The sequence below is a fragment of the Caretta caretta genome, chromosome 23, assembly GCF_965140235.1.
Source record: "Caretta caretta isolate rCarCar2 chromosome 23, rCarCar1.hap1, whole genome shotgun sequence".
In the NCBI taxonomy this organism is placed as follows: domain Eukaryota; kingdom Metazoa; phylum Chordata; order Testudines; family Cheloniidae; genus Caretta; species Caretta caretta.
The window spans coordinates 7129480-7199088 of NC_134228.1; the positions used below are offsets into that span (position 1 = coordinate 7129480).

Sequence of the window (69609 nt, forward strand, 5' to 3'; positions counted from 1 at the left end):
CAGGCCTCCTGACTCCCTGATTAGCCTGCCTGCCCTGTCATTCAGGCTGACCTGGAGCATTGGCCTCTCCCCATTGTTCCTGTGGACTGTCAGTCTCAGGGTCCTGATTCCCCATCGACCCTTCCCCTTTTAGTACTGGGAGCTAGCCAACCAAAACACCCCCTTACAAGGGCAACAGTCCCCTTACACCAAGCCACCCTGCTTTCCTGCAGCTGCTCTCCCCTGAGGGCCTTTTGTGTAGCCCTGTCTTACTCTGATCATGCACTAGATGTCACTCGTGCCCTGCCATGTGGGGCTGGCTCTGCCTGCGGCGGGACCGGAGCATAGGGGGCTTGTTCCCAGCCTGGATAGTGCCACGCACCAGCCATGGGCGCAGCCTGGCCCAGCCTTGCAGCCCGAAGCTGGGGCTTTATCTGCCAGGCTAAAACCACCAGCTCCGGCCAGGCTGCACCCAGCCCCCAGCCTGACGCCGCCACGCTCCCTGGCTCAGCGGGGGTCACTCGGCGCAGCAACGTTGAAGTGAGCAGAGCTGTTGTACCCCTTGGGGCGATGCTGATTGACACCAGCTGGGATCTGGCCCCATGGACTCCAGTGGTGCTATGGCCAGTTGACACCAGCTGCAGATTTGGCCCCATGTTTTCACATTCTCTGCTGTGTTTGACCTTTAACTGGCACAGCCAGTCTGATCCCTCCCCCCCCATCCCCCTTGGCTCCGTCGCCCTGAACCCTCCAAGGAAAAGAAACAAAACAGGAAGCAGCAGCTGCAGCCTTTCAGGTCCCATCCAGGGTGTGAGTTTGGATGTCAGGAAGTCCTGGGCCTCTGGCCGCTGCCCGGGGGGTGAGGCAAGGCCAGCAAGGCCAGCGCAGGGCTTGGGCATGTTACAGTCAGGCCCAGAGCCCTCGCTCAGCACTGATGTCAGTGGCTGCGCAAGGAGGTGAGCAGCAGGGGACAGGCCCCCCCCCTGCAGTCACGTCATACCCTAGAACAGCAGGATCTGCCCCGGTGCCACGTGCCCTGCCTTACACAGCACCCTACCCAGGGGGAAACTCCGCCTACAGCAGCGGGCCACATCCGCAGGGGAGGGAATCGGCAGAGCTACATCACCTGCAGTAGCCTGGAAAATATCCCCCCCACCCCCCAACACACACACACACACACACTGAGATGTTCCCATGTGAGGCTCGCGCTGGCCCATACAAGGGAACTAGTCACTGAACTGAACTCTCCTGGTTGTTTAGCACACGTGATCACAATCCAGTTTCATTGGCCATGTGCAAACAGAATAACATCCCAACCAGGGATGCAGAAACTTGATGCTGCCCAAGGGCCAACTTTGCAAAAGTTGAGATCTAAGCTGCGTGGGAGTAAAAATGTAAACTTTAAGATCTGAATAATCATTGGGAGATTGTTTTAGATGCCCCAACAGTACACAGTTCCACAATTATGAAAGAAGACTTCTTTGGTTAAAAAATCAAGAGGAGGGGTGGAAGGAACAACAACAAAAATACAAACACAATGTATCACAAGGGGAAAGTGGGGAAGCTGAAAGCACTGAGTTCAAATGAGCAGTAAGGATATGCAGACAACTGATGAGGGAAGCTAAAGGTAGCAATGGATATGCCCAGTGGTGCTAGCAATGGGATAGGTCCAGAACTAGCAAGGGTGGAAAAACTGTCAATCATGATGCAGAAAAGGCAGAAGTGTTCAATAAACATTTCAGTTCTGTATTTGTAAGGAAGCTGAATGATGTATCCCTATCTTACAGTGACAAGGAGACAGGAGGATGTTACCCAGCAACTATTAAATTTTAACGTGCAACATGTTTAAATCAGCAGGACCAGATAACTTGCATCCAAGAGTATTAAAAGAAAAGGCCAACGTGCTCTATGAACTGTTAGTATTGATTTCTAACAAAGTTTGGAATTTTGGGGAAGTTCCAGAGATCCAGAAAAAAGCCATGGTTGTGCCAGTATTTAAAAAGTGTAAATGGGATGTTCAGGGTAACTATAGGCTGGTTAATATGACATTGATCCTGGCTAAAATCATGGCAACACTGGTACAGGAGTGCGTTTTAATACAGACCATGACAGTAGCAGTATTATAGGTAAGATTGAAACTAGTTTACTGTTTAACAGCTGTTTGTCTAAGGGTATGTCTACACTACGGAATAAGGTCGAATTTATAGAAGTCGTTTTTTTAGAAATCGGTTTTATATATTCGAGTGTGTGTGTCCCCACAGAAAATGCTCTAAGTGCATTAAGTGCATTAACTCGGCGGAGCGCTTCCACAGTACCGAGGCTAGAGTCGACTTCCGGAGCATTGCACTGTGGGTAGCTATCCCACAGTTCCCGCAGTCTCCGCTGCCCATTGGAATTCTGGGTTGAGATCCCAATGCCTGATGGGGCTAAAACATTGTCACGGGTGGTTCTGGGTACATATCGTCAGGCCCCCGTTCCCTCCCTCCCTCCGTGAAAGCAAGGGCAGACAATCATTTTGCGCCTTTTTTCCTGAGTTACCTGTGCAGACGCCATACCACTGCAAGCATGGAGCCCGCTCAGGTAACCGTCACCCTATGTCTCCTGGGTGCTGGCAGACGCGGTACGGCATTGCTACACAGTAGCAGCAACCCCTTGCCTTGTGGCAGCAGATGGTACAGTACGACTGGTAGCCGTCATCGTCATGTCCGAGGTGCTCCTGGCCACGTCGGCTGGGAGCGCCTGGGCAGACATGGGCGCAGGGACTAAATTTGGAGTGACTTGACCAGGTCATTCTCTTTAGTCCTGCAGTCAGTCCTATTGAACCGTCTTATGGTGAGCGGGCAGGCGATACGGACTGCTAGCAGTCGTACTGTACCATCTTCTGCCGAGCAGCCATGAGATGTGGATGGCATGCAGTCCTTCTGCACCGTCTGCTGCCAGCCAAAGATGTAAAAGATAGATGGAGTGGATCAAAACAAGAAATAGACCAGATTTGTTTTGTACTCATTTGCTTCCCCCCCTCCCCTGTCTAGGGGACTCATTCTTCTAGATCACACTGCAGTCACTCACAGAGAAGATGCAGCGAGGTAAATCTAGCCATGTATCAATCAGAGGCCAGGCTAACCTTCTTGTTCCAATAAGGACAATAACTTAGGTGCACCATTTCTTATTGGAACCCTCCGTGAAGTCCTGCCTGAAATACTCCTTGATGTAAAGCCACCCCCTTTGTTGATTTTAGCTCCCTGAAGCCAACCCTGTAAGCCGTGTCCTCAGTCGCCCCTCCCGGCGTCAGAGCAACGGCAAACAATCGGGCAGCTGAGAGTGCTGTCCAGAGCAGTCACAATGGAGCACTCTGATGGGGCTAAAACATTGTCGCGGGTGGTTCTGGGTACGTATCATCCGGCCCCCGTTCCCTCCCTCCCTCCGTGAAAGCAAGGGCAGACAATCATTTTGCGCCTTTTTTCCTGAGTTACCTGTGCAGACGCCATACCACAGCAAGCATGGAGCCCGCTCAGGTAACCGTCACCCTATGTCTCCTGGGTGCTGGCAGATGCGGTATGGCTTTGCTGCACAGTAGCAGCAACCCATTGCCTTCTGGCAGCAGACGGTGCAATACGACTGGTAGTCGTCCTCGTCATGTCCGAGGTGCTCCTGGCCACGTCGGCTGGGAGCGCCTGGGCAGACATGGGCGCAGGGACTAAATTTGGAGTGACTTGATCAGGTCATTCTCTTTAGTCCTGCAGTCAGTCCTATTGAACCGTCTTATGGTGAGCGGGCAGGCGATACGGACTGCTAGCAGTCGTACTGTACCATCTTCTGCCAGGCAGGCAAGAGATGAGGATGGCTAGCAGTCGTACTGTACCATCTTCTGCCGAGCAGCCATGAGATGTGGATGGCATGCAGTCCTTCTGCACCGTCTGCTGCCAGCCAAAGACGTAAAAGATAGATGGAGTGGGTCAAAACAAGAAATAGACCAGATTTGTTTTGTACTCATTTGCCTCCTCCCCTGTCTAGGGGACTCATTCCTCTAGGTCACACTGCAGTCACTCACAGAGAAGGTGCAGCGAGGTAAATCTAGCCATGTATCAATCAGAGGCCAGGCTAACCTCCTTGTTCCAATAAGAACGATAACTTAGGTGCACCATTTCTTATTGGAACCCTCCGTGAAGTCCTGCCTGAAATACTCCTTGATGTACAGGCACCCCCTTTGTTGATTTTAGCTCCCTGAAGCCAACCCTGTAAGCCGTGTCGTCAGTCGCCCCTCCCTCCGTCAGAGCAACGGCAGACAATCGTTCCGCACCTTTTTTCTGTGCGGACGCCATACCAAGGCAAGCATGGAGGCCGCTCAGCTCACTTTGGCAATTAGGAGCACATTAAACACCACACGCATTATCCAGCAGTATATGCAGCACCAGAACCTGGCAAAGCGATACCGGGCGAGGAGGCGACGTCAGCGCGGTCACGTGAGTGATCAGGACATGGACACAGATTTCTCTGAAAGCATGGGCCCTGCCAATGCATGCATCATGGTGCTAATGGGGCAGGTTCATGCTGTGGAACGCCGATTCTGGGCTCGGGAAACAAGCACAGACTGGTGGGACCGCATAGTGTTGCAGGTCTGGGACGATTCCCAGTGGCTGCGAAACTTTCGCATGCGTAAGGGCACTTTCATGGAACTTTGTGACTTGCTTTCCCCTGCCCTGAGGCGCATGAATACCAAGATGAGAGCAGCCCTCACAGTTGAGAAGCGAGTGGCGATAGCCCGGTGGAAGCTTGCAACGCCAGACAGCTACCGGTCAGTTGGGAATCAATTTGGAGCGGGCAAATCTACTGTGGGGGCTGCTGTGATGCAAGTAGCCCACGCAATCAAAGATCTGCTGATATCAAGGGTAGTGACCCTGGGAAATGTGCAGGTCATAGTGGATGGCTTTGCTGCAATGGGATTCCCTAACTGTGGTGGGGCCGTAGACGGAACCCATATCCCTATCTTGGCACCGGAGCACCAAGCCGCCGAGTACATAAACCGCAAGGGGTACTTTTCGATAGTGCTGCAAGCTCTGGTGGATCACAAGGGACGTTTCACCAACATCAACGTGGGATGGCCGGGAAAGGTGCATGATGCTCGCATCTTCAGGAACTCTGGTCTGTTTCAAAAGCTGCAGGAAGGGACTTTATTCCCAGACCAGAAAATAACTGTTGGGGATGTTGAAATGCCCATATGTATCCTTGGGGACCCAGCCTACCCCTTAATGCCATGGCTCATGAAGCCGTACACAGGCAGCCTGGACAGTAGTCAGGAGCTGTTCAACTACAGGCTGAGCAAGTGCAGAATGGTGGTAGAATGTGCATTTGGACGTTTAAAGGCGCGCTGGCGCAGTTTACTGACTCGCTTAGACCTCAGCGAAACCAATATTCCCACTGTTATTACTGCTTGCTGTGTGCTCCACAATATCTGTGAGAGTAAGGGGGAGACGTTTACGGCGGGGTGGGAGGTTGAGGCAAATCGCCTGGCTGCTGGTTACGCGCAGCCAGACACCAGGGCGGTTAGAAGAGCACAGGAGGGCGCGGTACGCATCAGAGAAGCTTTGAAAACCAGTTTCATGACTGGCCAGGCTACGGTGTGAAAGTTCTGTTTGTTTCTCCTTGATGAAACCCCCCGCCCCTTGGTTCACTCTACTTCCCTGTAAGCTAACCACCCGCCCCTCCTCCCTTCAATCACCGCTTGCAGAGGCAATAAAGTCATTGTTGCTTCACATTCATGCATTCTTTATTCATTCATCACACAAATAGGGGGATGACTACCAAGGTAGCCCAGGAGGGGTGGTGGAGGAGGGAAGGAAAATGCCACACAGCACTTTAAGCACAGCACTTTAAAAGTTTACAACTTTAAAATTTATTGAATGACAGCCTTCTTTTTTTTGGGCAATCCTCTGTGGTGGAGTGGCTGGTTGGCTGGAGGCCCCCCCACCGCGTTCTTGGGCGTCTGGGTGTGGAGGCTATGGAACTTGGGGAGGAGGGCGGTTGGTTACAGAGGGACTGCAGTGGCAGTCTGTGCTCCAGCTGCCTTTGCTGCAGCTCAACCATACACTGGAGCATACTGGTTTGGTCCTGCAGCAGCCTCAGCATTGAATCCTGCCTCCTCTCATCACGCTGCCACCACATTTGAGCTTCAGCCCTGTCTTCAGCCCGCCACTTACTCTCTTCAGCCCGCCACTTACTCTCTTCAGCCCGCCACCTCTCCTCCTGGTCATTTTGTGCTTTCCTGCACTCTGACATTATTTGCCTCCACGCATTCATCTGTGCTCTGTCAGTGTGGGAGGACAGCATGAGCTCGGAGAACATTTCATCGCGAGTGCGTTTTTTTTTCTTTCTAAGCTTCACTAGCCTCTGGGAAGGAGAAGATCCTGTGATCATTGAAACACATGCAGCTGGTGGAGAAAAAAAAAGGGACAGCGGTATTTAAAAAGACACATTTTATAAAACAGTGGCTACACTCTTTCAGGGTAAACCTTGCTGTTAACATTACATACATAGCACATATGCTTTCGTTACAAGGTCGCATTTTGCCTCCTCCCACCTTGTGACTACCCCCTCAACCTTCCCCCCTCCCTGTGGCTAACAGCGGGGAACATTTCTGTTTAGCCACAGGCAAACAGCCCAGCAGGAATGGGCTCCTCTGAGTGTCCCCTGAAGAAAAGCACTCTATTTCAACCAGGTGACCATGAATTATATCTCACTCTCCTGAGGATAACACAGAGAGATAAAGAACGGATGTTGTTTGAATGCCAGCAAACATACACTGCAATGCTTTGTTCTACAATGATTCCCGAGTACGTGTTACTGGCCTGGAGTGGTAAAGTGTCCTACCATGAAGGACGCAATAAGGCTGCCCTCCCCAGAAACCTTTTGCAAAGGCTTTAGGACTACATCTAGGAGAACCGCAAATGCCAGGGCAAAGTAATCCTTTCACATGCTTGCTTTTAAACCATGTATAGTATTTTAAAAGGTACACTCACCAGAGGTCCCTTCTTCGCCTGCTGGGTCCAGGAGGCAGCCTTGGGTGGGTTCGGGGGGTACTGGCTCCAGGTCTAGGGTGAGAAACAGTTCCTGGCTGTCGGGAAAACCGGTTTCTCCGCTTGCTTGCTGTGAGCTATCTACAACCTCCTCCTCCTCATCATCTTCTTCGTCCCCAAAACCTGCTTCCGTATTGCCTCCATCTCCATTGAAGGAGTCAAACAACACGGCTGGGGTAGTGGTGGCTGAACCCCCTAAAATGGCATGCAGCTCATCATAGAAGCGGCAAGTTTGGGGCTCTGACCCAGAGCGGCTGTTTGCCTCTCTGGTTTTCTGGTAGGCTTGCCTCAGATCCTCCAGTTTCACGCGGCACTGCTTCGGGTCCCTGTTATGGCCTCTGTCCTTCATGCCCTGGGAGATTTTGACAAAGGTTTTGGCATTTCGAAAACTGGAACGGAGTTCTGATAGCACGGATTCCTCTCCCCAAACAGCGATCAGATCCCGTACATCCCGTTCGGTCCATGCTGGAGCTCTTTTGCGATTCTGGGACTCCATCATGGTCACCTGTGCTGATGAGCTCTGCATGGTCACCTGCAGCTTGCCACGCTGGCCAAACAGGAAATGAGATTCAAAAGTTCGCGGTTCTTTTCCTGTCTACCTGGCCAGTGCATCTGAGTTGAGAGTGCTGTCCAGAGCGGTCATAATGGAGCACTCTGGGATAGCTCCCGGAGGCCAATACCATCGAATTGTGTCCACAGTACCCCAAATTCGAGCCGGCAACGTCAATTTAAGCGCTAATCCACTTGTCAGGGGTGGAGTAAGGAAATCGATTTTAAGAGCCCTTTAAGTCGAAATAAAGGGCTTCATTGTGTGGACAGGTGCAGGTTTACATTGATTTAACGCTGCTAAATTCGACCTAAAGTCCTAGTGTAGACCAGGGCTAAGTGCACTAAAAGTTGGCAACCGTACTGGGGCTCTAAGCCAGAGGGTTCGTGGGCAGCCTGACATCAGAGTCAGTGAGTGACTGAAGGTGGCATGCTATGGCCAGTGAACCTGCCCAGCACACAGGCACTGTGTGAGTCCTGCCCTTCACAGCTCTCTGAGGATCTGTGGTGTGCACACTAGTTGCTCTCTGCCGCTCTTCTGCAGGGGCTCATTCTAGAAGTTTTGGTCTGAGAGCAAAGCGTCTGGATTAAGAGACGACATTTCAAAATGCTCTCCAGCACCCCCCAGATTTTGCATTACACGTTTGGCCAAGGCAAACAGCATTAATTAGAGGGGGTATGAAAGATTCTAGGAAGCAGAAGCCTTCAGGGGCTGTAATTATGCCGTGTGCTCCTTCCTCATTTCCTGAACAACGGGACTGAATATGATCAAAGAAAACCAAGTAGCTGCGATTCATCAAAGTTGGCATGATCACAGGGGTTGCCGAGCAACAGGAAATGCACCCAGAATAGAGAGCCCTATTGTAACGACTGACGCAAGGTCAACATTGACTAATGTGGCACCCGGTACTGTCCTCAGCCCAAATATAGAAACCATCCAAAATCCACTCAGCACACAAAGGGCCAGCTTCCTCCAAGACAAAACCGACTTCCTCCAGAAATGCTGTGACATTAGCTATCTCCCACAGAACACCAGCCTCACCACCAGGGGTGTCACCTCCCGACACACCAACATCCCTCACAGTGACGGCATTGCTGACTGCTCAAATATCTACAAGACACTGGACAACCCTTAGCTGCCCACCCCAAACACATCACCAACCTCATCCCTTTCATCCTCACCCAGAACAGTTATCATTCAACAACCAACCCTTTGTCCAAAGCATGGGAACAGCCATGGGCACTAGGATAGTTCCCCAATATGCCAACCTCTTCATGGGGCACCATGGAGAAGAATTTCTGGACAAATGCACCACAAAAGCCAGTTATATACCTACGATACATCCATGATAGTTTCATCCTCTGGACAGACAATCTAAACTCCCTCATAGGTTTCCACCACAACTTCAGCAGCCACCACCCCATCCCTGTCCATTAAACTCTCTCTACAATGTTCCCACACCAGCATCAACTTCCTGAACACCACAATCCGCTTCAGCAATGGAGCCCTACAGCCAACTATACACAGGAAACCCACGGATCCCCACACGTACCTTCACAGATCCTGTAACAACCCCAAACACCAAGAAATCTGTTAGCTACAGCCAGGCTCTCAGATACCACAGAATATGCTGTGAAGAGAGTTCAGGATACACACCTTAACACACCCAAAACCACCTTCATCAAACAAGGACACTCCACCGGGGAAGTAATCACACCATGGAGCAGGCAGAAATAAATCCCGCTCTGACCGTACACCCCTAGTTTTCACCCACACTGGCACCCATATGGGGTATCATTAAATAATTACAACCTGTACTCGATGGGGACCCCACCCTGAAAGAAATCTTCCCCATACCCTCCCTTCTGGCCTTCAAACAACCCCCCCCCCCAGCCTCTCCAAGCTCATCATCAGAAGCAAGCTCCCCACAGAGCTTGACCCACCAACTCAAAACAGCGCCAGACCCTGCCAGAAACAACAGATGCAAAACCTGCAGCCATATTTCCACCGCTACAATGATCCCCACAACACACGTTTCCAGATCCATGGATACTACGCATATCTATCACAACAAGTGCACTAAACACCCGAACAGTTACTATGCGGGTGTGACGAAGTGGGACTGTTCTTAATGTTTCCTCCGAATATTGTGGGGGTGCCTCAGTTTCCCCTATGCAGTTCTTAAGTATCTAGGTGGTGGGGTAAGGGTGTATGATCATTGCAGAGCCCTAGAGGGCAGGTGTGTGCAGGGGTCTGGACACAGAGAATGGCCAACACCCTGTTTCCTGGCAACTGATGGCCTGGGCCCTTCCCCCCCCCCACCCCACAAGGTGAAAGCTGAAGGGTTGGAGAACAAAGGAATCTGGTGACCACCTGGCCCGGGAAAGGAACAAAGCCCAGAGGAGGAGGGGCTGGAGGGAGTTTTCAGTTTGGGGCTGGCTGGGACATGGAGTGAAGTGCAGACGTGGTTGTCTGGCTCACTGCCCCCCAAAATGGACCCAGCCGAGGGGTCCCGTTCTCTGCACCTGCAAGCTCTGTTTTAGACCACGTTCCTGTTGTCTAATAAACCTTCTGTTTTACTAGCTGGCTGAGAGTCACGTCTGTCTGCGAAGTTGGGGTGCAGGACCCTCTGGCTTCCCCAGGAGCCCCGCCTGAGCGGACTCGCTGTGGGAAGCGCACGGAGGGGCAGAGGATGCTGAATGCTCCGAGGTCAGATCCAGGAAGGTGGAAGCTGTGTGAGCTGTGTGTCCTGCAGACAGGCTGCTCACAGAAAGGTGACTGCCCCAGAGTCCTGACTGGCTTCATGGGGAGCAGTTCCAGAGCATCGCCCAGGGACTCCGTGACAGCGGGTGAAACCAGAAGGTCACTGTGCTCTCGAATGAACTCACACAGGAAAATGATAAAAGACAAAAACACCCTCGGCTGTGAGTGAACACTTTTCACCAAATGATCGCTCCATAGCTGACCTCTCAGTCCTCATCCTCCAAGGAAACCTGCACAACACCGTCCAAAGATGAGCCTGGGACCTCAAATTCATAACTTTGCTACACACTAAAAATCGTGGTCTCAATAAGGACCGGGATTTATGGCTTATTAAAACAATCTGTCACCCACTAACCCCCTTTTTGTCCTCTGACTGCAGAGGTGCGAACATAACAGGCCACTCCCCTTGAAATGGGCTAGCCACTTACGCTGAAGGCTAAGATTTTGTCAGGGGTATTTTTAGTACAAGTCAGGGGCAGGTGACGGCAATAATGAAAAATGAAAAATTCACAGGCGCCCGTGACCTGTCCCTGACTTGTACTAAAAATACCCACATCAAAATGGGAGAGCCTGAGCAGCTGTGGGCAGCTGAGCAGCTGTGGTGGCTCCGAGCTGCGGGGGTTCCCCCTGCCATGGCAGGGAATGGCGGGAGTCCCCTGTGCTGCCCGCGGTGGCGGGGAGCGGCAGGGATCTTCCTTGCCACTGGGGTGGCCCGGAGCGGTGGCAGTCCGTCTTGCCGCCCATGGCAACCAGGAGCTCTGGGGGGTCCCTGCTGCCGCTGGCAGCAGCTGGGAGCTCCAGGGAACCCGCAGCGGCCAGGAGCTGTGGGGGGTCCGCCTGCTGCCCACGGCGGCCGGGAGCTGAGGGGGGCTTCCGCTGCCTCGGACCCTGCAGCTCGTGGCTGGCGCTGGCTGAAGTCATGGAGGTCTTTGGAAGTCACGGGTTCCATGACTTCAGTGACTACATCACGGCCTTGCTTATGATAAACAATCTTTTCCACTGTGTATGTCTCTCTGTGCGGCTCCAGAGCTTGTCTCTCCTGCTGACAGATGTTGGTCCCATAAAAGATATTCCCTCCCGCGCCTCGGCTCCAAGCCTGAACAGCAACGTACATTTGTCACGACAAATAAACACAGAGTAATGTGCAGCTTTCACCACTAATTCATGCAATCGCCGCAAACCGAGGGCTCACGCTCCAGGCCTCCCTCCAAGTGCTGGGAAAGAGGGGGTGTCATGGGTTCACAGGTCGTGCCCACTCTTGGCCCCATAAGGTCCCTGGGGGGAACCCCCTTCAGTGTGACAGCCCTTCTCATGCGTCCACTCTCTCTCTGGGGTTAAGCCCCTACACCTCCTGGAACCGCACCTCTCTGAGCCTTAGCATGCCTGTCTCTCGCCATGGGCCCCCTCAGGGAGTCCAATCACTCTGGACCCCCGGGACCCCCACGCCCAGAGGGAATAATGCCACCCTGATCTCTAGACTGGAGAGACTCTCAGCCAGCATAACACAGGAGGGTTTATTGAGCATCAGAACCCAGCACAGGAAAGTCTCCGGGCCCTCAGGCCTGGCCTCCCTCAGCACAGCACATCCAAGTCTCCCCTGCATCCAGGGGTCTGCCTGCTCTCTCTCTCCAATCCCTAGCCCCCCGGCTTCCCAGCTGTGCATCTGATATCACCTGCCCCCAAGCCCTGCCTTTGTCCATTGTTTTCTCTCCATGTAAACAGAGTCACCTGAGCCTGCTCTCCTCTCAGTCTCTGCTCTCAGATGTTCTTAGAATCATAGAATATCAGGGTTGGAAGGGACCTCAGGAGGTATCTAGTCCAACCCCCTGCTCAAAGCAGGACCAATCCCAACTAAATCATCCCAGCCAGGGCTTTGTCAAGCCTGACCTTAAAAAGCTCTAAGGAAGGCGATTCTACCACCTCCCTAGGTAACCCATTCCAGTGTTTCCATCCTCCATCCTCCAGGGTTTCCATCCTCCCAGTGAAAAAGTTTTGATGATGAAGTGAGCTGTAGCTCACGAAAGCTCATGCTCAAATAAATTGGTTAGTCTCTAAGGTGCCACAAGTACTCCTTTTCTTTTTGCGAATACAGACTAACACGGCTGTTCCTCTGAAAGTTTTTCCTAATATCCAACCTAAACCTCCCCCACTGCAACTTGACACCATTACTCTTTGTTCTGTCATCTGCCACCACTGAAAACATTCTAGATCCATCCTCTTTGGAACCCCCTTTCAGGTAGTTGAAAGCAGCTATCAAACCCCCCCCCACACACACACACACTCTTCTCTTCTGCAGACTAAACAATCCCAGTTCCTTCAGCCTCTCCTCATAAGTCATGTGCTCCAGCCCACTCTGGCTGGAACCAGCTGGTCAGGTCACCAGGGTCCTCTCTTCGCAGCCCATTGTCCTCCCACTGGCCAGAACTGGCTATGGCGTCCAAGCTGGGCTTCCCGGTCACCAGGTCACCGGTCGCTGGGGTCTCCATTCTCCAGGCCATTGGCCGGGGTCCCAAGTTCCATCGCTGGTCCTCTGGAACAACAAATTCCCTTTCCCATCACCTTGTGAAACCAGCAACACCCAGGGAAATTGCATCCCACCCACCTCAGCATGCAAACCATTGAAAAAACCAAAAAAACACTTCATCCCAAGGGGTCCAGAGGAAACGTTAGACTTTTTAAAACAGACAGACCAATCCTGGTGCCTGGCGACTAGCGGAGCTGGTGGTGGAATGGCACTGGGAGGTTCCCAGGAAGCCCCAATCATGCCCCGCTCTCGACCGCTGCCTCCTCTGAAAACCAGGGAAATGCAGGGCCTAAAAGCTTTATTAATGCTGCGTTCGGGTCGCCCAGCAGTGCCCCAGGCCCTGCCAGGGCACTGAACACAGTTAGACAGAGCCCAGCAAAAACTGGGGAAGAAAGAGCTAAGATTTGCAGTCACACTGCTCTGGTGCCTGAGCTCTGCCCCCTCCCTCAGACAGAGGTCACAGCCCTCTGCCCTTCCCATGGGGCCCAGCTCGGGTAAAGGCCTTGTTTCAGGTGAGTTCAGGGAGCAACAGTCCGCTCCACCCAGCCTGGGCTCAACCACGTCAGCTGCTCTGCGTGGCACTGCTAGATATTCCCCACCCCTGTGGAACATGACCTGGAAGATGGCTTGGATTGCACCCTCAGCAAGTTTGCAGCTGACACTAAATTGGGAGGAGTGGTAGATACGCTGGAGGGTAGGGACAGGATACAGTGGGACCTAGACAAATTAGAGGATTGGGCCAAAAGAAATCCGATGAGGTTCAACAAGGACAAGTGCAGAGTCCTGCACTTAGGATGGAAGAAACCCATGCACCGCTACAGACTAGGGACCGAGCGGCGAGGCAGCAGTTCTGCTGAAAATGACCTAGGGGTTACGGTGGACGAGAAGCTGGATATGAGTCAACAGTGTGCCCTTGTTGCCAAGAAGGTTAACGGCATATTGGGCTGCATTAGTAGGAGCATTGCCAGCAGATCAAGGGACGTGATCATTCCCCTCTATTCGGCATTGGTGAGGCCTCATCTGGAGTGCTGTGTCCAGTTTTGGGCCCCACACTTCAAGAAGTAAGTGGAAAAATTGGAAAGAGTCCAGCGGAGGGCAACAAAAATTATTAGGGGGCTGGAGCACGTGACTTATGAGAAGAGGCTGAGGGAACTGGGCTTATTTAGTCTGCAGAAGAGAAGAATGAGGGGGGATTTGATAGCTGCTTTCAACTACCTGAAAGGGGGTTCCAAAGAGGATGGAGCTCGGCTGTTCTCAGTGGTGGCAGATGACAGAACAAGGAGCAATGGTCTCAAGTTGCAGGGGGGGAGGTCTAGGTTGGATATTAGGAAACACTATTTCACTAGGAGGGTGGTGAAACACTGGAATGGGTTCCCTAGGGCAGTGGTGGAATCGCCATCCTTAGAGGTTTTTAAGGCCCGGCTTGATAAAGCCCTGGCTGGGGTGATCTAGTTGGGGATTGGTCCTGCTTTCAGCAGGGGGTTGGACTAGATACCTCCTGAGGTCTCTTCCAACCCTGATATTCTATGATTCTATGAACATCACCTGCCTGGCCCTGGCAAGGCTCCCAGCCGGGCTGGCAGGGGCTCCGTGCCTAGAACAGCTCATTGTGCTTCTCTCCCTACATACCCCGTGGAGCTCAGCCCAGAGAGGCCGGGAGCACAGGGCGGGCTGGAGCCACCGACAGGAGGCAATCCTAGGACAGAGAGGCATTAATGCCACTGTGCCAGGCATGGGCAAGGCCTTTGCTGGGAGCCTGTGCACAAGTCTGGTCAACCATGCTCAGGAAAGACCAATCCAGCCCAGCCCAGGTGCTGAGGCGAGCTAGCAGGCTGCTCAGGGGAAGGCAGGGCCTGCCTTCCGAGAAGAGGCCGCAAGGTTGTTAGCCCGGCAAAGGGAAGGCTGAGAGGGAATGTGATTGCTCCTTGTAAATACAGCAGCTGGGGGGCTAAGCACTGGGGAGGGAGGAGAGCTACCGGTGCTGGGGGTCCGAGTGGGGGAGGGGATGAACCCGGGGTCCAGGCTGGGGGTCCGGGTGGGGGAAGGGGATGAACCCGGGTTCCGGGCACGGGAGCCAGGGTCCGGGAATGGGGGCCAGGCGCAGGAGGGGGTTTGAAGCCCGTGGGAGACATCCAGGAGGGGACACCTGGTCCCAGCTGCGCTCCTGCTTAGACCAGAACCAGCCTCAGCTTCCCAGATCAGCCCCACGCGAGCCCCTCACTCCTTCCTCCTAGGGCACAAGCCCTTGTCTGCCCCAGACAGAGCTCAGCCTCTCCAGCAATGCCAGGGTGTGGTGGTGGGGGGCTTTCCCAGCCTGGCCCCAGTCGCCAAACCCTGGAGCCGGGGACCCAATCCAGGCAGGGGCCGTGGGGCAAGCCCAGCGCGGAGCATCTAGTGGGGTGGGCGCCCTGCCCCTGTCCCCAGAGCTCAGTGCTGAGGGTCTCACTCTCCAGCTGTCTGCCCCGCTCCCTCCCTCCAGCCATTTGTCCTCGTTCCACCATGCATCCGTCCGTCTGTCCGGCTCCATCCATCTGCCTGCCCATCTCCCTTGCTCTCTGGCCATGGGTGTTTTGAGGTTCTCTGTGACAGGCCCCTGGCCAGGTGGCTGGTCCCCCAGTTGCCACAGCGACCGTGTCTCTGCTGTTGCTAGGACACCGAAGGCTCATCCCCGCCTTTGCTGCTCAGGGCCCCCCTGTGTGCCTGCAGCAATGCAGCTGGTGTTGCCCAGTTGGGAGCCTGGCCCTGGGGCAGGGGCAGTGCCCGGCGAGACGGCCGCACACCGGCTGGGCAGCCCATGGCCCATTCCCGCTCTGGGGCCCACTCCCTTTCTGCCCCTCCCTGATACTGGCCATGGCTCCCAAAGGCAACACTAAACCCGCAGGTTTAGAACAGAGGTAGGGGACAAAGATTCCAGCATCTCAAGGACCAGGGACTCCCTGGCTGAGACCCCAGGGTGTCAGCCTGAGACCGGGTTGCATGACTCCCGCTTGGGGGTCTGAGCACCTAGTGTCACGGAGTCCCCGGGTGATGCTCTGGAACTGCTCCCCACGAAGCCAGTCAGGACTCTGGGGAAGTCTCCTTTCTGTGAGCAGCCTGTCTGCAGGACACACAGCTCCCACAGCTTCCACCTTCCTGGGTCTGACCTCGGAGCATTCAGCCTCCTCTGCCCCTCCGTGCGCTTCCCACAGCGAGTCCGCTAAGGCGGGGTCCTGGGGAAGCCAGAGGGTCCTGCCCCCCAATTCCACAGTCAGACATGACTCTCAGCCAGCCAGTAAAACAGAAGGTTTATTAGACGACAGGAACATGGTCTAACACAGAGCTTGTAGGTACAGAGAACAGGACCCCTCAGCTGGGTCCATTTTGGGGGGCAGTGAGCCAGACAACCACGTCTGCACTTCACTCCATGTCCCCAGACAGCCCCAAACTGAAACCCACTCCAGCTCCTCCTCTTCTGGGCTTTGTCCCTTTCCCGGGAGGTCACCGGATTCCTTTGTTCTCCAACCCTTTAGCTCTCACCTTGCAGGGGGGAAGGGCCCAGGCCATCAGTTGTCAGGAAACAGGGTGTCGGCCATTCTCTGTGTCCAGACCCCTGCACACACCTGCCCTCTAGGGCTCTGCAATGATCATACACCCTTATCCCACCACCTAGAGACTTAAGAACTGCCTAGGGGAAACTGAGGCACCCCTACACTATTCAGAACAGTACCGCTTCGTCACACCTAGGTCAGGAGTGAGAGGCACCAGCACAGCTGGGGGGAAACCCAGGGCTGGGTTAGCAGAGAGTTGCATGTCGGGAGTGAGGGGCATGCGGCAGAGGTTGGGGGGTCCCATGACTGGGTTTAGCTCAGGGCTGTGGGTCAGGCGTGAGGGGCACCTACAGAGCTGGGTGGGGGGTCCTTGTACCCCTCTTGCTACCACACCCTGTACCCTGACACGGCCGGTGCCCACTCTGCCACGTCAGACTCACATCCGGTGACGGGCTTCCTGTCTGTCTCTCTCGTTTCCCTGCCTGCCGCTTGCCCTGTCTCCTCGTCCCGCCCGACGTCGCTAGGAGACAGGCCTGTGTCTGATTCACCCGAGCACGGCAGGCCCCTGGGGATGCGCATGGGGCGCTGCCCTGGCAGGTTAAAAATAACACCTGGCAGGGGAAGGGCGACCTCATGGCTCAGCGGCAGGCTGGGGGGGTGGAATCCTGGCTCTGCTGCCTGGGCCCTGGGTGACCTTGGGCAGATCCCAGCATCTTTCAGGGCCTCACATCCCAGGACGACGGGGCCATGACTTCAGTGTGACAAAGTGGGGGATGTTTGTGTTTTTTTCAATAGTTTGCAAGCCGAGCAGCTGGGACTCAGTTTCCCTGGGTGTTACTGGTTTAGCGAGGTGATGGGAGAGGGAGTTTGTTGGTACAGAGGGCCAGCGAGGGAACTTGGGACTCAAGCCAATGGCTGGGAGAATGGAGACCCCACTGACCAGGTGGCCCGGCACAGACACCACAGCCAGTTCTGGCTAGTGGGAGGACAATGGGCTGCGGAGAGAGGACCCCCGGTGTCCTGCCCAGCCAGGTTCAGCCAGTGGGGAACAAAGGACAGCTGAGAGGAGAGGAGGCTCAGGTGACCCTGTTTACCTGGACAGAGACAAAAGACAGAGGCAAGGCTTGGGGCTGGAGGGAGAGAGCAGGCAGAGCCCACTTGGATGCAGGGGAGACTTGGATGTGCTGTGCTGAGGGAGGCCAGGCCTGAGGCCCTGGGAGTTTCCTGTGCTGGATTCAGACGCTCAATAAACCCTCCTGTTTTACGCTGGCTGAGAGTCACTCCGGTCTAGAGAACAGAGTGGCATTATTCCCTCTGGGCGTGAGGGTCCCGGGGGTCCAGAGCGAGTGGACTCCCTGAGGGGGCGCACGGCGAGAGACAGGTGTGCTAAGGCTCAGAGAGGTGCAATTCCAGGAGGCAAAGGGGCTTTACCCCCGAGAGAGAGTGGACCCGCGAGAAGGGCTGTCACACTGAAGGGGGTTCCCTCCAAGGACTGCACGGGGCCAAGAGTGGGCACGACCTGTGAGTCCGTGACAACATGGTAGCAGAGAATGGTTGGTGGATGCACCCTGTAGATAGTTGGCTGTGAGCGCAGGGAGTGGCTGCCAGCGATAAAACGAGGGAATTGAGGGAACCAGCATGGAAATGGCCTAGAACCAGCTCCGTAAGAAGGACCTGGTATGTCTGTGCAAGGAGAGAGGGCTGAGTGTGGGGAGGCTCACCCAGGAGCAGCTGGATTGCCCGGCTGGTAGAGAAGGACCGGTCTGAGGAACAGGCTCCAGATCCTAGGGGGGCTCCCGGGATGCCCAGAGAGCTGACCCGACTCCCTGGAGGAGCTGCAGAGACTGGAGCTGAAAGTGAAGGACCTGGAGCTGGAGCTGGAGCTGGAGGAGCGGAGGCTGGCAGATGGTGCAGAACATCGAAAACACAAGTTGGAGTTGGAGGAGCAGCGGGCCAAGAGGGCAGACACCAGTTCTGAGGGGAATCTAGACACCAAACTGCTGCCCCAGTTTAAGGACGGGGCGGGGGGGTATTGATGACTATCTCACAGCCTTTGAGAGGGCTTGTGAGCTGAACCAGATTGACCCAGCAGACAGGCTCCGCTGTCTGACCCCCCTGCTGGGTCCCAGGGCCATTGAGGTGGTCAGCCAAACGGATGGTATTGAAATGGGGGACTATGACCTTTTCAAACAGGCTTTGCTGCTGAAGTTTGAACTGACCCCTGAGGCGAACAGGAAACGATTCTGGGGTGTACGCAAGACCTCAGGTATCACTTACAAGGAGGTCACCAACCTGCTGGGGGAATATCTCCACAAGTGGGGGAAGGGCACAGGGACCACTACCTCGAGGACATGTATAAGCTGGTGGGGTTGGAGCAGCTGTTTGACATCTGCCCTCCAGACCTTAACATGTGGTTAATGGACTGGAAGCTGAAAGGTCTGCACCAGTGCACCAGATGAGTTTGTGGACAACAGATGGGAGGGCTAAGGAGGGACCCAAAGAGGTCGGGGGGCATGATCACCTGCCTACTGAGGTGCTAATGGGTAATGACTTGGAGGACTGCCCAGATGGCACTCAGAGCGCCCTGGTCCTTACCCGGAGCCAGAGCCAGTGGGGGACGCGGGACCTCCTGAAGGGAGGAACCGAAGCACCGAGGGTAGGGCTTGACCTGGCTGCACCAGAGCCTCCGTCCCAAGGTGGGGAAACTGAGGCACTGCCAACCAGGGCTGTATCCTCAAATCCAGCAGCTGAATTCCTGACAAAGCTGCAGGAGGATCCTTCCTTGGAGAAGCTGAGAGCCCTTGCTGGCCACAGCGGTGCAGGATCCCAGAGGGAGGACCACCAGGAGAGATTCCTGTGGGAGAAGGAATTCCTGTACCGAGAATGGGCTGCTTTGGGGCAAACTGAACCTTGGAAGGCCAGGAGGCAGTTGGTCCCCCTGAGGTACCGCCACAGACTGTTGTATTTGGCCCATGATATCCCCCTTTCCGGGCATCCGGGCACCCGGCACCAGGCAGAGGCTGCTGCAGATCTTTTCCTGGCCCGGGGTCTTTGATGCCGTCCAGCAGCATTGCAGGTCCTGTGACTCCTGCCAGATGGGGGGGAAGGCCCGGGATAAGTGTAAAGCAGCTCTGAGGCCTATGTCCATCATAGAGGAGCCTTTCCAGAAGGTGGCTATGGACATAGTGGGGCCCCTCAGCAGGGCAACCCTGTCGGGGAAGAAATACATCCTGGTGGTAATTTCACTACGCGCTACCCCGAGGTGGTGGCCTTGTCCTCTATCGAGGCAGACACCCTGGCAGACGTGGCGCTGACCATTTTCAGCAGAGTGGGGTCCCCAAGGAGGTCCTTACAGACCAGGGGTCCACCTTCATGTTGGTCCTGCTCCAGTGCTTGTGGAAGACGTGTGGGGTCTGGCACACCTGGGCCTCGGTGTATCACCCTCAGTCCAACGGGCTGGTGGAGAGGTTCAATGGGACCCTAAAGATGATGCTGAAAACATTTATGGACCAGCACCCCAGGACTGGGACAAGTATTTACCCACCTGCTGTTCGCATACAGGGAAGTGCCCCAGGAATCCACAGGGTATTCCCCATTCGAGTTGCTGTGTGGGAGAGAGCGAGTGGACCCCTGGACTTGATGAGGGACGAATGGGAGGGGAAGACCTCTCCCGATGGAGAATCAGTGGTGGAGTATGTCCTGACCTTCCGGGAAAAGCTCGCAGAGCTCATGGGCTTGGCCAGGGGAAACCTGGTCAGGGCACAGAGGAAGCAGAAGGTCTGGTACAACCGCTCAGCACGTGCCGGCTCCTATGCTACCGGGGACCAGGTGATGCTTTTCATCCCCGTGAGGAAGACCAAGAACAAGCGATCGGCCCAGCAGAGCCGGGTGCTTTTGTCACTGTCTCTTTGCCCAGACGCTGCCTGCCATGGGGAGCATCCCCTGCGCAGAACGGGGATGAGTGCTGCCCGAATGAGCCCCTCAGCACTGCGGCCCTGGGGGCACTGCTGGGACATGGCCTTCACGACGAGGACTGTGCTGTCCCCATGGGGTCGCCTCTCACCTCACGGTGGGCTGTGCAGATGCCACAGGACCGCACCGGGTTAGCTGCAGGTACTGACGGGGGACTAGGCGGGGGGGGTGCCAAGACTGTGGGAGAAGCTTGTTCCCTGGATGTTGCTGCTAAATGGTCAGTAAGGAAATAGTTAATGATGCTGATGCTGGGGTTGTTGTTAGGTTCCAGAGTCAACACCCACCTGTGATGACTGGGGCAGCTACCCCCTCCCGCACAGAGCAATTGGCTCAGGCTCTCTGCAGGCTCAGGAAGCATGGCTTGGTGAGGGGGGTCTCTCTCTCAAACTGCATTCCCTGTGGCCGGAGTCCCCGGGGAGCGGAGGAGGGAGCCTGGGGAAGGGGTGTTCAGAGTGGGAAGGGGAGCTGGAGGGAGAGGTCACAACAGCCCTCAGTCCCCACAAAGGAGCCCGGCTCGCTGAGCACTGTCATACTGTGCAGCTCCAGTGGGGGCTCATTGCAGCCTCACCCCCTCAACACCCAGCGCGTCAGTTCAGTGCCCTGCACCCCACAGCGCCCCCAGCCAGCGCCCACTGCCCTGTGCCCCACAGCGCCCCCCCACCCCAGCCAGTACCCCCTACCCCATGCCCCAGAGCATCCACTGCCCCTGCCCCATGTCCCCTGCCCCACAGCGCCCCCAGCCAGTACCCCCTGCCCCATGCCCCCTCGCCTGAGCCCCCAGCCAGCGCCCACTGCCCTGTGCCCCACAGCGCCCCCCATCCCCAGCCAGTACCCCCCACCCCATGCCCCACAGCATCCACTGCCCCTGCCCCAAACCCCCTGGCCCCAGCCCACCTGCCCTGTGTCCCACAGCAACCCCCGCCCCCCAGCCAGTACCCCCTGCCCCGTGCCGCACAGCGCCCCCCGCCCACAGCCAGTACCCCCTACCCCATGCCCCACAGCATCCACTGCCCCTGCCCCATGCCCCTTGCCCTGTTCCCCACAGTGTCCCCTGCCCCCAGCCAGTACCCCCTACCCCACAGTGCCCCCTGCCCTGTGCCCCACAGCACCCCCTGCTGGCAGAGGCCAGGGCTGGCGGAGCTGGGCCGGGCTGGGCCCCTCCCACGCCGCTGAGTTGTTTGGGAGGAAACGCGGCCGGAGAAGCAGCTTTTCCTGCGCTGCCCCGAGGACAAACATTCCCTGACCTGGGGGGGGAGGGCAGGCGCGGGAAGGCTCCGCATTTCCGCTCCGCGAAAGGGGACCCCCGTGACCCCGAGCTCCAGCCCCAGGCCCCAGGGGAGCTGCCCCAACCGGGCCGCGCAGGGGGCAGGTATTTATAGCGCCCGCCACCCGCTCCTTCCGCCCGGGGCGTCCCACGGCTGATCGCCTCGCCACCCGCCCGCCCCTTCGGACCGAGACGCCCAGCCCCTCCCCAGCCCTGGCCCTGCACAGCGGGGCAGCCTGTGCAGCGAGCCCAGGCACAATGCTTCATTGCAGGGGGACGGTCTGGCCCGGTGCAGGGGGGGTTCTGGAGGGATGGTCTGGGCCATTGCGGGGGGGGGTGGGGTTCTGGAGGGACAGCCTCGCCCAGTGTGTGTGGGGGGTTTCTGAAGGGATGTTCGGGGGGGGGGGCTTCTGGAGGGACGGTCTGGCCCAGTGTGAGGGGGGGGTTCTGATCCCACACAGGGAGGAGGGGTTCAGGGAGGCCTCTGGGGCTGGGGTGGACCCAGCACTGTGTGTGGGGGAGCCGGGGGGCCCAGCCGAGGTGCAGGTCACCAGCTACAGCCCCCTCTCCCTGGAACCCACGTCCGCGCCTGGGCTTGAAGGATGCTGGGGCAGCCTGGGCATCTGGGGCCAGGAAGGGTTGGGGGCTCAGTGATGTCTCCCTGCACCTTCCTGGGCTGGGGGGGCTCTGGGTCGGCCACTGCCAGCCCTGCCCACAAGTGATGGTTTGGGGACCCTCTCCAGATCATTTATTAGGTGTCAGAGTCAAATGGGGGAGATGAACCCCAGAGAACTGAACAGGCCAGCCACACCTGTGGATGGTCCCACCAGGAAAGGGGCGCCCCACGGCCCCATTAGCACCTCAGGCCCCACTCGCCACAGAATCTTCCAGCCAGGGGCTGCTTGGGCCATTCATTTCCCCCACCCCGCCCCGCCTGAGCCTCTGATCCTCCACCCCCACCCAGCCAGCCCTCCTGTGTCGCTGCCAGGCAGGTGCCGTCTCCTGCAAAGGTCCCCGCGCCGCAGGGGAGCTCCGACAGACCCAGCTCACCGGGCTGGTAGCTCTGGGCTCCCGGGCTGCGGGATTAGACTTGTGAGTCAGTGCGCTCAAGGCTCACAGCTGCACCCACGTTTCCGCCAGGAGATCCCAGAGTAGCCGCTGTGCCCATGGGAGGAGCAAAGCCTTCACAGCTTGCGCCCCACTCCCGTGAAGAGGAGGGGGCCGCTGGATTCCTCCCACCAGCGGAGGTTGCAACTCAAAGCAAAAGGGAGAAGGAGGAAAGTGCCTGAACAAGGAGGTGCCTGGCCTGGGCCAGCCCCAAAGGCCAGCCAGAGCTTGCTAGTTATAGCAGCATCTGCCTTTGCAGCCGTAGGGTGGGGCCGGTCCCTGCTTTAACCTGTCCCTCGCGCTCGGTTCCTTTCCCGAGTTAACACACGTCAGCTAGGCTGGGCCAGCGGGGGCTTTGGGGTGAGCGCTCAGGGGCCCGGGACTGGCCCTGTGGAACAGGGAGGCCCCTGATTGCCACTGCGATTCTCGGTGTACGGGGCCAGCCAAGGGGCCTGGCTCTGATGCTGTCCGTTGGCTGATATAGGGCCTGCCTGGGGAGTTCACACTTCATAAACCATTGGCGCGAACAAAGCATGGCGCTTACAGCCAGCGTGAGGCTAATGCCCAGCTGGCCTGAGGTTGGGACCTGTGCTTCTGAGCTGCTGCTGGCCAGCCTGATGCCGCGCAGCCCCCTGGGCACACCGCTGGGCACGTGTCGGGGCTCGGGCTCTGTGGGGCTCAGCCCCGGGCTAGGTTCTAGGAAATACAGTACAGGGTCAGGGCCCCCGACCTGCCACTGGCAGCTGGTGGGAGGGGACCTGGCCAGGAGGAGGTGGGGAAGGGGAACCTGGCTGGGAGCAGTGGGGGTGGGGGGGCGCTGGCCCGGAGCAGAGTGTGTGTGTGTGGGGGGGGGAACCTGCCTGGGAGCAGGGGGACGGGGGGCGCTGGCCAGGAACAGTGTGGGTGTGCATTGGGGGACCTTGCCAGGAGCAGAGTGTGGGGGGGGGGGGAGGAACCTGGCCAGGATCAGTGTGTGTGTGGCGGGGAGACTTGGCCAGGAGCAGAGTGGGGGCGGGGGTGCTGGCCGGGAGCAGTGTGTGTGTGCATTGGGGGACCTGGCCGGGAGCAGAGTGTGTGTGTGGGGGAACAGGAACCTGGCTGGGAGCAGTGTATGTTGGTTGCGGGGATGACCTGGCCAGGAGCAGTGTGTGTGTGTGTGTGTGGGGGGGGGAAGAACAGGAACCTGGCTGGGAGCAGAGTGTTGGGGGGGGGGGACCTGGCCAGGAGCAGAGTGTGGGGGGGTGGGGGAGGAACCTGGCCAGGAGCAATGTGTGTGTGGCGGGGGGGGGGGGGGGGGGGGGGGGACGACGACGGACGGACGGACGGACCTGGCCGGGAGCAGAGTGTGTGTGTGTGGCGGGGGGGAGGAACCTGGCCAGGAGCAGTGTGTGTGTGTGTTGGGGGACCTGGCCGGGAGCGGCCGGGGGGAGAGACCTGGCCAGGAGCAGTGTGTGTGTGTAGGTGGGGGGGGGAACCTGGCTTGCTCCCTTGCTATTCTTCTGCCATCAGCACAGTTTACATCTGGCAAGATAAATGGCCTCCTGCCCTCGCCCTGTTTCCATGGGGTTGGGGCGGCCAGGGGCTGGCGGCTGGGATGGATGTTTGTGTTTCTGGCTGGATCTCAGCAGCTGCATACGTCAGGCCAGCGCCGCCCCCATGGTGAACTGTTGCCAGGGCACAAGGGCAGAGGGCAGCCAGCGGCCTGGACAGGGACACACCTGGTTTGGGATTCCTGGGAGGCCAGGGGGCTGCCTTATGGGATTGAGGGGCACTGTGTGGGGGAGCCTAGGGCTGGACTAGCAGCAGACTGCAGGTCTGGAATAAGGGGCACCAGCAGAGCTGGGGGAGGGGAGGCTGGGAGCAGCGGGGGGCTGTGGGTCAGGATTGAGGGGCACCAGCAGAGCTGGGGGCGCTGGGGGAAGCAGGGGGCTGTGGGTCAGGATTGAGGGGCACCGGCAGAACTGGGGGGCTGGGAGCAGCAGGGCCTGGGGAGCTCAGAAAAGGCCACGGGGTTGGTCTGAGGTCCTGGCAGTGGGGCGATGGGAGGGACCTGGGGGGTGACTGAGAATAACAAGCCCTGGCCTGCCACCCCTCCCCCACACCTGGACCTCAGGGGCCCCCTCTCCTGGGTCCTGCCCCCTGCGGCCCCCACTCCTGCCTCGGGCTCCCCATGCCTGGGCCTGCCCTAGGGCCCCACTGCTGCCCCCTCCTACTGGGGCTCCCCAGAGCCCTGCCCCCCCTGGACACTGGCAAAGGCCAGGTGGTAAGAGTACTGTTGTCCCCTTCCCCACCTCCACCCCAGATTGGCCCCAGCCCCCCAGGTCCCGCCGCCGGCCCCCCCAGGCAGGGCTGGCAGCAGCGTCCTGATGACTTTCCCAGCTTCACTCCCCTCACACGCAGGAATTTCCTTCCTCCAAGCCCCCTGCCGGCTTCCCTGGAGTGAGCCAGGGGTGAGGGGGCTGGGGCAGGGGGGCCCTGCAGGGTGGAGGAGGAGGAGGCGCCTTGGTGGGGGGGGGGATCCATGTTGCCCCCGGGCAGTGGGAAGAGCCGAGCCCCTTTCCCTGCTGCCACGGTGTACATCGGTGTGGCCAGGGACGGGTTGTTCCTGGAAAACACAGCCAGCTTGGCCAGGATGCGCCGCATGGTGGAGGGGTTCCGGTGGGGCAGGGCTGGGACAAAGGGTCACACAGTGCGTGTGAGCCGGAGCTGGGCAGGGACAGTGGGGGGGAGACAAACCCATCGGTGCCAGGCGCTGCCCCAGGCACCGCCAGGAAACCCGCTGCCCTGGCACCAGCCCCGGCTCCGTGTCCCTCGGGGCCAACTTTTGTGCCTGTCTCTGGCCTGGAGAATGAGCTGCCTCGAAGCGACAACAGCCCGAGAGATGAGGCAAAGGGGTCAGTGCTTGGGAAGTGGGGAGGGAAAGAGCCCTCCCACCCCACTCAGCCCAGCCTTCCCCCCTGCAGCCCCTAGGGAGCCTGGCTGGGCAAGGCCCCAATCGGTGCAGATGGACCCACACACCTGAGAGCGGCCTTTAAATTAATGTTTATTCCTTATCATACAATTACAGACTGAACTCGAACCCCAGGCGAGCCAGACCGCATGACTGGGCAGCCCGGGGGGGGGGGGGGGGAAGCTGTGTGGAGGGCCCCCCAGGTGAAATGAGCACCCTTCCTGCCTTGGGACTCTGCTGGGGGGCATAGGGGTGGGCACCACAACTGGCTCCAGCGCCCAGGGCTCTGGCATAGACCCAGTTGCAACTGCTGCCCAGCGCTCAGGGGGTCAGAGGTGGCTGGCTGGCTCCTTTGGGGGGATGGCAAGTCACAGCCAGGAGGAGCCTGGGGGGTATGGCGTTACCCTGCTGGTGGGCACTGGGAGGTAGGCAGCCGAAGGGGAGCAGGGCAGCTTGAGGGGCAGCGGGCTGCCAGCCCCAGGGGAAGGTGGTCAAGGGGCACAAAGGGTCAAACACCCCCCCAGCATGTCCCACCCACAGGTCTGGCCTTGCCCCACCAGCTGCAGCGCCATGCGCGGGGCCAGGGTGCATATCTGGGGAGGGCTGCCATAAATGAACATCCCAAACTCCTTGCTCAGGGCAGCGCTGGGCACCAAGCTGGGCACCAGGGTGAGTTCAGGACCGAAGCATTGGGGCCTGAGGGGGGCTCACAGGCAGCAGGGCTGGATGCCTGTGTCCTGGCCTCACCCACCAGGCTGCTGGGACTGAGGCCCGGTGTCTTTGGGTGCAGGCTGGGTGGCATGGCCTTGGGCCAGCAGGATGCAGGGACCTGCCCGCTGGCTCAAGGCACCTGGCCTGGTGCGGCTCGGGGGCTGGGTTCTGCTGGAGGGGCTCAGCTCACACCTAGGTCTCCGCCTTGTGCTCACTGGTCTGTGGCTGGCACGCGTCAGGCTCAGGGCCCAGGCACCCCCAGGGCAGCCGGCCCAGGCAGGGCAGGTGTGCGGGCGACAGGCGTGGCAGGGCCCTGGCGAAGCAGCGCACCTCACGGGTGGCAGGGATGTCCGAGAAGAAGGCCCGCTCCCGGCACAGCGGAGCCTCGCCCTCGCTCAGCTCCAGGTCCTTCACCACAGCCAAGATCTCCTGGCGCTGCGCCTGGCCCCGCAGGCCCCGCACGTCCAGCAGGGCCGCCACATGCTTCCTCCTGCAGAGACAAGGAGAGGGTGAGGGGTGCTGCTCAGAACAGCCCCCCATGGTACTGGGCACATGCCCACAGAGCAGAGCCATGCCATTGCTGGGGCCATTGCCATGCCCACCCATGCCACTGGGCACATGCCCACAGGGGCAAAGCTGTGCCCAGAGCCAGCAGCCAGGGCACCGCCCAGAGAGCCGGAGACGGGAGAGGCCAGGCCAGCTCCTTGCAGAAACCCAGGAACAAGCTCTTGACGCAGCCCAGAGAGGGGGCAACTCCTCAGACTGGCCTCGAGGGGGCGCAATCTCTCCCTAGCCCAGCCAAGGTCACGGGGAAGGACCCAATGTGAGTGGGGCTGGGGATGCAGCTGCCTCCTGCCATGGGGCAATGAAGGGAGCACCCCTCCCTTGGCAGCTGTGCCCCACCTGGGCAGAGGCACTTACTGAGGGGAGCCGCAGAGCAAGTGGGGGGGGCATTCACCATAGATAAGTGGACTCACCCCCCTGGCAGTGTCAGCCTGTGCCCACTGGGAGCTGCCCCGTCAGCAGCCCCTGGCGATCAGCCTGGTGCCTAGCTGGACCCCCCCCTCAGCACACCCCAGCGGTGTCAGCCTAGTGCCCGCCGGGTCCCTTCCATCAGCACCCCCTGACGGTCAGCATGGTGCCTGGCAGGCCCTCGCCATCAACTCCCCCTAACAGTTCCAGCCCAGTGCCCGCCGGGACACACACACACGCTGTGTGAGGGCGGCTGGCTGCACTGCAGGGCAGGAGTTTATTTAAAGCTCCTGCCGGCACTTTCAGGATGTTGGCTAAGCGCCCATGTAATCAGCACAGCCCCGGCCCCCCCTCCAGGCACACGCTGCTCCCGGGCAGCTCCTGCAGCGGAGAGGGAGGTGGGGGGCAGCCTGGTGCTTCTGCTGGTGTCCGACCCGGAGTTGGTTCTGGGGAACAGCACCGCTGGTGTCAGCTCTGGGCCCCACAACTGCTCCGGGGCCCTGCCGTGAGCTGGCAGCTGTCCCAGAGCACGGCCCAGCTCCAGGCGGGAAGATGCGCCCGGCACAATTGCAACACTTCCTTCCTTGGAGGCTCCTGCCACGGCGCTGAGCCTGGGGGCCGGGACCTGTGAATCCCACTGCCGGGAAAATGCAGCCAGCTGACGGGGGGCTGGCTTAGGGGGATCTTTCCAGAGGCAGGTGTCCCAGATCCATTCCCAGGGCAGCGCCAGGCCAGTCCCGACAGGGGCAGAGCAGTCCAGCCCCTGGCAATGCCAGGCCAGCAGGTGGGTGTGTTGTGTGGTGCTGGGAGGGGATGTGGTGGAGGGTGGCGGGGTTATATATGTCTGACACCCCGTTGCCCCCCACCGAAGGTCTCTTGCGGAGCAGCCTTCCACCCCTAGCCCCTTTTCCACAGGTCTCCACTTCCCTGGTGGCCACAACCACAAATTGCTCCATGGTGGCAGCCAGGGGAAGTCACTCCCGGGCCCCTTCCTGTCTGAGCCGCTTGTTTTTCTCCTCCAGCCCTGTCTTCAGCCACTCCTGCTGGCTGCCCCGCCCTGGCCGGCTGCAGGAAACAGCTCGCAGCCACACTTCACAGGCGATCCGTCGCCTCCCAGCCCTGAGCCCGGATGCCATCAGCGGAAGATGGAAAGAAGAGCCGCGCCAGGAGCGTGATAACCCCCCTTCACCCCAAGAGTGATGCAGGCGGCCGTGGCAAAGTCCAGCGCCAGGCAGAGCCACGGACGTGGGCATTTCTATCTCCCCCCATCCCCATCCTGGGAAGCGGGTTGTGACTCCGGGTTCAGGAAAGTGCTGCTGGGAGCATGGAGGAAGGGGAGGTGTCTTGTGACGTTATCAACATATGCTGGGACCGTATAGATCATTGTTGCAATCAAAGTCCTGTAGTGGCACCAAATCTTGTATAAAGGGGGTCAAATGAGGTGTCTAAGACAAGGTTATGGTTTGCTGATTATGATTATGCTGTCTATATGTGTGTATCATTTTTGTAGTTAAAGTTATGAATATTGGCTCTATACTGTCTGTATTTCAAACTTGTGCTATGCTTCTGGGGAGCACTCCAGACAAGCTGGTGTCAGCTCTGCCTAGCCTGCTTGATGGCCCATTAAGGACCATCAGCTACACAATCAATGATGGAGTGAGCTGTAGCTCACAAAAGCTTATGCTCAAATAAATTGGTTGGTCTCTAAGGTGCCACAAGTACTCCTTTTCTTTTTGCGAATACAGACTAACACAGCTGTTACTCTGAAAACAATCAACCCATTGAGAGAAGGCAGACGCCTTAGGACTCAGCAAGGTGTGCAGGGACCTGCCTATGGACAGAACTCGGAGGTTTTTCCAGGCTACAGCTTGTCTTTGGGACAAAGAAAGAAAGACCACATGGCAAGAGAATATTAAAAGCTGCTGCAGCTCCTCCATCTTGTCTTCAGTCCTGCTTCATCCCCCTGGAGGGACTTTGCTACACTGAAGCTTTGAACCAAGGACTGAATGACCCATCCCAGCTGTGGATGTTCTCCAGAGACTTGATTTGAACCTGCAGTATATTCGATCGCTGCCGCAAGCCTGAACCAAGAACTTGGCCATGACAGTATGTCATTGATTCCATTTCACCAATTCTAGCTCTCATCTATAGCTTTTTCCTTTTATGAACAAACCTTTAGATTTTGGATTCTAAAGGATTGGCAACAGCATGATTTGTGGGTAAGATCTGATTTGCATATTGACCTGGGTCTGGGGCTTGGTGCTGTGGGATCAAGAGAACCTTTTTTCTTTTACTGGGGTCTTGGTTTTCATAACCATTTGTCCCCATAACAAGTGGCACTGGTGGTGATACCGGGAAACTGGAGTGTCTAAGGGAATTGCTTGTGTGACTTGTGGTGAGCCAGTGGGGTGAGACCAAAGTCCTCTCTGGCTGGCTGGTTTGGTTTGCCTCAGTGTGCATAGAAACCCCAGGCTGGGGCTGTAACTGCCCTGCTTGAAGCAATGTGTCCTGTATTGGCACTCTCCGTGGGGTCCTGCCAGAACCAGCATCATTACAGGGTCCCACGCCCAATGGCCTGCTTAGCTCGATCAACCTTCTAATTCCGGCCGCAGTGCTGGGGGCCAAGCTGGGGGTGGGGGGGGCGTTCTGACCGCTGCTGGGATCAGCCTGTGAGCTGGCAAGGACGCGCTGCGGGTGCCGTTGCCCCGGATCAGGGCCTGGCTCCCGGCTGGCGAGCGCTCTGCGGCTGGGACTGTCCCTGGTTATGCACCCATGCGGCGCCTGTCAGGCTGGGGCCCGTGCAGGTCCATGCTGCCCCTATGTGCCAGACAGGGTCTCGCCCCCACCCCAGCAGAGCACACCAAGGCCAATTCACTGGTATCCTGCTCCTTGGCACCAGCGTGTGCCACGTGGGGGCAGCCCCTAGCCTTCCCTACGTGGTGGGAGCAACGACCGAGGGCAGCAGGCAGAGTCCCTGGAGCACGGCAGGGATGGGGGGGGGAAGCAGAGGGAGGCCAGCTGGGGCCCCTGGAAAGCACATTGCCAAAGGCCTGGCCTGCCTGCGCCTGGTGCCAGGGGGAGGGCTGGCTGAGCAGGGCATGGGCACGGGCACGTCAGCACCACCTGCACCCACTGGGCAGCCAGTGCGTGTCACTGGTGCCCCCTGCTGGAGAGGGCAGGTGTGTCAGGGTCAAATGCAACAGCCACCGCAGAATCGGGACTGGAATCCGACCCCTGTGGGGCCAAGCAGCTGGGGGATCCCTGCGGGGGGCTGCCAGCATTCAGCTCTGCTGGCGCACGGGAAGCAGCTGGGGGGTGTCGCCCCAGAGGGCATCTCCCGGGGCTGCATGTGGAGCATCCGCCCCTGTCCCAAGCAGTGGTGCTGGCAAAGCCATTTGCCCTTTTCCCACCTGGTCAGAGCAGCAAGTTCACGCTTGCGTCTGCCCTGGAGCCATCTGACCCTGGTCAATCTTCTGTCTCAGCCAGGGTGACCTGTGGTACTCTCTGCCACAGGAGGCGTGCGGGCACATGCTAGGCCCGGCCTTCCCAAGAGCTGGCTGATTTCAGGGCCAGGAGCCAACCCCCAGCGGGGGAGGGGGAAGGACTGTGGACCTGCATCGCACCCCTGGCCAGGTGCATTATGGGAGCTCACCATCCCTAAGAGCACCATATACTGGACTCGCGCGCTGCTCGGAGCTTGCCGGCTGTCTGGCAGAGCATGGCCCAGCGCCCCCTACAGGAGAGACCCCAGTGCGGGGGGCTTGGGGTCTGTGCGGACCCAGGGGAGCTGGGAGCCACCCGTGCTGCCTCAGGGCAAAGTGCAGCCAAGTGATGGGTGGCCCCCCTTCAGTGGCAGCGCTCGTCTGGCTCCCCCGGGGCTTTGCCTGGGGCCACGCGGCGGCCACTGCTCAAGCCAGCCCGGGGCCCTCCCGTGACAAGCTCTGAGCACTGGGGTGTTTGTTCTTCTGTTATGGACCCAGACGGCAGCCACGGCCCTGTGCCACGGAGCTCAGGGCTCTGCCCGGCCCTCAGCCCGCCTGGCTCTGTGACGCTCAGCCAGGGCACAAGGAGCGAGAGGGGGAGCGGAGAGGGCAGCCCAGCTGCAACCCCAGAAGGGTCCCCCCAGCACTGCAGTGCAGCCAGGGCAGCTGTTTAACACGCCCCAGGGATAGGGCAGGACTGTGCGGGGGGAGGGGGGGGATTCATTAGCTGAGCTCCAGCTCAGCCGAGACCTTTAACAGCCTCAAAAGCACAGGGGGACCCAGATCTCCCATCCGACCACCCACCGCACCCCTGCTGACGTGGGGAGGCCAGACAGCAGCATGGCCCCCAATGCGCTGGGAGCAGGAGTCCAGGGGGGTGCCAAGGTGCTGGCCCCCTCACTGACGCTTCAAGGGATGGACCTGTTCCCCCCAGCAGCCCCCCGTGGGCCGAGGATGGAGCGACACTGGGGGATCCCCCAGAGGGAGGATTTGGGGGAACCTTGCCGGGGGAGGTGCAGGTTGGAGGCTGTGCACAGGTCCCATGGTGCCCCCTGCAGTGTCCCCCACTCACCGGACGTCAGGGAAGTCCCGCACCAGCACCCCCACCTCCATCTGGATAGAGGGCGTGTCCTCCAGCCTCAGGATCTCGGCCAGATGAGGCACCGCTGCATTCAGCCAAGATGAGGTCGACTTCTGTGGGGAGGGGCCAGTCAGGACAGGGCAGAGGCTAAGGAGATTCCCCCCCAGCCCCGCCCAGCCATGCCACCAGTGAGACTGAGGGGACAAACCAGCTGGAGCTCAGCTCCCCCCAGTCCTCCAGGAGAACCCCCAGCACCCAGGGCAGCACGGCCCGGCAGGCAGGGCTGGAGGCTGGTGCTAATCCTGGCTCCATTACCTCCCCGCTGGGGGAGGCTAGGCCCATCGCTGCCCTGCGCCGTGCCTCAGTTTCCTCTTCCACCCCTGCGTGAGCAGACGTGGGAACTCCAGTGGGCAGGGCTCCGTGTCCCGATCTCGGCACAACCCTGACACATGGCAACAGGACGTGCGGGGCACCCCCGCTCCACCTTCACTGTTTTACCCTAAGCCGGGCCCAGCTGGCTCTCCCAGGCTCTCCCCTCCGCCAGGAGGGCTGCACCCGCCCTTTCCGCTGTGCCTGGCGCTGCCCAGGAACCCCCCTCTGGGCAGCCTGCAGCTCAGACGCCCTCCCCTCTCCCAATCCACCACCCCAGTTTAGCAATCTTGGAGATTCAGCCCCATGGGGGGGTCCTCACAGGGCAGCCCACCCTGCCCCACCGCGCAGCTACAGCGTGGCCCCCCACACCTCCCAGCCTCCTCCCGGCTCACCAGCTGGCCGAAGAGCTCCTGCAGCTGGCGGCCTTCGTCCTCCAGCCGGGCCGCCACCTTGCCTCTCATCTTGTTCGAGCTGCAGACGAGCCGGACCTGCAGTAGGGGCCGGACGTACTCGACCAGCACCCGCCGGTGCACCTCGTTCACCAGCGCCTGCGGGGCACACGACAGGCTCAGCCACGCAGCCTGTAGGGGAGGGGCAGACTCCCCCCAGCTAGCCCACCGCGGTGGGGGGAGCCCCCAGGGATGCTGCCGCACACTGCACTGTGGCTATTCCCTGCCCCCCAGTGCCTTCAGATGCAGAATCTCAGGGAGAAACCTCCCCTGGAAGTTGTCCCACGGCGTCCAGCTCAGCAACTGGGAGGTCCCTGGGAAGAGACGCCAGCACCATGGCAGGGGGTCGGGGCTGGGTCCAGGGCCATGGCAGAGGGGCGTGGCCTGGAGAGGCACGAGGGCTGTGGTGGTGGTGGTGGTGGGGGGCGCTGGATAGAGGGGCAGAGCCTGATGAGAGGCAGCAGGGCCGTGGCGGGGCAGAAGGCAGTGGGGGCGTCCGGAAAGCAATGGCTGCTCTCCCTTCTGCCCAGGCCCTGTCCCATGTGGCTTCTCCCCACACCCTCAGCAGCACCCACCTTGTACGGCTCCGGCTGCATCGTCCGCAGCTTCTGGGCGTAGTCCGTGAGCAGCACGACGATGGCGTCGAAGCTCTCCGAGCTGGTCAGCCACTTCCTCTTCATCAGCTTGTGGAAGTAGGGCTGAAAGGAGAGGCCAGCCTCAGCGCCAGAGCAGAGACGGGCACCCCCAGGGGGCACATGGGGACCAGGCCAGGTCCCCTCCCGTCTGCTGCTGCAGGCAGGCCAGGAGTGGGCCAGATCTCAGCAGCGCCCCCTCTGACGGGCTGGGCAGTGCCTTGGCCAGGCTGCTGGCCTCACCCCGCTCACAGCTCCCCTCTGTTTGGATCCAGAGGGCTGGGCAGTGGGGGGCAAAGGAGGACAAGCCCCAGGTCTCCGTGCAGGAAAGGGGCAAGCTGCCATGACCCCCCGCAGCGCCCGGCCCTCTGCCCCTTTCCTATGCTGGCAGCACTGACATCTGCTGGGGTGAATGGGGGCCTCTGCCACCTCGCCCTGCCCCCGGCTCAGACAGGCCTACCTGTCCCCCAGCTAGGAACATAAGAGCGGCCAGGCTGGGTCAGACCAATGGCCCCGCTAGCCCAGTATCCTGTCTCTGACCGTTGCTGGTGCCAGGTGCTTCAGAGGGAACGAACAGAGCAGGGCTATTATCGAGTGATCCACCCCCAGGCTGTCGTCCAGTCCCAGCTTCTGGCAAGCAGAGGCTAGGGACACCCAGAGCATGGGGCTGGGTCCCTGCCCTGTTGGCTAATAACCACTGATGGACCTGTCCTCCAGGAGCATTTTTAAACCCAGCTACAGTTTTGGCCTTCACAACATCCCCTGGCAGTGAGTTCCACAGGTTCACTCCGTTGTGCGAAGACTTCCTTCCTTCTGTTTGTTGCTACCTATTAATTTCCTGGTTCTTGTGTGATGTGAAGGGGTAAATAACACTTCCCTAGTCACTTTCTCTAGACCAGGCATGATTTTATAGACCTCCGTCATATCCCCCTTAGTCGTCTCTTTTCCAAACTGAGCAGTCCCCGTCTTTCTAATCTCTGCACTCGCTGAAGCTGTTCCACCCTCTTCTCTGAACCTTTCCCAATTCTAACCTCTCAGATTTGAGCTGGGGCGACCAGCCCCGTGCACAGTCTGCCAGGTGTGGGCGTACATGGACTGATAGAGGGGCAGTATATTGACTCTCATTATCTGACAGATCCACCTTACCCCCACAGACAGACCCAGGCCAGGTCCCGCGAGTGCCCCGGCCTGCCCCCCACATACCCGGAGCTCCTCGAAGAGCTGCTGGGCCAGGACACGGTTGCAGAGACGGGTCACTTTGTCCAGGGCGGCATTGGCCTGGCGCCGGGGGACATTGCTCTCCGGGTGGCCAAACTGCACCAGCTTCTCCACGTACTCCCTGGGGAAACGGTGCCTGTCAGCAAGCCGGCCCACAATGCACTGCAGCAACGCCCCCTCCAGGCATGGGCCCCAGGCCCCGAAATCCAACCCTGCCCCCGGCACCCTGGCAGGGGCCCAGGGGACAGATCTTGCCATGCTCTTCACCCAGGGGACCTTGGATATGGCTGAGGGGAAGAGGGGACCTCAGGGGAGTCCAGCTGGGTGGGAGTCCAGCAGGGGTCCTTGGTGGCCTGACTAGGGAGGGAGCCCAGTGGGGAGCCTGGGGAGGGCACAGCACAGCCATGGAGGGTAACCAGCAGGAGGTGCGGGGGGGGGGGGGAAGGGGGGGGTTGGCCACAAGGGACCTAATGGGGGGTTTGTAGGCAGGCACAGCCATATCAGGGGACGCAGGGTGCCTGCTACAGGCTCCGTAGGCCCCTGGACCTGGGTGGGGGGAATGGGCTGGCTCACCCCAGCCCTGGGCAGGCAAAAGGTATGGGGGCCCCTCACCTGAAGGGGGGGCAGCAGTTGACGAGTGTGATGGTCCTGCCCACATAGCTGTCGGCTGGGGGGCCGCTCTCGCCTAGCCTCTGGTGGAACTGCTCCACCTTGCTCTGAAAGCTGCAAAAGGGGAGAGATGGCCCATGCTGAAGGGGTGTCCTGAGGCTCCAGGGGGATCCCCACCCCCCCATACCAGGGACAGCCCCGGCAGGGGGGATCCCTGCCCCTCCCTGCCCAGGAAGGGCATCCTTGTACCACCAGGCACACGTCCCACAGTGATCCTCTCTGACAGACCCCAGGGGAGGGACCTGCACCCTCCACCCCGCTCAGCTGCTACCTTCCAGACCCCTTCCTCCCCCAGACCAAACCTCACCCAGCATGGGGAGGGGAGAGAAACCTGAGCCAAGGGCTGTAGCCCACAGGGCTGGCTTGGCCTTCCTTGTCTTCAGCCGTAAGGCAGGAAATCTGGAGGCCTGGGAGATGCTAGCCTAGGCAGGCAGCCTGAGCACAGCTCAGGCTAGGGGGGCTGGACAGACGGCCTGACGGCTGCCCCAAGGTTTGGGGAACGCGGCGGAGGAGCCTGCTCAGTGGGAGATGCCACCGCAGGGACAGGGGAGTAATGACTGTCCATCGGCCAAGCAAGACGTGCCGGGGCTGAGCTGAACGGGCCTGGACAGGGATGAATCTGTTACCCTGCAGGAGAAGGGCACCTCCCTCCTACGCCGGGGAAACGGCTGGATTTGGGCACTAGCCTATCACTAACAGGGAAACCACCATGCGGAGCAGGGTCTTCAGTGATTAGCTGGGCGTCCCCCATCTGCCCTGCAACCCGCTGGGCCCATCAGAGCCATTGGCACGCCCAAGATGGGGCCGGCTGCTGCCTCTCACCGCCAGGCCGCCCAGGAAGCGCTTCGGCCCAGGGCAACACCCCAGCTGGTGCTGCGGGCTGGGCCGGGGGCTCCGACCGGGTCACATGGCTTGGAGCCCTCCTGGCTTCTTCGCCAAGCCCAGTGAAAGTCCCCCAGGCTTTGCTGCGTGCTCAGCGTGAGCGCCCTCGTCCCGCACCCCAGGCTCTCGCCAAGAGACAGCTCCTGGGTTTGAGCCCGGCAGAGTCTGATGCTGGAGCCAGAGCCTAGGGACCCTCTGACCGACTGGCAAGTAACACAATATTATTAACAGGGCCGATCTCTCCATGCAGCCCATGGGTCTCCCAGCCCAGGGGGGCTGGCCGCGCTGGGTGGGGGTGTGTGGCTGGGAGCCCTCCGCGATTCCCGCACGGGGAAGCCCCCCCGCCCCCATCTGCTGTCCTCCCCATGAGTTCTGCACGGCCCCCCAAAGCAGGCCCCTGGTGTAGCCTCTCCCTCTCCCCTGTACCTCTGCAGGAACTCGGCCAGACCAGCCAGGCAGCAAAGCACTATCTGCTCCCCAAACTCCGGTGTGATCTGGGGGGCTCTGTCCACATGGGCCTTCAGTACCTGCAGGGAGAGGAGCAGGCCACTGAACTGCTGGGGGAGTGGGGAGCCTCCTCCCCCCCTGCCGCCGGACGCACGGACTGGCCCCAAACCTCCAGCGGGCACGACTGACTCACCCCAACCGCAACAAAGGGGAGACCCCAGCAGGCCCTGGCCGAGCCCCAGGCACCATCAGCTGCACCCAGCACCGCCTGGGGAGGGGCTGCGAGCTGCCAGCCCAAGGCAGGTCCAGCCAGGCCCCAGGCACCCAGCACAGCCCAGGCCTGGCTCAGCAGCTGTCTGCTCCCATGGGGCACGGCGCTCAGGGGGCTGGCCAGTGGGCAGCCTGGGGGGTGGCGCTGGCTGCCTGGCAGAGGGGAGCCCCGCACGGGGCCCATTGCAGAGCTCACGGGGGGCAGAGGACTAACTCTCTGGCCCAGGGGACCTGCCCCGGGGGTACTGGGGTCGGAGCTGCCATCTGCTGTTGGCAGCTTTCCCCTGTGGCCCCCGCAGCCTGGGGGAGGGGGCGGGGGGGAGGCGAGACTGGTAGAGCCCACCTGCGCCCTCTGCCAGGTGGGAGCTGGAGCCGGAGCTGATCAGCACGAGCCCCAGACAGCACCCCCAGGGCCGGGCGCCCGCACAGGGGCCAGCAAGTCAAAAGCTCTGGGGGCAGCCAGTGGGGGGCCGGCGTCCCCCCGGGACAGCCGTGTCTTGACAGGGATTGGGGTCCAGGATGGGTGAGCCCGGGGGTAAGCCTTGCCCTGGCTCTAGGGGGATGGGCACATGGGCCCACTCCACACCCAGGGTCCAAAGGGAGCTGGGGGAGCCAGGCTGTGGCTCCGGAGGAGGGGAAGGCTGGACCTGGCCACCTGGGGGAGGGTGGGGGAGCCCGGATCAGGCCCCAGACCAGCTCAGAGGCTCCCACGGACTCCCTCCTTCGGCTGGGCCATGGGCTGCCCTGGTCATACCAGACACCCCTGGGCCCAATGGGGCGACTTCTGGCCCCACTCAGCCAGCATGACAGGCCTGAGACCACCAGCACCCGGAGGGTGAACAGCTGATTGCATGGGCGGTGGGGAGGGTATGTGTGTGGCAGGGAAGGCCGGGGAGAAGGGAGCCAGGGAGGCCCAGAGGCCAGGCACAAGCGGTTCCAGGTTCGATGGGGAATGACCATGGGAGGCTCCGGGGGCCAGGCACAGTGGGGAAGGGGTGTGGGGGGCTAGAGGGCCAGACACGTCATGGGGTGGGGGTCCAGGCACGGTGGGAAAGGGGCATGGAGGTACCGAGGGCCAGGCACGGCGGGGGCAGGGCTCGAGGGCAGGGCTTGGGGGCCAGGCATGGCGGGAGGGGGATTGGGAGGCCCAGGGGGGCCAGGCACGGCGGGGAAGGGGCCTGGGGGGCCAAGGCACAGCAGGAGGGGGTGTAGGGGGCCAGGCACAGCAGGAGGGTTGTGAGTGGTCCAGGGGCCAGGCACGGCGGGGAAGGAGCGTGCCCAGGTGGAGCCGGGTAGCGGCAAACGGCCCTGCCCTGGACGCACCGAGATCACCCGGCTGGACAGCTCCAGGTGGCCGTGGTCCCGTCCAGGCTCCTGTGCCCAGCGCTGCTCCTCCTCCCGCAGCTCCCGGCTCATGTCCGCTGCAATCTTGGTCTAGGTGGGAATAGAAGCTGTCACAGGTGGGAGGGAGCTCCGTGGGGGGGGGGTGCATGGGCTGCCCCAGCACCACCTGCCCTATGGCCTGGCATCCAGCCAGCCGGCTCCCAGACAGGCCCTGCAGCTCGGCAGGAATGTAAACTCCTCCCCCCACGACCGGCTCATTAAAGGACTGACACCCCCAACCCCCTGGACTATTTGGGGGGGGAGGAAATCACCCACTCCCAGCTCAGAGGCACCACGGGAAGGGGAAGGGGGTGGGTAGGTGCCATGGGGAGAGGGTGGGGCAGATGCGGGAGGCGCCAGAGGGGAGGGGAAGGCCCTGGGGCTGCTGCGGGGAGGCAGGGCGGGGGGGGGGGGGGTGTGCCTTGGGGGGTGGGCACCAGGCCCCACCGTTACCTTCACTGCTGTGGCGCAGGCCTCCTCCAAGCGGCGCTGGGTCTCGGGGGGCAGCAGGGGCTCTTGCTCGTGGGCGCTGAGCAGCGGGGCAATGTCCAGCCGCCCCAGCACCGCCCTGGGGGCAGAGACAGCCATGAGGGCAGGGCCCCCCCGCAGCCTCCCTGCGTGGCCCCCTTCCCAGTGACAGCTCACAGGGCGCCAGGGCCAGGTACCGGCCCCTCTCCTCCCCCCACCCCCCTGTGCCAGGTACAGCCCCCCCCAGTGCCAGGTACCAGCCCCGCCCCTACCCCCCACCCCCCAGTGCCAGGTACAGCCCCCCCCCAGTGCCAGGTACCAGCCCCGCCCCTACCCCCCACCCCCCAGTGCCAGGTACAGCCCCCCCACCAGTGCCAGGTACCGGCCCACCCCAGGCCAGGTACTGGCCCCAGAGCCGTCCCGTCCCCCCGCCCCGCCCCGGGAGCCAGCCCCGCCCCCCTCACCTGGGGTAGGTGTTGCTGTGCCAGTCCAAGAGGAAGTAGAGCTCGGCGATGGACAGGCTCCTCTGGGCGATGCTGCCCAGCAGCTGGGCCAGCCCCTCATGGTAGCTGCGGGCGTAGACGCCCAGGGCCTGGTACTCGGGGGGATACGCCGGCAGCAGGTGGCTCCTGAAGGCGCTCAGGTCCTCCACCAGGCAGCGGGTCAGGCGCTCCACGTGCCCCGCCAGGGGGCCGCCACTGTCCTCGGCGCACTGGCCCAGCCGCTCGCCCACCGCCCGCTTCACCGCCTCAGCCCACCTGCGGCGCATGGCCCGGGGCCGGGGCCCGGGGCCGCCCCCCTGCGCCTCCGGACACCGCCGGTCCGCGGCCTCCTCCTGCTCGATCACCCGCACCACCAGCTCCAGGGACGGGTAGGTGCCCCGGGCCGCCAGGGCCTCGGCCAGCATGGCCCACAGCTGCTGCAGCAGGGCCTCGTAGAGCAGCGCCACGTCCTTGGCCTTGCGGCTGCCGGCCTTGGCCCCCTCCCCGGCCTCGCCGCTCGGGGGGCCCTCCCGCCCGCACTCCGCCTCCAGCTCGATGATGTGCTTGTCTGCTGCCAGCAGGTCCCGCTGCTGGATCAGGTTCAGGATCTCCAGCACTGCGGGCAGCGGAGCAGAGAGGTCAGCCCGGACCCCGGGGGAAGGGGAGCCCCGGGCGGGCACAGCCGGGGACTGCGGGTCAGGAGAGAGGGGCACCGGCAGAAAGCCCAGGGCTGGGGCAGGCGGGGTTGGGAGTGAGGGGCGTCGGCCCCGGGCTGGCACAGCAGGGAGCTGTGGGTCAGGAGTGAGGGGCACTGGCAGAGCTGTGGTAGGGGGGACACAGAAGAGGTGTGGCTCAGGACCGCTAACCCCACACACACTCCAGCTCTGGCCATCTGCCCAGAGCAAACTCCGCCCGGCGGGGGAAGCGGAGCCGGGAGGCAGAACCCCAGCTTGGCTCTACGTTGGCCCCAGCCCTTCTGGAGAACCTGGACTCCGGGTAGGAGCCAGACGTGCCCCTTGCTGCCCCACTCCCCCTGCTAGGGCTGCCCCTCTGCCCTCGAGGTCAGCTGAAGAGCCAGCAGCCAGCAACCCCAGCCCAGTGGGGCAGGTAGAACAGGCAGGAGAGGCAGGCCCTGTGCCCAGCTGGCAGGGACACTCCGTCCCCCATATGGGTCCCTGCCCCACACGCTGGCTGGGAACTGCCCACCTCTGTGTCCCATGGGCCCAGTGGGGCAGGACACTCCATCTGCCGGGGCCCACTGGCTGCTGGATCCGTGCCCGGGAAGGCCAGGAGCAGAAACAATAAGTCAAACAACAGCTTGGCTGGGCTGGGCTGGACAGGGGACGACCACAAACGTGGCCATGAGCTGCCCCACGCCGAGCCCCAACCCAGCCAGGGGCTGGCCACTGTGCCCTCATGGTGTCCAGCCACCTGGCTCTGGGGCAGAGCACCCACACAGTGTTGGGGGCAGGCAAGGCCCCTGGCTGGGGTGAGGGACACAGCACATGGCCCAACACCTGGGGGGCACAGCTCTGCCCAGCCCTTGGGACCCACAGCCAGCCCAGGTGGGCTGGTGACATGGGGTGCTGGGCCTGCCGGGGGAGCAGACAGCACCCTCCCTTCTCCTCCCCTGCCAGGAAGGGGCGCTCGGCCAGCAGCAGAGAACAGGGATGGGAGAGTCATGGGGGGGAGGGGGGGAAGGGGGTGCTCTCGGGTGACCTCTGACCCCCTTCTGTGACCTGTAAGTGACCCCCCCACCTGCCCTTGCCCTGCAGCAGGGAAAGGGACACCGAGCTCCATGCGGCCCTGGCAAAGCAGAACACCAGGGTCATCTCCTGCTTCCCCCCCAGCCTGCCTGCTCCGAGAACACGTCCGATTCACTGGCTCCCCACCGGTCTAGCTCCTGCGCCCACCAAACCTCGCCCCCAGCGGGACAGATCCTCCCATGGGGCGGCACACGCTGAGCTCTGTGGGATGCCCGCCCTGGGGGCACAGCAGGACTTCATTCCACACCCCTCCCGGCACCGTGCCAGGGGAAGCTCCACTGGCATTCGGACAGAAACATCCCACGCCCAGCCCTGCAGAGGGCAGCTGGGAATGTGGCCCAGGGAGACCGAGAGATGCAGACGCCAGGGGGCAAAGCGGCCCTCGGCATGGCCACCAAGGGCAGGGTTCCTCGGCCCATCTCAGATTATCCATAGCACCTGACTCTGAATTTTCCAAGGGTTTTTGGAGGGGGAGCCTCAGAATTGTTCCTGCAGCCCCCCACCCACGGGTAGAGATCTAACCCCCTGCATCTGTATCGGTCCCTACCCCCCCCTCCTCAGACCAGCGTCCCAGCACCTCCACCCCGGGTGCGACCTCCCAGCACCGGGGTCTCATGGCCAAAGGATCCCCCCAGGGACCGCAACCAGGAACCGGCTGGCTTTAAAGCAGAGACATGCAAGGGGGCGGGGGGTTGGAGGAGGGGGGGATTTGCACCTCAAAGGATCCCTAATTGGTAGGTGTTTGCTCTCTATCCACTGGGTTTGGTGCCCTAGGGTGGGACAATGGGGCCTCTCTGGAGCCGGGGGCAGACAGGGTGGCTCCATGGGGTGATAAGGGATCTGCTCAGAACTGGCTGTTCCAGGCCCTGGTGCCGTGTTATCTTCCAGTTCCCCACTGGGCCTCATTCCCCACAACTCTGGGAGTGGGGCTGGGCTCCCCCCGGGCAGAGCCCCAGGTCAGGCAGCAGCCAGGGCATTGCCGGGCCCATCCCATGCAGCTGTGTCCTGTGTCACTCACAGCACCTCTGTGGTTTTAGAGGCTTTGCCAAGGACCATTAGCCACAGCATGGCTGCCCCGTCTGGGAACCCCACTCCCAGGGACGAGACTTACCCCATGCAGAGCGATGCCCTACAGCGAGCCGGGCCCTGGGAAGAGCCCACTGTGCAGATAGGGAAACCGAGGCAGAGAGGCAAATGGACATACACAAGGCCACAAGAGCCAGGGACAGAACCCAGGGTCCTGGCTCCTAGCCCCCTGCTCTAACCACTAGACTCCCTCCCAGAGCCAGGACTAGAACCCACACACATCTCAGCTGGGAGCATGTCACGGCCGGCACCAGGGTCCCACTCTGCGCACAGGATGCCCTGCGACGGGCCCTCACCACGGCAGCTCCTCTCAGCACCGGGGCCAGCCGGGAAGTGGGACCGACCTGTCACCCACGGGCAGGGCGCATTGGGGTGGGGGGGGACGATGACGACAGAAAGAAGCAAGGCTCGGGGGGGGGGGAGCTCCGGAGGGAGCTCCCCCGTGGGCTGAGGCTCTTGGGAGGGGGTAGCTGCAGGGGCTCATGGGCTGGGGGCTCAGGGGAGTGCCTGCGAGAAGTAGGGGGGCAGACAGGGGGCAGATCTATGGCTCCCCCGCCAGCTCCTCACAGTCCAGGGGAGGGGGTGCCCCGGGGACATGACTCGGCCCTTCAGCAGCTCCGTCGGGCAGGCTGCCTCCCCGGGACGTACGTGGGCACACGCTTCCCCACATCCCCCCTCGTGGCAGGGCCCCCCAGCTGCAGCTCCCCACCCGGCACGGAGGGCCCGGTTCCCACGGCCGCGCGCCGGCTCACCTGACAGAGGCTCCTGGGCCTTGGCGGCGGTCTCCACCTCCTGGGCGGCGCGCGCCGGCTCCGGGGCCTCGGGGGGGCTGGTCTTGTCCACCAGCGAGGCCCGGTGCGCCCGGCCCCCCAGGCCCAGCTTGAGGAAGGTCATGCGCTTCCCGGCATCAGGGGCGCCCTCGCGCTCGGCCGGGCAGCTCTCCGGCCCGCCCGGGCTGTCCTTGCGCCGTCCGTTCAAGCGCTGCAGGAGGCTGAAGTCCTCGGAGCTGCGCCGCGCCTTCCGCTTCTCCGGGGCCCCGGGGCCCAGCTCCCCCTCCAGCAGGCGGCCCAGGAAGGAGCGCCGGTCAGGCCCCTTGTCCCCGGCGGGAGCCTTCTCCTTTCCCGCCCCTTTCTTGCCTTTGCCCAGCCGGAAGGGGGAAAGGCCCACCAGCCTCTCTAGTGTTGCCCGGCGCCGGTCCAGGCTGCCATTGAAGAGGTTGCGTTCAAAGCCACCGCCCTGCTCCTCTGCCTCCTCCAGGAAGGGGTTCTGGTCCCCCAGGATGGAGTCCCCCGAGTTCTCCTCCAAGTCCTCCTCGAAGGGGTTGGTGCTGCTCTCCTGGGCCAGGATCAGCTCCCCAGTGCCGCCTGGTGCCCTGTTGGTCTTGGCCATCTTCAATTTGTAGGGGTTCTTAAGGACCGGCATGGCCGCCACTGCCTGGGACCTGGCAACACAGGAGACAGGGTCAGGCCCCGAGTGCGGGACGCGGGGATCCCAGTGCCATGGGAGGAGAAGCAGCTGGGGACACGGAACACCCAACCGCTGCCTAGCGACATATACCGCCATGGCATGCTCTGTCCCCTGTATCGCACATACCCTGTACCCCATGCCCTGTACTCCATTGCACACCCTGTATCCCATATCATAGAATCAGAGAAGATAAGGTTGGAAGGGACCTCAGGAGATCATCTAGTCCAACCCTCTGCTCGAAGCAGGACCAACTCCAACTAAATCATCCCAGCCAGGGCTTTGTCAAGTCTGACCTTAAAAACCTCGAAGGATGGAGATTCCACCACCTCCTGAGGTAACCCATTCCAGTGCTTCACCACCCTCCTAGTGAAATAGTATTTCCTCATATCCAACCTACATCTCCCTCACTGCAACTTGAGACCATTGCTCCTTGTTCTGTCACCTGCCACCACTGAGAACAGCCAAGCTCCATCCTCTTTGGAACCCACCTTCAGGTAGTTGAAGGCTGCTATCAAATCCCCCCTCACTCTTCTCTTCTGCAGACTAAACAAGCCCAGTTCCCTCAGCCTCTCCTCGTAAGTCATGTGCTCCAGCCCCCTGATCATTTTTGTTGCCCTCCACTTGACTCTCTCCAATTTGTCCACATCTTTTCTGTAGTGGGGGGCCCAAAACTGGACACAGTACTCCAGATGAGGCCTCACCAGTGCCAAATAGAGGGGAATAATCACTTCCCTCGATCTGCTGGCAATGCTCCTACTAATGCAGCCCAATATGCCGTTAGCCTTCTTGGCAACAAGGGCACACTGTTGACTCATATCCAGCTTCTCGTCCACTGTAATCCCCAGGTCCTTTTCTGCAGAACTGCCGCTTAGCCAATCGGTCCCCAGCCTGTAGCAGTGCCTGGGATTCTTCCATCCTAAGTGCAGGACTCTGCTCTTGTCCTTGTTGAACCTCAGCAGAGTTCTTTTGCACCAATCCTCCAATTTGTCTAGGTCACTCTGGACCTTATCCCTACCCTCCAGCATATCCACCTCTCCCCCCAGCTTAGTGTCATCTGCGAACTTGCTGAGGAAGCAATCCATCCCATCATCCATATAATTAATGAAGATGTTGAACAAAACCGGCCCCAGGACCGATCCCTGGGGCACTCCGCTTGATACCGGCTGCCAACTAGACATGGAGCCATTCATCACTACCTGTTGAGCCTGACGATCTAGCCAGCTTTCTAGCCACCTTTAGTCCATTCATCCAGCCCATACTTCTTTAACTTGCTGGCAAGAATACTCTGGGAGACCGTATCAAAAGCTTTGCCAAAGTCAAGATATATCACGACCACCACTTTTCCCATATCCAGAGCCAGTTATCTCATCATAGAAGGCAATCAGGTTGGTCAGGCATGACTTGCCCTTAGTGAATCCACGATCAGGAACAGTCAACACCTTCCTCTCCTCCAAGTGGTTCAAAATGGATTCCTTGAGAACCTGCTCCATGATTTTTCCAGTGACTGATTCTCCTTCTTCCCTTTTTTAAAGATGGGCACTATATTTGCCTTTTTCCAATCGTCCAGGACCTCCCCCGATCGCCAGGTGTTTCTCTGCAATCACATCAGCCAACTCCCTCAGCACCCTCAGATGCATTGCGTCCGGCCCCATGGACTTGTGCATATCCAGCTTTTCTAAATAGTCCTTAACCTGTTCTTTCACCACTGAGGGCTCCTCACCTCCTCCCCATACTGTGCTGCCCTGTCTGGGAGCTGACCTTGTCTGTAAAGATGGAGGCAAAAAAAGCATTGAGTAAGAACATAAGAATGGCCACACTGGGTCAGACCAAAGGTCCATCTAGCCCAGCATCCTGTCTTCCGACAATGGTCAATGCCACGTGCCCCTGAGGGAATGAACAGGACAGGTAATAATCAAGTGATACATCCCATCACCCATTCCCAGCTTCTGGCAAACAGAGGCTAGGGACACCATCCCTGCCCATCCTGGCTAATAGCCATTGATGGACCTATCCTCCATGAATTTATCTAGATCTTTTTTTAACCCTATTATAGTCTTGGCCTTCACAACATCCTTTGGCAAGGAGTTCCACAAGTTGACTGTGCGTTATGTGAAAAAATATTTCCTTTTGTTTGTTTTAAAACCTGCTGCCTATTAATTTCGTTTGGTGGCCCCTAGCTTTTGTGTTATGAGACAGAGTAAACAATACTTCCTTATTTACTTTCTCTACACCAGTCATGATTTTATAGACCTCTATCATATCCCGCCTTAGTTGTCTCTTTTCCAAACTGAAAAGTCCCAGTCTTATTAATCTCTCCTTACACAGCAGCTGTTCCATACCCCTAATCATTTTTGTTGCCCTTTTCTGAACCTTTTCCAATTCTAATATATCTTTTGTGAGATGGGGCAACCACATCTGTATGCAGTATTCAAGATGTGGGCGTACCATGGATTTATATAGAGGCAATATGATATTTTCTGTCTTATTATCTATCCCTTTCTTAATGATTCCCAACATTCTGTTGGCTTTTTTGACTGCCGCTGCAGTGGATGTTTTCAGAGAACATCTAAATCCACTATATCCACTGTATCCCCCTTGTCCACATGGTTGTTGACCAAAGAATTCTAGGAGATTGGTGAGGCATGATTTACTTTTATAAAAACCATGCTGACTCTTCCCCAACAAATTATGTTCATCTATATGTCTGACAATTTTGTTCTTTACTATAGTTTCAACCAGTTTGCCCGATACTGAAATGAGGCTTACTGGCCTGTAATTGCTGGGGTTACCTCTGGAGCCCTTTTTAAAAATTGGTGTCACATTAACTATCCTCCAGTCATTAGGTACAGAAGCTGATTTAAATGATAGGTTACAGATGACAGTTAGTAGTCCTGCAATTTCACATTTGAGTTCCATCAGAACTCTTGGGTGATACCATCTGGCCCTGGTGACTTATTATTGTTTAGTTTATCAATTTGTTCCAAAACCTCCTCTAGTGACACCTCAATCTGGGACAGTTCCTCAGATTTGTCACCTAAAAAGAATGGCTCAGGTTTGGGAATCTCCCTCACATCCTCAGCCATAAAGACGAATGCAAAGAATTCATTTAGTTTCTCTGCAATGGCTTTATCATCCTTGAGTGCTCCTTTAGCATCTCGATCGTCCAGTGGCCTCACTGGTTGTTTAGCAGACTTCCTGCTTCTGATGTAGTTTCAAAAAGTAATAGCAAAATTTTTTTTGTCTTTGGCTAGCTGTTCTTCCAATTCTTTTTTGGCATTCCAAATTACATATATATATTTTTAAGTACTTCAGCTTTTTCCACATCATGTGTCACTAGGTTGCCTCCCCCATTCAGTAAGGGTCCCACACTTTCCCTGACCACCTTCTTGTTGCTAACATACCTGTAGAAACCCTTCTTGTTACCCTTCACATCCCTTGCTAGCTGCAGCTCCAATTGTACTTTGGCCTTCCTGATTTCACTCCTGCACACTCGAGCAATATTTTTATACTCCTCCCTCGTCATCTGTCCAAGTTTCCACTTCTTGTAAGCTTCCTTTTTGTGTTTAAGCTCACCGAAGATTTCTCTGTTAAGCCAAGCTGGTCGCCTGCCATATTCGCTATTCTTTCTGCACTTCAGAATGGTTTGTTCCTGTGCCATCTGTCACGGAGTCCCTGGGCGATGCTCTGGAACTGCTCCCCATGAAGCCAGTCAGGACTCTGGGGTAGTCGCCTTTCTGTGAGCAGACTGTCTTCAGGACACACAGCTCACACAGCTTCCACCTTCCTGGGTCTGACCTCGGAGCATTCAGCATCCTCTGCCTCTCCGTGTTCTTCCCCCAGCGAGTCCGCTCAGGCGGTGCTCCTGGGGAAGCCAGAGGGTCCTGCACCCCAACTTCGCAGTCAGACGTGACTCTCAGCCAGCCAGTAAAACAGAAGGTTTATTAGACGACAGGAACATGGTCTAAAACAGAGCTTGCAGGTGCAGAGAACGGGACCCCTCAGCTGGGTCCATTCTGGGGGGCAGTGAGCCAGATAACCACGTCTGCACTTCACTCCATGTCCCAGCCAGCCCCAAACTGAAAAACCCCCTCCAGCCCCTCCTCCTCTGGGCTTTGTTCCTTTCCCGGGCCAGGTGGTCACCTGATTCCTTTGTTCTCCAACCCTTCAGCTCTCACCTTGCAGGGGGGGAAGGGCCCAGGCCATTAGTTGCCAGGAAACAGGGTGTCGGCCATTCTCTGTGTCCAGACTCCTGCACACACATGCCCTCTAGGGCTCTGCAATGATCATACACCCTTACCCCACCCCCTAGATACTTAAGAACTGCCTAGGGGAAACTGAGGCACCCCCACACTATTCAGAGGAAACATTAAGAACAGTCCCACTTCGTCACACCATCAATCAGGCTTCTTTAAAATACAGCCAGCTCCCCTGGACTCCTTTCCCCCTCGCATTAGCCTGTACGTACCCTGTACCCCATCGCACGCTCTGTACCCGGTATCGCACATGCCTTGTACCCTGTACTCCATCGCACGTCCTGTACCCTGTATCTCACATACCCTGTACCGTCACACGTCCTGTACCCCACAAACGCTATACCCCATCGCACACCTTGTACCCTGTATCACACATGCCTTGTACCCCATTGCACACCTTGTACCCTGTATCACACATGCCTTGTACCCCATTGCACACCCTATACCACACATGCCCTGTACCCCATTGCACATGCCCTGTACCCCCAATCACCCAGCATACCCTCAACCCACACGATATGCCGCATCACACACCATGTACGCCCATCCCACGCCCGCCATACCAATCACACTGTGTACCCCATATGATCCTCCATGCACACCCATCCCATGTGCCCCCACTCCATGCCATGCCACACTCCTGTCCCACTCTAGGCAGCCCCCTAACCAATACACCCTGCTGTGCACAGTACCTACACAAATTCAGGACCACTTCCTTCCTGGGCTTCAGTTGTATCCAGAATCAACTCTGGGTCAACGGATACATTTTCAACCATCATAGGCTGACAGGCTTTTTCTGTCTGCTCTACAAACAGAAAAGAGCTGGAGAAACATTCCCCTTTAACAGCCAAACAGCTTGGGATCTCATTTCAGGCTTGACAAAGCCCTGGCTGGGATGATTTAATTGGGGATCGGTCCTGCTTTGAGCAGGGGGTTGGACTAGATGACCTCCTGAAGTCCCTTCCAACCCTGATATTCTACGATTCCCTTGTCCTAGCACACAGGGCTGTTCACAGACAACTGCTTGGAGACCAGGGTAGCTCCCTCCATAGGCAAGTCAATACCCCTGACAGACACAGGAACGTTTCCTTCACTGTCCCAATTCTCCACCCAGGTAACAGGTAAGGTGTAGGGATGCTCATATTCCACTAACCTCACCTTCCCAAACTGCTGACTAGCTAGACAAAGCCACCAGCTCAGAAGGCTGCCTAGGCTCATCTAAACTCTCTTTGCCGTCCCCTCCTTTAACAGATGAGCTGCTGTTTTCACAACTACTGTCTTACTACACGGAGCTACTTTAAAGCACATCACTTTTACCTGGGCCAGGCTTACTTTCCCAAGCTTTGCTAGCCAACAGTGTATCACTCACCAAGACTGTCCCCCTTCCTTCCTCAGTTTGGGCTTTAACCTGATCACCAGCTTTAATTTGCTCTAGAGAAACATTTCCCTGAGCCTTATCTAATGCCAGATTCACTTCTGAGATACCAGACAGACACTCAGAAATGTTTTCCACATATACACTGCTTCTTTGCACAGACAAACAGCCATCTTCCTCAGACAAAACATTTGGAGAAACCCTCTGTAGGCAAATCCTTGCCTGTAGTGTAGACAGGTTCAGGATTATTTCTTTCCTGTGACTGATTTATGTCAACTTGACTGAACAAAGCTTTAATATCATCCCCGATCCTTAGGCAATAACTTCCTTACACCAGCTATAACTTCATGTGTAATGCCATTCCATTCAAGATAGATTCTGGCTAAAGGCACACTTACAGCAAACTCATAGGGGATTACACTATTCACACTCTTATTTGGTAAATAATCCTCCTCTTTGACAAGATCCGCTTTAACAAGAGTGACGTTAGAAGCTGTAATTTGCCCTAAACAGCTTTACCATTGACTTTTACATTCTCTGCACAAGTTATGGGGTTACCTTCACCTGAGCTCACAGTAAAAGCATTTACATAAAAGGTGGCAGTGTTGGGGTAAATTGGGTTACACATAGACAACTGCTTAGAGTCAAACAATGTACCAACTGGATAGATTCTATCCCCATCTCTGTTGTTGAGAGGAGCTGGCTTTCCAGGATGATACAGTCGGTTCCTGTTGGTCCTTTATTCTTTTGATTTGGAGCTTAAGTCTGTCCATTTCTGCCTTAGCTTCTAGTTCCTGCAGTCGAATATATGCCATTCTTTGTTCACGTTCAAAACACCGGCGTTCTCTTTCAGCAGCTTCTCCTTCCATATCAGCTATTTTTTGCTTTTGTTCAAGATCTAGCTGCTGGTTTCTCACTGCAAGCATTTTCGCTGGGTCTGCTTCCTTATCATTGGCAATCAGGGTGACCAGATGTCTCGATTTTACAGGCACCGTCCCGATATTTGGGGCTTTTTCTTATATAGAGGCCTATTACCCCCCACCCTGTCCTGATTTTTCACACTCGCTATCTGGTCACCCTACTGGCAATTAACCAATTTTTCAGTTCCTGCTCTGGGGCCTTTTTCTTAAAAGGCCGCGCTCTCTCTATGCACAATGGCGGGGGGATTGCCCAGGAAACTGTCAGTCAGGCTTCCCTAAGTTGACTTTGCCTCCTCCACAGCTAGAGCTTCTCGTCCATCCGGCCACAGATCCTCTCCCCCTCCCCCCCCGCCCACGGTACCCCAGAACCTCAGGTGGAGTCACTGATGTCCTTGGCTCCCAAAATGAATCACGTCTCAGCAGATCCACCATTGGCACGAGTTCAAACCTGCAAGTGACCCATGTCCCAGGCTGCAGGGGAAGAGGAAACCCCCCCCAGGGCCTCTGCCCATCTGACCTGGGGAGGGGGGGGGAATTCCTTCCTGACCCCACCTCTGGCACTCAGACCCACCAGCTGGACAGCTGGGAAAGGATTCTCTGTAGTAGCTCAGAGCCCTCCCCGTCTAGCGCCCCATGTCCAGCCATTGGGGATATTACCTAAGAGCAGACAAGGCTGGGCCACATGCCATTGCAGGCTGCCTCATGGTCTCCTCCTCCCCCCGCCCGCCCCCCCATCAGCCTCCTAGTCCCTTCAGCCACCATCAGCCTCCTGGTCCCCTCCCGCATCAATCTCCTGGTCCCCGCCCCCCACCCGCCTCATGGTTCCCCTCCCCTCGCTTCCACCTCTTTGTCCCCTCCCCTCAGCCTCATGATCCCATTCCGCCCCCCACCATCAACCTCATCGTCCTGTTCCACTCCCTACCCCCACCAGCCTCTGGGTCTCCTCCTGGCATCAGCCTCCTGGTCCCCTCCCTTCCATTTCCGAGGATTGGGTTTGGCTTTGAAAAGACAGAGGTAAAAACAAAATCCTGTATGTGCATCTGTCCCCTGCCCCCGTCTTGTGGTTGGGTTCGAACCCTGGCCCCTCAGTACCATCACCCAGACTGCGGGCACTGGCATGTCAGGACTAGCTGTTATCTCTGAGGGGAGAAGTGCTGGGTACACAGGTGGGCCAGGGCACCCAACCCAGCTGTCTCTCTTCCTCACCCCCAAGGAGGGGGCTCCTGCGCTGTGTGGTGCTCCCAGGGGAGATGAGACGCTGGCAGAGGGGTAAGCCTGGGCCCAGGGGTTCCCAGTGCAGTGTCCGGTGGTGGTGTGAGCCCAGCCTGGGAACTGCCCACATTTCAGGAGCCCCCACCCTGTAGCTCAAGCCTGGGCTACGTGGGAAGTGTTTGCTGCAGGTGTGAATTTAAAGTGACCCACTCAGACGGTGCCATCCCTGGGGACGCTCTTCGCACCCATACAGCTCTTGTCAACAGTTGGTTTCAACGTGCTACCCAAAGTAGGTCGGTGTCATTATCCCCAGGTGGGGAAACTGAGGCACCGAGGGGCAAAGTGACTTGCCCTGGGTAACACAGCAGGCCAGTGGCAGAGCCAGGAACAGCAATGAGTCTATCGACGAGGCTACGCTGAGGACACCGTCTCAGTGTATCCCTGCTCCACATGCAGTGTCTGTCCCAGTGCAACCACATGGGTTCAGGGCTGATTTTCACCAACTTAGTCGGGCACATCCCTACACTGGGACAAGGGGAGAACTCCCTCCCCATCCAGCATGGCAACAACTCTGCCAGGCCCAGCACATTATCCCAGTATAACTGCCCTCATCCTCACAGGGCTGGACGGCTTTCACTACACTGGGACGAGTTTCTGGTGTAGACAAGCCCTGAGCTCATGTCCCTGGGGAAGGGGGTTGAGATAAACCAAAGCCAGGTGCTCCTACCTCAGTGTCAGTGTGTGTGTGGGGCGGGGGTGGGGGGCAGGGAGGAGGGGACGGACTCCGCAAGGGCCATTCTAGGTCATTTCCCTGGCTAGGCAGGGCCTAGTTACACCTGTAGAACTGGTCAGACTCTCCCATGTAGACAAGGATCAGCCACATGGGAAGGGAATTTCTGGGAGACAAAGCAAAGGCCCAAGGGGTCCATTCAGCTGAACAGCAAAGATCTGCTGCAAACACTGGCGGGGGGAGAGCAGGTCACAAGAATTCTTTGTACTGGAGTGCGAGTCTGTCTCCGACACTGCCCCGCCCCACACACCTCTCTGCACTGCCAGCCCCCTTTCCACACCCTTCTCTCTGCACACGCACACCCCCACACCTCCAGCCCGCAGAGATACACAGGCCGGACTCAGATTGGGAGCTAGAGCTGCCCTACCGGGAACGTGGATTCTTCCAACCCCTTTCACAGATGCTCATCACCACCGGACCCAGCACAGCTGCAGCCTCCCCGTGCACCTCAAATGCACAACCGGGAGGCAGAGCCCCCCAACCCCACCCCCAAGGTCTGGGTGAACTTTCAGACAACAGCGGTTCTAATAACCCTAGTACGGGGCTTCTCAACCCTCGATCTCCAAGCTCCTCGCCCGGGCAGGAGCGCCCCTCTTTCGCCCAGGGCCAGATGGAGGCCCAGAGGGGGAGTTGCTTGCCCAGGGTTGGGGGGCTGAGCAAGGCCCAGTGGCAAAGAGAACCGGATTCCATGGGGGCTGATCTCCCCCTTACCCCCAGTTCTGCCAGGGCTGTTGGGGAGAGGCAGATGGGATGCCAGCCATGCCCAGGGCGGTGCTTGGCGAGCTCAGCCTGCTGGGGGAGGCTGACAAGCACTGGGCGACTGGGCCGGGGAACGCTGGGGGGAGCTGAGTTCTGCCTCCATTTCCAAGGGAGAAATGCCCCCCTTCCCCACTCTATAGGCAGCCAAAACAAAAGCGAAACTGCCGCTCCCTGGGAGCAGAGCAAACACCCTGGGGGCCCCAGCCACGCAGGGGACAAAGGGCTTCTGCGATCCGGTGCCCATCTATACTGAAGACAGCAGATTGATGCCCGAGCGCCAGGCCTGAGCACAGGACTTTGCCCTGCTCTGCCCGTAGGCTCCGCAGTGGCCTTGGGCACCTGCCTCTGCCCGGGCCGAGAGCAGAGCCCAGCCCTGCAGGGGAGGAGTGGCGGGAGGAGGCTTTTCTGGGCACTGACTGCGACAGGATCCAGCACAGGCTAATTTATGGTGTTGCCAACTGGCACAGCCTGGCCGCATGCCAAGCCACAGCCCAGCTGGCCACGGCTCTGCAGCAGCCCAGCCACGCTCCTGGCCCTCGCCTTCTGAAGCCACTTGCCCGGGGAAGAATCCCAGGCAGGAGAGCGGGCACTGGTGTACGTGGCTGTGCGAGGGGAAGGCATCAATGGACCCGACTCCTTGTGCTTGGCACTGGCCTGCTAAGCCCTGCACCGGGGGTGGAGGGCCCACGCATGGAGATAAAACTGCATCCAGCTAATCCCGGACTTCCCACCCCCAAACCCCTCCCCCCAGGAGCTGGTCCCATCAGGGTCAGCAACAAACCTCTGAACTCAGGAGGAGACACCTGGAGCTTCCATAGCTCAGCCCCCTATGCCCCTGGGGCTGCCAGGCCAGCCCAGAGCCCCTGAACCCCTCCCCTGCCCCCCAGCCAGCACACAGCCCCCTGAACGCCCCCTCACCCTCAGACCAGCACACAGCCCCCCTGAACTCCCTCCCGCACCACCCAGCCAGCACACAGCCCTTCTCAACCCAGACCAAAACAGAGCCCCCCACAGCTCAGGCCAGCACAGAGCCCCCCCCCCCATCCTCCTCTCCCCTAGTCCTGCACACAGCCCCCCTGAGCCCCCTTCCCGCACCCCCAGCCAGCACACAGCCCCCCTGAATCCCCCTCCCGCACCCCCTCCAGCCAGAACACAGCCCCCCCGAACCCCTCTCAACCCCGACCAAAACAGAGCCCACACACACAGGTCCAGGCCGGCACAGAGCCCCCCCCGGATCCCCCCCAGGCCGGCACAGAGCCCCCGCCGTCAGCGCCCCCCGGGGAGCCCCCAGCCCCTGACACCGTGACCCCAGGCTGCAGCAGCGGCACGGGGTGGGGGGCTCCCGGGCACCCCGAGCGGCTGCAACCCCCCCGGCCCGGCCCCTGGGGAGCCCAGCGCGGGTGTGGCCCTGCGACGGTCCCCGCTGCCCCAACCCTCGCCCCGAGCAGTGTGGAGCCGGTACCTGGGTCTGCATCGCGCCTCTGAGAGCGGCCCCTACGGCCGGGGCCCCCCGCGTCCGGCTCGGCAGGTGGCCACCCGGCGCCACCGGTCGCCACCGTCCCTTTGACCGCTGGGGCTGGGCGAGCAGCTCCGGGAACTCCTGGGCAGCGAGCCGGCCCCGCCCTCCCTTGGGGCAGGACAGGGGCGGGGAGCAGCCAGCGCTGAGCCGCCTGGGGTTATGGGGCAGGGAGCCACCCCCACGGAGCCGCCTGGGGCTAGGGGGCAGGGTGCTGTGGGCACTGAGCCGTCTGGGCTATGGGGCAGGATGGGGGGGGAAGTAGCCCTCACTAAGCCACCTGGGTTATGGGGCAGGACAGGGGCAGAAAGCAGCCAGCACTGAGCCACCTGGGCTATGGGGCAGGTAGCAGCCCGCACTGAGCCATGCCGGGCTATGGGGCAGGACAGGTGCGGAGATGCCCGCACTGAGCCATGCCGGGCTATGGGGCAGGACGGGTGTGGAGCTGCCCGCACTGAGCCATGCTGGGCTATGGGGCAGGACAGGTGTGGAGATGCCCGCACTGAGCCATGCCGGGCTATGGGGCAGGACAGGTGCGGAGATGCCCGCACTGAGCCATGCCGGGCTATGGGGCAGGATGGGTGTGGAGCTGCCCGCACTGAGCCATGCCGGGCTATGGGGCAGGATGGGTGAGGAGCTACCTGAGTTATGGGGCTCCCGCATAATGGTGTGAGCATGCACACAAAGACACACATATGCATGGACACAGATTTATGCTCATGTGGACATGCCCAGGGCACAAGCACAAACATGCCACACGCTCATGTACGCACATCTGCGCCCAGACACGCCCCCCCGTCAGGGGTCGGCTACAGTTGCTGCGAGTCCCTGGGTGCTCCCAATCCCCCACCCCTCAGCCAAGCTGTCTCCAGCTGCTCTCACCTCCCCCTTGTGTGGGTGTTTGTTGGTGGGGGGCGGGGAGCGTAGGGCCCATCACTGGTACCTGAGCCCCACAAATGGGAATGCCCTACATGCCCTGGAGGGGAGAAGCCTCACTGACCCCAGCACAGCCCCCAGCCGAGCCAGCCTCAGCTGCCCCCAGATCCAAAGGGGCCCTCAATTTGGGGTGCAGGTGACTGGGACCTTGGCTGATTTCCAGTGGGGCCACGCTGCAGGGTCATCTCCCCACATTCGGGTGCCCATATCCGGAGAGCGTCCCAGGGGCAGTCTGGACGAGGCCTGAATTCCTCACAGGGGAGGGTCGGAGCCAGAGTCTGAGCCCTGGGTGTGCACACAGGCGTGATAAGATCTGCAGAACCCTGGTGTCCTTTCTGTTTTGCCACAAGGCGCCATCTCTTGGGAACGCTTGGCTCCAAGAACCCCAGATTGGGACCACTCCCCTCTCAGAGCTGGAGCTCCCAGCCCCCCACTCTAACCACCAGACCCCACGCTGCTGTCAGAGCTGGGGCCAGAACCCAGGAGTCCTGGCTTTGAGCCCTCCTCCTTTAAAACCAATTGCCCCCACTTCCCTAAGCCAAGAAAGGAACCCGGTTGTCCTGACTCCAGGTCTCTGCCCACTCTAACCACTAGACCCCACTCCCCCGCCAGAGCTGGGTAGGGACCCGCCTGCACCCATAGATCACAGCCATCAAGTCAGCCGGTGGATTTTAGAGCACTTAGAAAACCCAGCTGGTGAACAGCGAGGAGCCTAGGGAAGGACAAGCCCTTCCCAGCCCCTTCTTGCCCGTCCCTGGAGCTAAGGCTGTGTCCACACGGCCACTTTCGGCACTAAAACTTTAGTCGTTCGGGGGTGTGAAAAAGCACCCCCCCCCCGTGCGACATGGACAGCGCTTTATGGCTATACAGCGACACCCCCCCCCCTCTCGTTCGGGGTGATTATTTTTGATCGCCGGGAGAGCTTGCCCCCGGCAATGGAGCGTGAGGACACTGCCCACGTCACAGCACTGCCGCGGCCATACCATAACGTAGGCAGCGTAGGCCCCACATCTGCGCCCTGCGATCGGGGCAGGCAGCACTCCAGGCTCTGCTTCCCCCCAAGGCCTGCCAGAGCTCCCAGCCAAGCCTGTGGGGCAGGAACTCTCCTTGTTCGGACTCGCCCAGAGGCCAGCAAAGCTCTCCGGGGAAACACCAAGTGTGTGTGTGGGGGGGGGGGGGGACGACGACACGGAGCGAACCCGTTTTCCAGCACACACCCGGGGATCGAACGGTGAAAACTCTGCCATGTCTCCCCCTGTTTGTGTCTAACAGGCACAACTGCAGCCCCCCACACACGCACATACCACAGCCCCGTGGGGCTCAACACCTTGGGGTGCCCCATGGAGGCCTCTAGACAAAGGGGAAGCCAGGTCGCCCCTCTGCAGCTTCCTGCCTGGCTCAGACGCCAGCTGTGCCCAGGCCAGCAATGGGCAGAGCACCTGTTGTGCCCAGGGCCACACAGGTCCTGAGGCTAGGAGCCCTGCCCAGAGGCTGTCCCCCAGCAGCAGGACAGGAGCCCTGCTGGCATGGCACTGGGACCCTGGGGGGCAGGGAGCCCGTGAGTCACATCCCCAAGCTCCGGAGGCGCCGACTGAGACCAGGAAATGACCCCCAGGCCGGAGGGCTGCAGACGGCAGGAAACGGGGCTGGCTCCCTCTGCGCTGAGCTGGCAGCCCGGGCAGGAGCCGGGGAGGGGGCAGCGGACCGCAGCACACAGGGCTCAAGTCCGCAGGAGGAAGGACTGGGGTCTCGCTGCTCTAGAAAGAGCTGGGGAGCCAGGACTCCTGGGTTCCATCTTCAGCTCTGGGAGGGGAGTGGGGTCTAGTGGTCAGAGCAGGGGCGTGGGAGTCAGGACTTCTGGCTTCTATCTCCAGCTCTGGGAGAGGAGTGGGGTCTAGCGTATGCCTACACTGCAAAAATAACTTCGCAGCAATGAGTCCCAGCGCCCAGGTCAATTGACTCGGGCTATGGGGCTAAAAATAGTCGTGTAGACTCTGAGCCCCACCCACCTCCCTGGGATTCAGACTACACTGCTGTTCTTGTCCTCACAGTCCGAGCCCCGTGAGCCGGGGTCTGTAGAGTGGGGTCTGAGACTCACGGCTGCAGCGTTTGTTCTTTGCCACTTAGACCTATCGTGGTGGCTTAGAGCAGGGGACAGGGACAGGACTCCTGGGTCTCCCCCCCACACACACCACCCCATTTGCCTTGCTTTGCAATCTGCAGTGACCCTCTGCCTGCCCCTCTCTGCATCAGGGACAGGAGTTAATTCTCCAGACCTGCTCCCTCGGGGCACCCTGGCGCCTCTGCTGAAAAGTGCCCGGCAGGGCTTGGGTTGTTGGGCCTGCTAGGGGCTGAGAGCCCCTGGCTGGGGGCCGAGGGGGTATTCCTCGCCCTAGAGCCTGCAAGGAGCCCAGCTGTCTCACTTCTTACTGCCACGCCAGCTGGCAGCTTTCTGTGCAAGTCTGGGCTACCCCGCACCAGTGGGGCAGAGGCACCGGCTCCTGCCATCAGGCTGGCAGGCGAGTAGATGCCCCTTTCCAGCCATACAAGAGACGAAGGAGACCCCTGCCCTGCGGAGCCGACAATCGGGGGCGGGGGCAGGGCACAGGGTATGGGAGTGGCTCTGGGGACAGTGACAGGGGCAGATTAGATGTGGGCTAGGACTGGGGAGGCCCCTCGGGAGAGGAACTGTCTGCCATGTGTTTGTACAGCACCTAGCACCAGGGGGGCGGGGGCTGATTTGTGGCTTCTGGGTGATACGGCATCACAGATCGTAATACAAATGTGCTCCCCCCACCCCATCCCCAATCCCCCCACACACACCCATGCCCCCGTCGCCCTTGCACCCCTCCCTGTCAGGAGCGGCTGCTCTGGGCTGACAGACAGGAGGCGCCCCCCTGAGGCCAGCACAGAAGCAGGGGCTGCAGAATGGCCCCCGGACAAGCCCAGGGACAGAGACCTTGCAGGGTGCCCAGGGAGAGGGGGGCAGACAGTGCATCTGGAGGGTAATACAGTAATTACCAGCAGCCAAAGCCAATGTGCCTGGAAGCTCTGCTCCCAAGGCAGGGCGAGCGGGGGTTCCCCTCTGCACAGCATGGGAGCAAAAGTCCAAAGGTCCAGGGATCAAACTCCTGCAGAGTCTGGCCACATTGCATGGTGAGGAACATTGACTGAGGTCTAGTGGTTAGAGCAGGGGGGCTGGGAGCAGGGACTCCTGGGTTCTAACCCAGCACTGGGATGGGAGCAGGCTCTAGTGGTTAGAGCAGGGGGGCCAGGAGCCTATCCCTGGCTCTGGGAGGGGAGTGGGGTCTAGTGGTTAGAGTGGGAAGCAAGGACTCCTGGGTTCTATTCTTGGCTCTGCAGCAGAGAAAGCGTCTGTAGACTTTTCTCCCCCTGTGACAAAGGGGCGCTGGCACTGGCTGGCCTCCTAGGGCCACGAGATTGGCAGGTGCCAGGTTTCCTGCCTCTACCCTGCTGTGGGGTCCTGGGTGAGTCCCTGAGCCTCAGGCTCCCCGGGGTCAAACTGTACTTTGGTGCTGGATGGGGATGGGCAAAGTTGGGAGAGAGAAGGGGGAAGGGGAGCAGAGAGATAAAAGAGAGGGGTAGTTGGTGGGGGGGCAAGAGCCAGAGGGATGGGGGGATGGGTGACAGATGGGAGGAGGGAGAAGAGGGATGTGGGGGTGGGGCAGCCATGGGGAACGGGGGATGTGAGGTGGGCAAGGGGGGCTGGGCAGGTACAGAGGGACATGGCCTAGCAGACACATGGACGGGGGAGGACCTGTTTTCCCTTCCCAGGGTCCCAGTCCCACTGGGCCCCCCCAAGGGATGCAGCACCAAGACAAGGCCAGTAGGTCCAGCCTGGCTGGGGAGCCAGCCCCACCCCGCAGGGACTGGCTTGAGATCAGGGACCTCCCGCCACAGGGCTGGCTGCTGCCGGGGCTTGTGCCCATCTGCCTCGTCAGGGGAGCCCTGCTTGGACCATACCAGGACCAGGCTGCGTTGGGCTTGCCAGGATGGTGAAGGCAGCAGCTGGGCAGAGACTTGGCTCATTCCCATTCACCTGGCACCAACAACTCCAATCAGCTGGACACGTACCCAGCACCGGCTCCGGCTCTCTCAGCCAGCAGGGCACGTACCCAGCACCGGCTCTGCACCCTGCTGCATCCCTGACAGTGGCTTAATGATCCTGACATACCACACAACCTGCCCCAGCCCTGTGGCACCCTGCTGTGAGGCTCACGGACACACAGAATCCTGGGGGAGAAGTGGGGTCTAGTGGTTAAAGCAGGGAGTTAAGCTGCAGGACTCCAGGGTTCTGATTCCTGGCTTAGTCCCTGACCTGCTGAGAGACACTGGACAGCTCTCTTCCCCTCCCTGTGCCTCAGTTTCCTCCCTCCAGTGGGACTGGTCCTGCCCGGCATCTGGGGATATTGGTGAAGCGCTTTGGGCCCCTTGGCTGGCTGGAGTGAGAGCTGGGCAGGGGCAGCGGGTGGGGGGAATGGGGATGGCGGCTCATGGGAGCAGGAGTCCCGCACACCCCCCTTACCGTGCTCTGAAGGTGACTCTGGGGCTCACTCCATCTCCTGCTTGCCGGGACACAGCCGCACTGGCCAGTGGCTCCGCAGTGAGCTGGACGCCTGGAGGAGATGGAGGGTGTCGGAGCGGGGGGGCTGGTTTCCTGAGAGGAAGCCCTTCCCTGTGGCCCTGGCTGGAAGCCTCCCACGCCGCAGCAGGGTAATCACCGGTTTTTCTGGGCTCGGGAGACTGCACCGGTGTCTGTCTGGAGAGCGGCTGCCCCCCCATGCCCCAGGGGAGCATCAGCACAGGGTTAGCTCTAGGGGGCGCTGCTGGGGGGCTGGCATCAACGTGGGACTGCGGATCTGGGGAGAGGCCAGTCGGGCTCCCAGGGGCCTGGTCCCAAGTGCAGCCACCGGTGCCGGCTCAGGCTGGGCCCAAAGAGCTGCCGTCGGGCTTGGGGTGCGTCACTCCTGGGTGCCAGAGAACGGGGCCCAAAGGAGCTGCCTTGGGCACCAGGGGAGGGCTGGAGCAACCCCAGGGCATTCTTTATGGTGCTTCCAGACACAGACCTGCAGCTCCCCCCAGTTCTCCGGCTCCCCTCACCACAGCCACCTCTCCAGCTCCATCCTCAGATCAGTTCGAGTCTGTGCCCCCCTGCTCCTGCTGGGAGGCTGGTCCAGACCTGCCCCCTCCATGGGGTGACAAACATCGATCCCTGGCCAGCTGCACTGGTGCCAACACTGTCCTTGCGCTTCACTAGCTCTGTGCCCGCCCTGGCGTTCACCCCTGCTCCGGGCAGCCAGCACTGCCAGCCAAAGAGCCCAGCTGTGCCCGTCTCCTGCTCTCCAATATTAATTATTGTCATGGCCGAGTGCCAAGGAGCCCGGCCCAGGACCCCGCTGTGCTCGGTGCTGTACAAACCCAGGACCAAGGCATGCATGGTGCCCGAACAGCCCAGCAGCCCGTCCCAGCATCTGCGCCGGTCTGAACTCCTCGTCCTTGCACAAGGGTGGCCAGATGGGTACAAGGGGTCCAGAGGGGCGTGACCACTGCCCTGTGCAATGGCAGCAGAGGGAAGGGCGACCTGGGTGGGAAGAGGGCACCCAGCAAAGGCCCCAGTGTGGGGCAGAGATGGGCTCTCCCCAACTGCAGGTAGCAAGGTCCCCTGGCCAGGGTTCCCACCTGCTCCCCCACACACACCATGCGAACCCCCATCGCCCCAGCCAGTGTCCAGCATTGGAGTCCCCCACAGGGTTGTGGTACATGAGGTACCCCCCTGAGCAGAGCCCATGAAGCCCCTGGTGCCCCTCCCCAGGCTGGTACTGCCCCAGCCCTCTGAGCTCCACCCTGCTGGGATAAAGGGCAGGTGCCCGTCTATCAAGGCTGATTCCCCACTCCGGCACTTTGAGTGCGGAAGGTGGGGACCCACAAGGATTCAAACAAAATTAATATTGGCCATTCCAGGCTGGTATCAAACTCCCACGGTTACAGCTTCTCTCTGACCTTGGATGGGGAGATGCTGCCACCACCCAAGTGCAAAAAAACCCCTTTTTAGAGAACCCAGAAAGGCGCATTGGGAATTCCTTCCTGTGGGATGCCCTCAAGCCCTTTCACACACCGGGAAGAGCTGAGACTGGAAAACAAAGGAAATCAACTGTTGCCACCAGCCAATGAAACAACATGCGCACAACCTCTTAGGACACAAACTCCCAGCCCTGTTCTTAACAAAAGGTAAATTTTATTAAAAAACAACAAGAAAGAAAATACATCGGGAAACTTTGTTTTTTTGAGAATTCAAAAAGCCTATTACAAAAATTCAGCATCAAGATCTCTCTCTTGAGGCCCAGCTTAAAGGTTACAAGCAAAACAAAAGCACCTGGGGTTAGCACAGAGCAGTCCACATGCCATAAGGAAGTAAAAGAGAGAAACCTGATGGCGTCTTCCTAGACATTCCCTGATCTACTTACATATTTGAGGTTTCAGATAAGTAGGTTTGAGGAACGATTTGATGATTTGTCATACCTGGTTTAAAGCTTCTTACATTGCCGCTCCGGGTCTCCTCTCTCCGGAGAACAACAGACAGACAGACAGACAAAGGGGAAGGTTTTTCCCAATTTTAAGAAGTTCTAGCCTTGCCATTGGCTCTTTTGGTCAGATGCCCACTCCCTTCCTTTATCTATGGGCTTTTTTACCCCTTTACAGGTAGAGCAAATAGAGAACAGCTACTAACAAGGATTTTGTAGCTAACTAGCTGGCTGGGTGTCCATAAAAGGGAGCTCCCCCCTCCCCCTTCACTTATCGCACCGTCCTGCACCAGGGGAGCTGCCCCTATTGGGCCACGTGGAGCTGGCATCATGTGACCATGGCCCCTTGGCTGCATTGCCAGGCTCACACCCTGCAAGGTGCCCACCGGCTGCTGGCCTCAGATAGCGACTCCAAGCCAGGGCAGCCAGAGCGGCACCGGGGCGAGAGACAGTCAGCCCCCTGAGCCTGGCCAAGCTGGGAACACAGAGGTGCCACCTCTCCTAGGCCCAGCCTAGCTTCCATGCTAGAGCATTGGCCCAGCACAGGGCCTGTAGTCCGATGCCTGGGGGCACCACAGTTTGGCTCAGGACACAGACGCCTCAGCCACGAGCTTATCCCAGCTTTGCCAAGGTGGGGGGATCGGGATGGTGGAACTCAGAGCACCTGCTCCAAAACCCCAGGACCCTTGAAGGAGACTCACCATCGCACATGGGACCTATGACACACAGACCCACCCAGCAGAGTTGGATGTTGTGCTCATGGCACCCCGGGTCAGGGTTTCCCGTTTAAAGCCGAGATGCCAGCTCTTCATTCTGGGTGCCTCGTCCCCAACGGGCAGCGCTCCCTGGCTGGGCAGGGAACTCCAAGGAAACCTGCATCTCCTCCGCTGCAGTGTCATTAAGCGACAGGCCTGGGAGGGACTGTCTGCTTTGGTGCCGAGCGTGGGACCGACCTGGGAGCCTGCGCAATGCTGAGTGTGTCCTGGATTCTGGGTCTCCAGCCCCGGCCCTCGGCCGGTAGGTTTGTGCGAGGCTGGTTTTGCAGAGCCCGCTGCGATGGTCTTTGTTGTATTGTGCTCAGCAGCACTTTGGTGAAGGGAGCCAGGCGGGGCACTGGCTTGCAGGGGGTATTTGGTGGAGGCTAGCAGACAGGTGTGGGGCTCGGGGGAGACCCAGCCTGTGTCCGCTCACCAGATCTGAGCTGTCCAGCCTCCTTCTCTCGGGTGCCTTGCTGGGGGTCTGGCTGCCTCAGGGCCAGGGAGCTACAGAGCCTTTGGGCTGGAGGGCCCAGCATGAGTCCAGCCTGTGCAGCAGGGAGTGAAGGGTGGCCCCATCGGTAGTGTGCAGGCATTGGCTGGGATCCCTTTGACCAGTTGGTGAAGCCTGTAGGGGCACGCGCTGGGTGAGCGGCCAGGCCTGCGGTGTTGCGTAGTTGGTGAACACGGTTGCTTGGGATCTGTGTGGCGCCTCCCAGCTACGGCTATGGGCAAAGGGCAGAGACACCGTGCCCACCTCGGGGGGCCTCACGTGGGGATGAGGGTCTCAGGCCATGTGTCCCAGGCCCAGCAGTGAGGCAGAGACCGGCTGGGCCCTTGGGAGCGATCCTGGACCACCCCCAGATTGGGCTGGGCCATGTGGGGTGGGGCCAGGGCACAGGGAGCTCCAGGGCTGGTCCGTGCAGGGGGGGCATAGGGAGCTCCAGGGCTGGGCTATGTGGGGGGGGGGAACTACAGGCAGAAGGGGTGGGGAGGGGCCCCCACTTGCTCTGACCCAGGACCCCAGAAAGGCTTTACTCTCCCTCTGGGCAGGCAGGCCATGAGGAGACCCAGAACCCTGGAGGGAAGTCCTGCTCATATGCAAATCATAGAATCATAGAATATCAGGGTTGGAGGGGACCTGAGGAGGTATCTAGTCCAACCTCCTGCTCAAAGCAGGACCGATCCCCGACTAAATCATCCCAGCCAGGGCTTTGTCAAGCCTGACCTTAAAAACTTCTAGGGAAAGAGATTCCACCACCTCCCTAGGTATCGCATTCCAGTGTTTCACCACCCTCATAGTGAAAAAGTTTTTCCTAATACCCAACCTAAATCTCCCCCACTGCAACTTGAGACCATTACTCCTTGTTCTGTCATCTGCTACCACTGAGAACAGTCTAGAGCCATCCTCTTTGGAACCCCCTTTCAGGTAGTTGAAAGCAGCTATCAAAACCCCCCTCATTCTTCTCTTCCGCAGACTAAACAATCCCAGTTCCCTCAGCCTCTCCTCATAAGTCATATGTTTCAGTCCCCTAATCATTTTTGTTGCCCTCTGCTGGACTCTTCCCAATTTTTCCACATCCTTCTTGTAGTGTGGGGCCCAAAACTGGACACAGTACTCCAGATGAGGTCTCACCAATGTCGAATAGAGGGGAACGATCACGTCCCTCGATCTGCTGGCAATGCCCTTACTTATACATCCCAAAATGCCATTGGCCTTCTTGGCAACAAGGGCACACTGTTGACTCATATCCAGCTTCTCGTCCACTGTAACCCCTAGGTCCTTTTCTGCAGAACTGCTGCCGAGCCATTCGGTCCCTAGTCTGTAGCGGTGCATGGGATTCTTCTGTCCTAAGTGCAGGACTCTGCACTTGTCCTTGTTGAACCTCATCAGATTTCTTTTGGCCCAATCCTCCAATTTGTCTAGGTCCCTCTGTATCCTATCCCTACCCTCCAGCGTATCTACTTCGCCTCCCAATTTAGTGTCATCTACAAACTTGCTGAGGGTGCAATCCACACCATCCTCTAGATCATTTATGAAGATATTGAACAAAACCGGCCCCAGGACTGACCCCTGGGGCACTCCGCTTGATACCGGCTGCCAACTAGACATGGAGCCATTGATCACGCCCGTTGAGCCTGACAATCTAGCCAGCTTTCCATCCACCTTATAGTCCATTCATCCAGCCCATACTTCTTTAACTTGCTGGCAAGAATACTGTGGAAGACAGTGTCAAAAGCTTTGCTAAAGTCAAGGAACAACACGTCCACTGCTTTCCCTTCATCCACAGAGCCAGTTATCTCATCAGAGAAGGCAATTAGATTAGTCAGGCATGACTTGCCCTTAGTGAATCCATGCTGACTGTTCCTGATCACTTTCCTCTCCTCTAAGTGCTTCAGAATTGATTCCTTGAGGACCTGCTCCAAGATTTTTCCAGGGACTGAGGTGAGGCTGACTGGCCTGTAGTTCCCAGGATCCTCCTTCTTCCCTTTTTTAAAGATGGGCACTACATTAGCCTTTTTCCAGTCATCTGGGACCTCCCCCGATTGCCATGAGTTTTCAAAGATAATGGCCAATGGCTCTGCAATCACATCCGCCAACTCCTTTAGCACTCTCGGATGCAGCACATCCAGCCCCATGGACTTGCGCTCGTCCAGCTTTTCTAAATAGTCCCGAACCACTTCCTTCTCCACAGAGGGCTGGTCACCTTCTCCCCATGCTGTGCTTCCCAGTGCAGTAGTCTGGGAGCTGACCTTATTTGTGAAGACAGAGGCAAAAAAAGCATTGAGTACATTAGGTTTTTCCACATCCTCTGTCACTAGGTTGCCTCCCTCATTCAGTAAGGGGCCCACACTTTCCTTGACTTTCTTCTTGTTGCTAACGTACCTGAAGAAACCCTTCTGGTTACTCTTAACATCTCTTGCTAGCTGCAACTCCAGGTGTGATTTGGCCTTCCTGATTTCACTCCTGCAAGCCCGAGCAATATTTTTATACTCATTCTTGGTCATTAGTCCAATCTTCCACTTCTTGTAAGCTTCTTTTTTGTATTTAAGAGCAGCAAAGATTTCACTGTTAAGCCAAGCTGGTCGCCTGCCATATTTACTATTCTTTCTACACATCAGGATGGTTTGTCCCTGTAACTTCAATAAGGATTCTTTAAAATACAGCCAGCTCTCCTGGATTCCTTTCCACCTCATGTTATTCTTCCAGGGGATCTTGCCCATCAGTTCCCTGAGGGAGTCAAAGTCTGCTTTTCTGAAGTCCAGGGTCTGTATTCTGCTGCTCTCCTTTCTTCCTTGTGTTGGTCGAGTTCAGGATCCTATCTCATGGTCACTGCCTCCCAGGTTCCCATCCACTTTAGCTTCCCCGACTAATTCTTCCCGGTTTGTGAGCAGCAGGTCAAGAAGAGCTCTGCCCCTAGTTGGTTCCTCCAGCACTTGCACCAGGAAATTGTCCCCTACACTTTCCAAAAACTTCCTGGATTTTCTGTGCACTGCTGTATTGCTCTCCCAGCAGATATCAGGGTGATTGAAGTCTCCCATGAGAACCAGAGTCTGCGATCTAGTAACTTCTGTGAGTTGCTGGAAGAAAGCCTCATCCACCTCATCCCCCTGGTCCGGTGGTCTATAGCAGACTCCCACCATGACATCACCCTTGTTGCTCATGCTTCTAAACTTAATCCAGAGACTCTCAGGTTTTTCTGCAGTTTCATACTTGAGCTCTGAGCAGTCATACTGCTCCCTTACATACAGTGCAACTCCCCCACCTTTTCTGCCCTGCCTGTCCTTCCTGAACAGTTTATATCCATCCATGACAGTACTCCAGTCATGTGAGTTATCCCACCAAGTCTCTGTTATTCCAATCACATCATAATTCCTTGTCTTTGCCAGGACTTCCAGTTCTCCCTGCTTGTTTCCCAGGCTTCGTGCATTTGTATATAGGCACTTGAGGTAACCTGCTGATTGCCCCTCTTTCTCAGTATGAGGCAGGAGCCCTCCCCTCTCACGCGCTCCTGCTCATGCCTCCTCCCGGTATCCCACTTCCCCACTTACCTCAGGGCTTTGGTCTCCTTCCCCCGGTGAACCTAGTTCAAAGCCCTCCTCACTAGGTTAGCCAGCCTGCTTGCGAAGATGCTCTTCCCTCTCTTCGTTAGGTGGAGCTCGTCTCTGCCTAGCACTCTTCCTTCTTGGAACACCATCCCATGGTCAAAGAATCCAAAGCCTTCTCTCCGGCACCACCTGCGTAGCCATTCGTTGACTTCCACGATTCGACGGTCTCTACCCAGGCCTTTTCCTTCCACGGGGGGGATGGACGAGAAGACCACTTGCGCCTCAAACTCCTTTATCCTTCTTCCCAGAGCCACGTAGTCTGCAGTGATCCGCTCAAGGTCATTCTTGGCAGTGTCATTGGTGCCCACGTGGAGAAGCAGGAAGGGGTAGCGATCCGAGGGCTTGATGAGTCTCGGCAGACTCTCCATCACATTGCGAATCTTAGCTCCTGGCAAGCAGCAGACTTCTCGGTTTCCCCGGTCGGGGCGGCCAATAGATGACTCAGTCCCCCTGAGGAGAGAGTCCCCAACCACCACCACCCGCCTCCTTCTCTTGGAAGCGGTGGTCGTGGAACGCCCAACCCTAGGACAGTGCATCTCATGCCTTCCAATCAGCAGTCTCCTTCTGCTCCCTTCCCTCAGACGTATCATCTGGTCCACTCTCCGCTTTAGTACCGGTGGAGAGAACATGAAAACGGTTGCTCACCTGTATCTGCCCTGCTGGTACATGGACGTTCCCCTTTCTTCTTCTGGAGGTCACATGCTGCCAAATTTCTTCACCGTCCTGTCCCCGCTGCGCAGCCTGCTCTGAATCTTCAGAACCTTGTGCCCGTAGAAGCCTATCCTGACGTCCGTCCAGGAAATCTTCAGTTTCTCTTATGCACCGCAGGGTCGATACCTGTTGCTCCAGACCTTGAACCTTCTCTTCCCGTATGGAGACCAGCTTGCACTTGGTACAGACAAAGTCGCTTCTGTCCTGTGGGAGAAACACAAACCTGGCACATCCAGTGCCGGTCACAACAGCTGAACACCCCCCTTCCATGTTACCTTCCTTCTACGAGCTTCCTCAGAAGTTGCAGTGACTACTCAGAGAAGCCGGCCAGATGGCAGCCTCAGCGGGCTCTCCCCGGGCGAACTCCCAGGCGAACTCCTGCTGGTCGCTGCCGACTGACGTGCAAATTAGCTCATTGAAATAATGTAGCGACCAAGTGGCAGGTGTCTGTCGACACCTCGTTCCTGGCCCTCTGCTGCCCCCCTGTGGCCATCCCCAGCGCGGGCAGCGCAGCTGGGTGCCCTGGGTGTGACACTTTCTTTGGGGCAGGGGAGCAGAGGGGGGTGAGGGGTGGGGCTGAGGGGAGTGAGTAGGGGGACTGGCAGAGTGGGGCAGGCAGGGGGCTGGGAACCTGGTGCGGGCAGGGCAGTTGGCAGACTGGGGTGGGCCAGGATCCCCCTCAGGTCCCGCTCAGTGGGGCCACATGCAGTGGCAGGGTCCCCTCTCCCCTCTGTGTGTGCTGCTGCCTGGCCTAGCTAGAGGGGACCAAGAGTCTGCCAGGGTATGGCAGGCTGGATGGGCCCCTCGCTCTGCCCCTGTGCGATGCAGGAGGGCTAGGCCCAGGGGCCTGCTCCAGGCAGTGGGGGGTGGGCACTGGGCTAGGACCCTGTTCAGGGCATGTCCCTTCTCGAGCCCCACTCAGCCACATTTCCTGAGCCTTATAGAAATTGTACGTTTGTAGGTGGTTCATGGAGCCTGACGGTCATCTGCACCCATGCTGGAGCCCTGGGCACCACCTGGCCTGCCTCAGCCCCCTGCACCTTCCGCCCCAAGCCAGCGCTGCCAGCGCCCTCCCTGGCACCATCTTCCTGACCCGCCCCCCACCCTGAGCACCATCTGCACTGTCAGAGCCCCTGCTAACTGGGGTGTGTAACCTATCACTTAAATCAGCCTCTGGACCACAGAGCTGGAGGACTGACGATTTTTTAAAAGGCTCTAGAGGCAATCCTGGCAATTACAGGCCGGTGAGCGTAACTTTCAGTACCGGGCAAACTGCCTGAAACTACAGTAAAGAACACACAGAAAAACACGATGTGCCGGGAAAGAGTCAACACGACTTTTGTAAAGGGAAATCATGCCTCACCCATCCATTCAAATGGTCTGAGGGAGTCAACATATATGAGGACAAGGGTGATCTGGTGGCTAGAATTTACTTGGACTTTCAGAAAGCCTTTGACAACATCCCTCACGAAAGGCTCATAAGCACATGGGATAAGAGGGAAGGTCCTCTCATGGATCCGTAAGTGGTGAAAAGATAGGAGACAAAGGGTAGGAATAAATGGCTAATTTTTCAGAATGGAGAGAGGTAAATAGTGGTGTCCCTCAGGGGTCTGTACCAGGTCCAGTGCTATTCAACGTATTCATAATTGATCTGGGAAAAGGGGTGAACAGTGAGGTGGTAAAATTTGCTGATGTTACAGAATTACTCCAGGTAGGTAAGTCCCAGGCAGACTGAGAAGGGTTACAAAAGGATCTCTCAAATAAGTGCAAAGTGATGCCCACTGGAAAACATAATCCCAACTCTACATACACAGCGATGGAGTGTAAATTATCTGTTTCCACTCAAGAAAGAGATAGCTCAGTGGTTTGAGCATTGGCCTACTAAACCCAAGGTTGTGAGCTCAATTCTTGAGGGGGCCATTTAGGGATCTGGGGCAAAAATTGGGGATTGGTCCTGCTTTGAGCAGGGGGTTGGACTAGATGACCTCCTGAGGTCCCTTCCAACTCTGATATTCTGTGATTCGTTAACATTAGCACCTTGGAGCCATAGTTCCCTGAACACATCTGCTCGATGGGCAGCATCAGTCAAAACCACGAGCAGTGTTAGGAACCAGAAGGAAAAGGAGGAAATACAACAGAAAATATCATAATGTCTCTATATAAGTCCATGGTATGGCCACACCTTGA

General features: G+C 59.0%; 1 protein-coding gene and 1 long non-coding RNA gene across 3 annotated transcripts; one reads left to right on the plus strand and one right to left on the minus strand.

Moving 5' to 3' along the window:
• Nucleotides 1-25782: 25782 nt before the first annotated feature.
• EXOC3L2 (exocyst complex component 3 like 2) lies at nt 25783-59930 on the minus strand. 2 transcript variants are annotated; one of them, XM_048834338.2, is made up of 12 exons: nt 59851-59930; nt 42829-43517; nt 39207-39840; nt 38728-38842; nt 38215-38325; nt 36601-36701; nt 35236-35346; nt 34609-34744; nt 33349-33471; nt 32717-32872; nt 31944-32065; nt 25783-26907 (listed from the first exon to the last, which is right to left on the minus strand). In XM_048834338.2, exons 2-12 carry the CDS (start codon nt 43496-43498, stop codon nt 26610-26612), a joined length of 2577 nt encoding a protein of 858 aa, XP_048690295.1. In that variant the 5' UTR covers nt 43499-43517; nt 59851-59930; the 3' UTR covers nt 25783-26609. The 2 variants fall into 2 exon arrangements, with proteins under 2 accessions (XP_048690295.1, XP_074978456.1); XM_075122355.1 differs by lacking the exon at nt 59851-59930 and adding an exon at nt 54315-54454.
• Nucleotides 27753-29097, plus strand: LOC125629107 (uncharacterized). Its single transcript, XR_007354348.2, has 2 exons — nt 27753-28173; nt 28412-29097. It is a non-coding gene; the product is annotated as an uncharacterized LOC125629107 (long non-coding RNA).
• Nucleotides 59931-69609: the final 9679 nt, after the last annotated feature.

Coding starts and splice junctions, on each gene's coding strand:
- EXOC3L2 (XM_048834338.2), bottom strand. CDS start 43,498: ATGCCGGTCCTTAAGAACCCCTACAAATTGAAGATGGCCAAGACCAAC. Junction 38,326..38,727: donor CCTGCGCCACAGCAGTGAAG/GTAACGGTGGGG, acceptor ATTCCCACCTAG/ACCAAGATTGCAGCGGACAT. Junction 33,472..34,608: donor AGCTCTTCGAGGAGCTCCGG/GTATGTGGGGGG, acceptor CTCTCCTTTCAG/CCCTACTTCCACAAGCTGAT.